Source organism: Garra rufa, chromosome 1 (genome assembly GCF_049309525.1).
Source record: "Garra rufa chromosome 1, GarRuf1.0, whole genome shotgun sequence".
Taxonomy (NCBI): Eukaryota; Metazoa; Chordata; class Actinopteri; order Cypriniformes; family Cyprinidae; genus Garra; species Garra rufa.
Genome location: NC_133361.1, coordinates 18272306 through 18344114, shown reverse-complemented (window position 1 = coordinate 18344114; position 71809 = coordinate 18272306). Strand labels below are relative to the sequence as shown.

Sequence of the window (71809 nt, the reverse complement as noted above, 5' to 3'; positions counted from 1 at the left end):
CATTCTGATGGCACCCATTGACTGCAAAGGATCCATTGGTGGGCAAGTGATAAAATGCTAAATTTCTCCAAATCTGTTGCCGTGACGAAAAAAAAAAAAAAATCATCTGCATTCTTTTTTTTTTTTTTTTATCACTTTTGGGAGAACTATTCCTTTAAATCAATGCTGGAATTCTAAAGGAAGGAAATTTGAGAAGCAGGAATTCCGTCGTTGCCGTGGCCACCAGCTTGATTCTGATTGGTGCTCTCATCTTTGATGTTGCAGGCGAGCCTGTACAGAGGAGGCTACAGCCGCTTCACGCCCTACTAGTGAGACTAAACAACTGATTACGCAAACTAACACACAAAACCACTAGACTCGTTCTGCTAGATGGAGTGCGGTTTCAAACTAAAATGCTTCCAGGTCACCCAATGACCTCACCTCGACAACATTCTCTCAAGTGGACGTTGTGGAAATCAATGGGAAAATCAGAAGAGCAGCTCATAAATGTTGATGTCAGATTTTTTGACTTTGATTTTAGACTTTTTTTGTTTTTGCATTTGTGTTTGGTATGCAAAAGCAAGGATGGTATTTTGAAATGCGTTTTCAAATGGGAAGAACATGAACTGTTATGTGGTCCATTAGATGTTTGTTTTTCATTATTAATCATTTTGTTATGTATATAAGCTGCTAGTGTGAATTCAGACATGAGACCAAAATATCTCAGGACTTTCTTCAAGTTTTCTCTGAATACAAAACCACCCCAGCAGACATTCAGATTGACTTTATCTCACCAGATATCATCAGCATACTTTAGTCTCTGTGGTCTGAAAACTGTGTGTTTGCTGTATGAATAAGCTGTTCTTGTTTAGTTGCTGGGTTTTTATTTGAAGGGTTTCTATGCATGTTTCAGAGATGAAAGGACTCGTCATGTGTTCGGTCCTCTCACGTTTGCACTAACAGATTTACCTCTGTACACAGTGGACAGGTTTAACTCATGCTAAATAATGCTGAATGGGTGTGTGAGGGCTTGTACATTAACATATAAAAGATCGAAACCAACATTTCATATATGGACATTATTTCATAAGTTAACTTTGGGAGCAGTATGTAGAGAGAAAGGAGATTTAAAAAAAACAACAATGAGAAATAATTTGATTTGTGAAAATATAAGCTAATAAAGATATGATGTGATTTAATGAGATATGCAAAGAAATAAAAAAATAGTTAGACTTACGAATAAATATAAGGAGATTTAAGGAAATATACAGAGAATCTGAAAAAATATAACTTAGACTTAAAAAAAAAAAAATTAAGGAGACATGAAAAGGTTTAAGGGAAAACCAATGTTTTTTGAGCACTGTTAAATTTTAAGATTTTGGGCTATTTTACTTCCAGACTAGTAGAAAGAAAACATCCAAAATACACTGAAATGTTCATTTTACTGCACATTTTTATTTCCATCTGTAGATTTTAATTACAATATATATTGTAATCGATATATTTGAGTTTTCTCAAAATGAGTTTTTTTTTTCTCTTCAGTTTTACCTACACACACAAAACTTAACAGATCTTTAAAGCCTGTTTACTAAATAAATAGTTTTTTCTCCATTTCAGGAGAACTTACAAACACCAAATTTTACAGTTTTATTCCCTTCTGTATTCTGAAGGTTTTTGCAGAAGGGATTGTTCATATATCACTTGCTTGATTTTATTATTGCATTTAACTATTTGCGTCTGTAGTTTTCAATTACATATCTTGAAAGGCTGTTTTCTACAAATGAGTTTGTTTCTCCACTTCAGGAGCATTTACAATCACCAAATTTTACAGTTTTATTCCCCTCTATATTCTAAAGGATTTTACAGAAGGGATTGTTCATATATCATTTGCTTGATTTTATTATTGCACTTAACTATTTGTGTCTGTAGTTTTCAATTACTTATGTTTAAAGGCCGTTTTCTACAAATGAGTATGTTTCTCCACGTCAGCAGCTCTCACATACACTAAATTTTACAGTTTTATTCCCCTCTATATTCTGAATGTTTTTACAGAAGGGTTTGTTCATATATAATTTTCTTAATTTTATTATTTCACCTAACTATTTACGTCTGTAGTTTTCAATTACATATCTTTAAAGGCCTTTTTCTATAAATTAGTTTGTTCTCCACTTCAGGAGCACTTACAAACACCACATTTTGCAGTTTTATTCCCCTAGTCTGAAAGTTTTTACAGAAGGGTTTGTTCATATATAATATTTTTGATTTTATTATTGTATTTTACCTTTTGCGTGCGTAGCTTTTAATTACAATACATATCTTTAAAGACTGTTTATTATACAAATGAGTTTGTTTCTCCACTTCAGGAGAACTTATAAACACCAGATTTTACAGTTTTATTTCCCCTCTGTATTCTGAAGGTTTTTACTGAAGAGTTTGTCCATATATCATTTGCTTTATTTTGTTGTTGCACTTAACTATTTTCATCTGTAGTTTCCAATTACATATCTTTAAAGGCCGAATTCTCAAAATGAGTTTGTTCCTCCACTTCAGGAACACTTACAAACACTAAATTTTAAAGTTCTATTCCTTTATATGTTCTGAAGGTTTTTACAGAACGGTTTGTTCATATATAATTAGCTTGGTTTTATTATTGCTGTTTATCTGTTTGCTTTTGTAGATTTCAATTACATATCTTTAAAGGCCGATTTCTAAAAATGAGTTTGTTTCTCCACTTCAGGAGCACTTACAAACACCAAATTTTACAGTTTTATTCCTATCTATATTCTGAAGGTTTCTATATTCTGGGGTTTGTTCATATATCATTCACACTGATATATTATATTTTATTCCTAAAAAACATGTTGAAAATGTCTTTTTTTTTTGGCTGTTGACTATTTTCTGATTTATGGTGTAATAAAAAAAGAGATATCAAAAATCCCTTCTTTAAAAACCTTTAACTCTAATGTCAACAAAATCAAACAAAAATGTAACCTGGTTTTAACCAGTGTTAAAATTTATTGAAAACTTGTAATACAAAACAATAGCCTTAATGTTTGTATGGTCATATATTAACGAAAAAATTGTGTTCTATTCACCTGTGGTGTCTTGCCTTAAAACATAGTGAGACACAATAAGGCATAAAGAATCATAGGAAAGTATAAAGAAATCTAGCTGAAAAGGAGACCTGAGGAGAGCAGCTGTCTGCTGAGTAACTTGTCTTCATCAGATGTCATTAAAAGGTCCTACAATTCTTTTTCCACTCCAGACATTCAGTCTGAATGAATTCATGATTAAATGTGAATCAGTTCAGAGTGAATGTCTCTACCTCACTGATCCAAATGCAAAACATGGATAGAGACCTTAAGTAGTGCAACATTTGTAAACTCTCAAGATCACATCCCTGAGCTTATGTTATGATGCTTTGAGCTGAATTCAGCTCCCATATGCTGTAAAATGTCATTTGATTCATATAATTAGGGCTATATCCTTAGGGTCGAAACTGAACTTTGAGTGATGTGACTCATGCAAAAGGGCCTTTATGCTTAAAATAAGTGTAGTCAAAATTAACAATGTTTACACACAAACATATCAGCAGAGTTGTTCAACAGAACATTTGATTATTATTATTATTATTATTATTATTATTATTAATTTTTTTTTTTTTTCAATATCTGCTGCAGATATTGCATCTATTTAAGTCACTGTCACATTCATTTCTAACTTATTTCTGTCAGCTGGTATAAACAGGTATAAACAGATATAAAGGTATAAACAGATGCTGTCTGTACAACCCTGTTTACATCTGGCTTTAATGTGTTATTTGTTTTTTGTTGTTGTATTTTTATGATCTTTAGGGACTTGGTTTGCTTTTTTGAGAGAGCTTTTGTCATTTTTCATTGTGCAAAATTGCAGTTCAGTTGCATCTTCTCTGAAAGGAAATTGCATCAATTTTACAATCCAGTATAAAACATGTTTTTTTCCACTGAACTACAGTAAAAGTAAGTGTCTAGCAGACAGCTGCTCTCTGTTTTCTTCTCTGTATCTCCTGCACTTTTATTCTGCTTTGATGTGTTAATGCTGCTGATGTTCAACCAGAAGGAGCCTCTGTATATGTGAAAGATGTGATTTGTTGTTTTATTTCCACTGTGTCAATTCACGTTAATGTACAAAGAACCAGCAGACGGTAAACTATACATATGACATGTATTTGCTTATTGTTTTAATATATTATGAAGTACAGGAGGAGATTTTAATGCGTCATACAATTATTCTGCAGCTCATAAAGTCAACATATCAGCACAAGGATTGATATGATTATTACTCACATCTATGAAGTCTTCAGGTCTCGACTCATTCAGACCAGCATGTTTACCTGCTCTTTAAGCAAAAAAATAAAAGATACTTAGAGTAAAAAAAAAGAAAAGGACAAAAAGCAAAAAAGTTTGTAAATATATGTGTATATACTTATATATCCATATTCTCTTCCTAAACGTTTCAATACACATATAAAATGGATTTTATGTTTGTCTGAAATGTTTTATTCTTTAAGCTTTATGTAATTTATTTTAATTTGTTATTGTCCGAGAGTTTTGTCAAAAGTACTTTGGTTTAATATATTCAACACTGTATATGATGTGGTCTTTTTGCATATGGAAATATTTGATGTTTATATATACAAGTTCACTATAATTCATGAATATAAAATAAAATAAAGAGCCTATATGAGCTGGGGTTTCTTTCTTTTACATTGTGTGCTTTTTTATTATTCTCTGTCCAGTCTTTTAATTAAAATGTTAAAATATTTTTTTTTTTAATTAATGAAATGTAAGTGAAAATAAGTGTTTTGTTAATAAACGTCACTAATTTTTTGTTGAAAAAAGACAAAAACTCCTTAAAAATGTTAGTGATTGTTTATTAATGTCTATTATAGCTTTGTGTGAGGAACCGACTGAAAATTATTTTCCATTGATAAGCTTCCCCACAAAAACATTGCAATGTTATTTACGTTCACACTCGTATTTAAAAATTAATGTGTTTTTGATGGCATCAGGTATTGGTTAAAGTCAATAACAGCTTTAATATGCGTCTCTTCTTCACATAAAGAATCATACAACTTATAATCCTTATAATAAATTGCATAATTGTTTTGCATTAATTCTTATCCATCTGCTTTTGTTTTTTTAGTAAATACAGCAAAAAGAAAAAACAATGAGAGAGAGCGAGATCTGTACTGAGCACTTCAGGAAAGCAAGGACCATCAGAAAAAGAAAAACTAAGGAAAACCGGGGGAGAATGAAGAAAAGCGCTATCGGAGAACATAAAGGACCAGAATACAAACAGACAAGAGGAAGAAGAAAACACATTCAGAAACATTTTATTTTTCTATATGTTCGCGTTCATGGATGGAGCAGAGACGTGTGCGTCTCAGAGACTGACAGTAAACTGATGCTGATATGACTATGTGCAGGGATCCTCATGCTACGGCCCCGCCCACAACATCCTCCACCAATCAGAGATGATAAATGACAGGGGTGGAGCCAAAACAAGTTAAAGGCTGCACGACTAATGTGTTTCCTGTGGGTGGAGTCATCATGTGCGCTGTTATTGGTCGCTTCGCAACACTTCCCAGAAAGGATATCACACTCGCCACAAGAGCACCACCACTTCCACGTCCTCATTGGTCATCCATTCACCCGCTTCCTGTGGAGAGATTATGGGATCGCTTACGGGATTCAATTTGTCCCGTGTGGGCGGAGCCACTCATTCACTTCCTGTGGCTGATGTCATGGCATGACCAACCTCCTGTGGTGTTCCTGGTTAGGACTCTGAAACTAAAGATGTCAACTACTGATCAATGTTGTCCGGCGGCGGAGTACGAGGTGAGGGTGTTGGTTCAGAGGGGGCGGAGCAAAATCTTTAAGATTTACAATTTATATCCACCTTATTCTTTAACGCGGAAGTAAGCCTATGGGTGAGACTTCCAGTTTGTTAGCTGCTTTAGGGGAAATTGCGAAAATAATGTGCAGTAAATGGTTCAACTGTTAATAATACATTAAAATAATATGGTAAGACACATCAAGCAGCAAAGCATCAAGCAGCTGTTTTGTACAGCTAAAAATAGCTGGACGCGAATAAGACCAGAAGCCAGACCCATATAATTTACAAATGGCTGTGTCCGCGCTTACAGAAAGAAAAAGGTGGATAAGAATGATTTTATGGACAGTTTACATTGATATTCATTCTGTTGCTCATGTTTCAATAAGACTATTTACTAAGGATGGGACGATAAATCGTTGCACCACGAATCGAAAAATGATTCAGCGTTGATTCTGAGATTTTCCGAACACTTCATGATTCTTTCTCAAATCGATTCTGAGCTTAGTTTATCCCGTTCACACTCATATTTAAAAATTGATGTGTTTTGCCATGTTTGATGGCATAAGGTATTGGTTAAATACCTTCGCATAAAGCATCATAATCCTTATGATAAATGCATTCATTCTTATCCATCTGCTTTTTTTTTTTTTTTTAGTAAATACAGCAAAACACAGCAGATGAACAGCAGATGGCACTGTTTGCTTTAGAAACAGCCGTGCTCTGCTTGTTTCCAAATCCTTACACGCACTTGAACCTAAAACAATCATTTATACAATTTGTAAAGGTTGAAGCGAATTACATGGTTGTTCAGTTTATCGTCCCATCCCTACTATTTATGTAAACTACCATTCAGAAGAATGGAATAATTAACATTTGTTAATGTTTATTAAACTAGTCTCGTTTGCTTACCAAGTCTTCATATATCTGATTAAAAATAGAGATGATATTGAAAACTGGAAACAATATTGTGAAAAGTTCTAGCAATTTAAAAAAACAGTTTTCTATTTTAATATATTTAAATATTTCTAATTATCTTCTTATTATCAGTGTTGAAAACTGTTTTTCTGCTTAATATTTGTTCAAATGTGGTGTTTAAGGCGAGACAATGCAGGTGAATAGGGTAAAAATAATACCTAATAATTATCACCTTACTTACCCAGTTAATTGATTACATTGATAACTGCAAGCATTATTTGTATTACAAGTTTTCTAAATTTTTAGGTTTCAATATGCAAATGACGCTTTATTTAATGAAATAGGCACTAATTTGCATACATTTCTAGTACAAAAATCTAAACACTGGATGAAGTCAGTTTCAAAATTCTTGTTTAATTTTTTTTTTTTTTTTACATATTAGAGTCAAATGTTTTTACAGAGGGGAATTTGGGTCTCATTTTGTTACTCCATAATTCAGAAAAAAAAAAAAAAAAAAACTTAGAACAGACAGAAAACAATGAATTGTTTACCATTTTGGGGGGAATAAAATGTTGCATAAAATCAAGAAAATGATATATGAACAAATCCCTCTGTAAAAAAAAACTTCAGAATATAGACAGGAATAAAAATGTAAAGTTTAGTGTGTGTAAGTGTAACTGAAGTGGAGATTTATGGCTCAGTGTAGGAGAAAAACTAATTTTGAGAAAGCGGCCTTTACAAATATGTATAGTCATTGAAATCTATTGAGACAAATAGATAAAGTGCTATAAAAGAAACACTTAACAGTGGCTTTTGGATGTTTTCTTTCCTCTAGTCTAAAAAAAAAACACTATGAAACAGCAAAAAGCCCAAAATCTTCAACTTGACAGGTGCATAAAAAAAAAGCATTTTTGCCTGCAGTGTCTCCCCGTAAGAAAGAAATTAATACCTTCATTTCCCATGGATGCATTAAATTGAAATTCAATTTTTAAATAAATGCTATTCTTTTCCACTTTCTGTCCATGAAAGAATCCTAAAAAATTAAATGCATCATGTGATAACTGTTTTCAACAGATAATTATATTTTCTCGAGCAGCAAATCAGCATATTAAAATGATTTCTAAAGGCTCGTGTGACACTTAAAATTCAATGTTGCATCACAGAAATGAATTACATTTTACAATATATTCAAATAGTAAACAGTTATTTTAAATGGCAATAATATTTCACGATTTTGCTGTTTTTACTGTATTTTTATCACATAAATGCAGCCTTGGTGAGCAGAAGAGACTTGTTTTTAAAAACACTGAACAGTCTTAAAAGGTTACAAACTTTTGAATGGTAGTGTTTTATGCATTTTTTGCTGTTTTGCCTTAATTTAGAAGTATTTTCTTTACATTTTAATGCACCTCAGCAAAGTAAGGGTTGTAGATTTCCGCACAAGTACAGAAGTCAAGCAGAATGAATGTCTACGTAAATCATTCATAATGTTTATGCAACGATTTATGCAAAAAAAAAAAGCTTTGTATTTAGACTTATGCGCTCCGCCCGAACAAACGTTCCCACCCTGTGCCGAGAGAGACGTTGATCAGTGATTTCCGGTCTATGAAACTCACTTGACTAAAGCGTGAGATTACGATGTTTACTCTTAAACCAGGGGACAAACTTCCAGCCAAAATGAACCGAACCACGGATGCATCTAGTATTTAACTTAAAGTAAAAAAAAAAAAGATACAGTAAAGTATTATTCATTGAATTATCATAGTGCTATATGACAAATATATCCACACGTTTATCTACGCATACATCAAATGCTTCCTTTAAACAATGTTTTACACAAACAGTGACTGTTAACCTGTTCTTTGGTAAATTTTGTCAGCTGTATGAAGTATTTCTGGGGTTTGATACGCCTGCGGGTGCGGGAGGGAGTTAACAAACAGAGAATTTTATTTGGGGAAACAGCTTGAATTTTTAAAGCACATTTTCCCTTTCCACATGTTTTCAAGAATGTATTGATATATTATGTTCAGAGTGTAACAGTAGTAGTATTTGTACATAACTAACATATTTATTATCGGGCTGACGGGGTTGAGAGCAGGGGCTGTGTGTGCGTTTCTGACTGTGTGTGATGTGATTTTTATTCTTTTGTAAACCAGTCATAATCAAACCACGCTTTATTATTCAGCTTCCACTCTAATACATTAGTACTCTTTCACTGCTATTGTTTTTATATTAAGCTGCTTGTATTTGAAGCTCTAAACATCCTACAGAAATCCTAGGAGCTTAGGATGTGATTTAGTCCTTTTTATTCAGTGGTTTTATTTGTCTAACCCAATTTTAAGAGAAGTTTCTTTATATGTGCATTAACAATTTTTCAAAAAGTAGACTTGAACTCATTGAATAAGCAAGCAAAACATATTAAAACAATTATATGCAAAGTGAAATCAGATTAATGGATTTATCTGGACTTTATTGGACTTTTATCTGGTAAAAGGTGTTCACGTTTACTGATTGTACCCTTTTTTGTTAATATTTGAATAATTTAACAACATATTCACATGTTCATGCTTCTCTGATGTTGGTTAATGGTCACATACATTAAGGTAAACAAGCTAAATATTTCCTTCTTTTTTAATAATTTTATTGTTTTTATTTTCAAAATATTATTTTTTAATTTTACTTTTTTAAATTAATTATTAGCTTTTCATTGCAGTTCTCTAATGAATCCCTAATGAAGTTTGGGAAATCTAGTTTCTAAAAATCGAGCTAGTTTTATAGTTTTGATCAGAATTTTGAATTAGTTTTTATTTTTATTTCTTTCAGTGAATTTCATGTGTAGTTTAATAACCATATTCTGGATAACTTGTCATTCATAAAGTCCTACAAATCTCCATCATACACTGAAAAAATTGTTCATTTGTGAATAACAACAAGTGGTTGCAGTCAATTAATTTTAGCTGTTAGCAATTAATTTAAGTAAAAAATGTTGAAGGTTGTTCAACTAATTTTGTTTATTTAAATATAGCTCAAATAAATAGATTGCAACCACTTAACTTAAAACATTTAGTACATTCAGTGAATCATTTTTAATTTTTAGTGTATTTATCTTTGTTTATTAAACTGTTTTACTTTGCACATTTTACTATATTTACATTCATCCCACAGACTCTCCCTCAAAATCAGCATGAAAAATAAAGATTCATCCAGGTCTGCTTAAACTGGTAAACTCACAAACATTTTCACATTTATCATAATTCTGAAGCATCTGAACTCATTACATTTACATGAGACATCACTGCAAATCATATGTTTACACTGTAAAAAACTATTTGTTGAGTCAACTTAAAATAATTTGTTACCGGCTGCCTTTAAATTTTAAGTTCAGTCAACTTAAAATAAGTTTAGTCAACTTGAAATGTTAAGTTGTGCAAAGTGACACCTTAAATTAAGTAGAATCAACTCAGAAATGTAAGGCAGCAGGGTAACACATTATTTTAAGTTGACTCAACAAACTGTGTTTTTTGGTTGTGTTATTTTAGTGTATTATTGAAAAGGTCTCACCCATGGTGAAGGAGGAAAGTGAATAACTGTGTGTAAGAAGTGAACAAGAGGGCATCTGTCTGGTTTTACTGTAGTACTCAGTTGTTTTTCTATCTCTGCTGTGCTGTGCTGTAAATATCAGCCCTGTGTCCTCTACCCCTCAGCCCTGCAAAATCTTGTATTTTGTTCTAAAACGATAAGGTTTATTTGTAAGGATTTTTAAAAAAAATCTATCTCTTTCTCATTTTTGTAAGCATTCAAATGATAAAATATCTTTAAAAAAAAGGTATAAAGGTGAAATATTGAAAGGTAAATGTGTCTCTCTGAAGCCCTCCAGATCTGTGACGCTATCAGTTTGTGTTTTCTTTCTCTTCTATTATCGCTACAAGCCTCAGATGAAAACTCTATTTGTTATTCTGACATTAAAGTTATTATCATCATTATTATGACTACATATTTATTACTACCATTGATATGAACACCATCGTTATTATTACATAAATAAACTTGTCTACTTCAACATTTGGTGGAGTTTTTCGTCTGTATATTGCCTATAAATATAAATAATAATTTCTCTGTAAATATTTTCCAGATAATGTTTTACTGATTTCTTTTCTAGTTGAATGTAGTAGAATAGTGAATTCTGTCTTTACAGTTCAGAGAGAGGTATAGGGATTGTTATATTTATGAGTTGTTTGCAGTGTAAAAAAAAAACTATTTTAAAAATGCTTAGTTATGAACAAATCCACTCTGGTACTGTCTTAGGACCAGTGCTGGGAAAAGTTTCTTTCAAAAGTAATGCATTACAATAGTCTGTTACTCCCTAAGAAAGTAATTAATTACATTATTTAGTTACTTACACTGGTTAACAAAACGGGATAAAATGCATAAAATATATTTAATAATTAACATATTTAATTATTGCAAGTTTGCATCTCATTGCGAGTTGCATTTTACTGTTTTTATTCATTTTGATGAATACGGAATCATTTTTTTTTTTTTTGTTATCTCTTTGGTTTGTCATAAATACACTTTGTAAAAAATAAAATAAATAAAAATCCATGACAAGACCTCTTTAATAACAATAAATAGAATATATTTAATTTTTTCTGTATGTGTATATCAATATTTCCTTATTTAAATCAATGTGATAAATGAGTTATGTGAAAAGTTATCTAAAAGTAATCAAAAAGTAGTCTGATTACTACCTAAAATGTGTAATTTAATGGGTTGCATTTCTAGTGGTGGGCGAAGTACAAATCAAGTACTTGAGTAAAAGTACAGATACGTATAATAAAGTTACTCAAGTAAAAGTACTAATTTTTCAATTTTACTCGAGTGAAAGTACAAAAGTACTTGATTTTTTTTTTTATTAAAAAGTGCTGATAGATTTATTTAGCAATTTTATATACTTAATTTAATCTTATATTAGCATCATATAGCTCAAAATACCTGGGATATTCCCCAAATAACCACTATATGGGTCTAAATAATTTTTTGTTGTTGCTATGGACTACATTGACAAGAGTGATGTGGTAATGTTTACTACGAAGCTTATACTGAGATGTACCTGAGAGAAAACAGATTTGACCATCTCATTTTCACCAGAAAGAAAAAAGTATTTTAGCTTGTTGTTTTGCAGAATGTCAGAGTTATATGTAATATGAGAATAAGGCCTGAAGTTAGGAAGAACATTTTAAGGAAAATATAGTGATATTTTCATAATCATTTTTTTCTTCTCAAACATTGTCTGTGGTGTAAAAACTCCAGAGGGCATCACTTCCCACTTTGATAATTACTGAAGTTATCATGTTCTGAACATTACATCTTTTCTTTTTCCCTCAGATTAATCTGGTTGAAAAAAAAAAAAGGACTTTATATCTAAAATTACCTCAACTTAGCACCAGCTAGCATCAGCTAACAATATTGACTTATTTCCGGTATGGTTATAAATAAACATTCTTATCTGTCTACTTGACTAGTTGATCCGAATACAAAAATGTATACTGTTGATAAACAATATAAAACAGATGTTACATAGGGCTAAATGCAAAGCATTTAAATGAGACTGCTAATGTAACAGTGGGGAAGATAAACCTGCATGGGTTATTTTTTGAATGTGTTATTTTAGTTTTTGACCTAAACACAGAAACACTGATGTGTCTGCATTCAAGCATTTCAATTGGCCTAAACAGATCACACTTTACAGCAGATTTAGTCCACAAACAATTGACAGTTTTGACCTAAATATTATTTTGAATTACTATAATTAATTCTAAACTTCGACATTAGTAACTTACTTTTCGCGCTCACACACAACCCAGCAAACCCAGAACGTTCCCCTAACGTTCCCATATGGTTATTTTTTTTGGGAACCAAATGAAAACGGTTCCTGTAGGTTCTCTTTTTACTAACCTATAAAGAACATTCCCTGCAGGTAATTTTTTGGTTTAATTTTTTACCTAAAAAGAACCTTCCCAGAACGTTCCCTGCAGGTTTTTTAGATGTATTTGTTTAACCTACTGAGAATGTTCCCTGCAGATTATTAAGGTTTAATTTTATAACCTAAAAAGAACCTTCACAGAATATTTATTATTTTGAAGTTTTACATTTATAACCTTGAGAGAACTTTCCCAGAACGTAATTTTTATTAGTCATAACCATGTAAACTAATTAATTTAGCAGATGATTCGGATTATTCTAATGCTAAAATGTATACATTTTTACCATAAACTATTTTTGCTGAATTTCATGTCCGAAATAAGTAAATCGCATTATAATGATAATATAATTTTAATTAAGCCAAGGTTAAGCATCTAAAAATCATGTCATAAACACTGGTTTTAATTTCTTCTCCAACATGCGCTTTCTTCTCTCTTCAACATAAAGCCGCCTGCTCGCGTAATTTAAAAAATAACGGTCATTTCGTTTTACTGACTGACTAACATTTGTTGATTGATCTCTTTAATGGATAATTACTTATAATTACAGAAGCGGTATCGAAGTGAGGAGGTTATGAGAACGTTCTGGGAACCTTCTAGGAACATAAATAGAACGTTCCCTATTGTTTAGCCAGGAAAGTTTTCTTAACGTAAATAGGACGTTCCCTTTAGATTAGGGAAGGTTTTGGGAACTTACTGGGTGCCCCTAACCTAAAGGAAACGTTCTATTTACGTTAAGAAAACTTTTCTGGGAATGTTCTTGAGAAGATCTTCCGGTTCGTTCTTGTAAATTCAGTTCACTAGAGACTCGCTCTAAACGGGTCATTTGAATCAGTGAGTTGTCGAATCGAGAACAGCTGCAATTGGATCATTCCAATTCGTGAATGAATCGTTTGATGCGATTTGAGAACCGATTTAACTGGTTCATTGAAAAGAATCAGTTTGTTCATGAATCAGACATCGCTTCTGCGTGTCGGAGCACGTAATATATTATGATGGTCGAGTTGGATGTCCGGTCGGTTGTGTTCCGGTGTTTCCAGGGTGATGCGAGAATGGAGGAGAGTATTTGTCTTCCTGCTTCCCCCTCAGGAATGTAAGATGGAAAGCACCTGTCCGTCTCCTAGGCAACCATTTACCTAAGAGAGGCGGAAACGGCATCGATCTCCATGAATCCGGCCCTTAGGAAACACACATGCCGTTACACTGAGACTTATAGACCATACTGGACAATAAACCGCAGCGTGAAGAAACTGTAATAAAACATCTACAAACAGATGCTGGAGGTGCTGGAGACCTGTCCCCTCACATCCACACTGGCCATGATTCCAATCGTTTGCCTTTATATAAAAGGACTAGCTCAAAAAAGTCAAAGAAAAAAAATGGGATATCGTTGACACTCTTGTGATATTCAGTTACATAGTCATGTTATGTAGGTACTGTTACTGTTCCGGTTAAAGAGGTTGGTTTATTTTTGAAAGGCACATTTTGACTACAAAAGAAAGAAGAAAAAAAGCTAAATAGACATTTCTACCTTTAATGTGCAGGATAAAAATAAATTTAGGGTTAAAATATGTAACTTCGTCAACTTTCGGCTGCATTTTGTTGATGTGTGGCTTTACTGACATCTGCTGGTGAAGTTGTAAAACTGACTCAAAACTTAAAGGTCCACTGAAGTGCCTTGAAACACGCAGCGTTATTCTGTGTGGTGACGTACCTTTAACTGAAACAAAAACATATTGCTAAGCCCCGCCCACTTTTTTTTTTTTTTTTTTCCCAATTTCTTTATTGAGTTTTTGCAGACAGTACAGAACAGTACATCAGTTTCACATTGTGTTAGAGCGTCTGCATTAGAGTGAAGTACCAAAAAAAGAACAAAACAAAAAGAGAGCCCCAAAATGAATCCCACTATCCCTTCCAACAACCCATGTCAGATGTAGTCACAGTAAACGACTCAATTATTACACAAATAAATTTAGTACAGATAAGACAAAAAAAAAAGAAAAAAAAAAAAAAAAAAAAGGGGGGGGTAAAGTATCAAATGTATCAAAGAAGAAACATCAAATATAAGTATATATACAAATATAAACAAATATCAAAGGAGAATAGAAGAGAATAAATAAATAGAAATAAAAAAATAAAAAGGGGGGGGGGGGGTACTCTCTCTTTCCAACAGTTAAGAAGCGTCCTCGGCATCATCAGGAGTAACATTAAGACTGTTACTAATATAATCCAGCAATGGGTCCCAAGTTTTATGGAATGCTGTCAGAGATCCCTTCTGTGAAAACCTCAACTTCTCTAACTTTAGACATTGTAAAATCTCACGTATCCAACTGTTATGAGTCGGTGGGGAAACATGCTTCCATTTAAGTAGAATGGCACGCCTGGCTATCAAGGTGGTAAAGGCCATGACACGCTGTGTAGGAACAGGGAGATTTTTAGGCCGAGGAAGACCAAAAAGAGCAGTCAGGGGGTTTGGTTCTAAATTTGTGTTGAGAGCCTGTTTGAGAGTTTGGAATATATTAGACCAAAAGTTGGTCAACCTCGGGCACGACCAGAACATGTGCACATGGTCGGCTGGGGACTGTTTACAGCGGTTACAGGCATCACTGTGACTTGGATATATCTTTGCCAATTTAGCGTTAGTGAAATGGGCTCTGTGAAGCACCTTCCACTGTAATAGACCGTGCCTGGCGCAAATCGACGAAGAATGGGTTAGTTTTAAAATGTCTCTCCACTGAACATCAGTAATGTCTACCCCCAAATCCTTTTCCCATACGTTTTTAGGCGATATAGTGGGGGCTGGTCTCAAAAGTGCAATCTTATTATAAATGACAGATATCAGTCGCTTTTGTTGCAGGTCGAGAGACAGCAGTTGGTCTATTTCAGCTTCAGGGGGGCGGTTTGGGAAATGTGGGAACTGCTTTTGGATAAAGTGTCTCATTTGAAGATACCGAAAAAAATGGCTATTAGGCAGGTTGTATCTATCTGACATAGATGCAAAGGACGTGAAAACACCCTCTTCATACAGGTCCTTAAGTGTTCTGAGGCCCTTATCCGACCATATGCGGAATGTAGGGTCAGAGCGGGAAGGGAGAAATGCATAATTATTCAAAACCGGGGAAAGAATCGAAGCCCTATGGAAACCGTGCTGCTTTCTGAACTGGATCCAAATTTTAATTGTATTGGTGACGACCGGATTAGGTGAGACATTATGGGCACTTATGGGGAGCTGTGAACATATCGTAGAATGTAGAGAGCAAGAAGAAGATGAGATCTCAGTGTGAGCCCAGGGTGGACAGGTGTCTGCACCTTCACCATGGAGCCAATATAGAAGTTTATTAATGTTGCAGGCCCAAAAATAGTGGCGAAAATTTGGCAAAGCTAGCCCACCTTCAGGTTTGGGAAGTTGAAGAATGTTTTTCTTAATACGGGCTGGTTTATTATGCCAAATAAAAGTATTAAATTGTTGGTCGAGATTAACAAAAAAGGATTTATTAAGACAAATTGGAATGTGTTGAAAAAGATACAAAAATTTCGGAAGAACTACCATCTTAATGAGATTAACTCGGCCTGCAAGAGACAGGGGGAGGGCAGCCCATCTGGACAAGTCCGACTTGCATTTATCTAATAAGGGCTGAAAATTCTTCTGAAAGAGTTCCCTGAAGGAGCTGGTAATAAACACCCCCAAATACTTGAATCCCTCTTCAGCTATTTTGAAAGGAAACACGGATTGTGGGAGAGATCTCGCCAAATTATTAACAAAAAATAGCTCGCTTTTCTGAATGTTTAATTTATACCCTGATAGGTGCCCAAACTGATCCAGAGTTGACAAAATTGGGGGGAGGGAGGATGTGGGGTTTGAAATAAATAAGAGAAGGTCATCAGCATATAAAGAGAGTTTGTGAACTAGACCGAAACGAGAAATGCCTTCAAACTCATTCTGGTTTCTAAGCCAGATGGCTAGTGGCTCGATGGCTATATTGAACAACAAAGGTGAAAGGCATACAGAAGTTTAACCCAAGAAATAAAATTAGAATCAAAGCCAAATTTCTCTAAAATAAAAAATAGAAATCCCCACTCCACCCGGTCAAAAGCTTTCTCTGCATCAAGCGCCACTACGATTTCAGGAGTGTTTGATGCGGGTGAGTATATAATGTTCAATAGCCTTCTGGTGTTAAAGAATGGGTGTCTCCCCAATGTGAAGCCTGTCTGGTCTAAGGAGATTATTGATGACATCACACTTTGGAGGCGGAGGGCGAGAACCTTAGCCAGAATCTTATAATCTATGTTTAAAAGTGAGACAGGTCTATAGCTACCACAGGAGGTAGGATCTCTATCTTTCTTCAGAAGCAGTGAAATAGATGCCTCATACAGGGTCGTTGGCAGTCTGCCTTCAGTAAAGGAATCGTTGAACATTCTCACCAGGATGGGGGCTAGTAACATCGAGTACGCCTTAAAGAACTCGACTGTAAAACCGTCGGGACCAGGAGATTTCCTGTTTTGCATAGAATTGATTGCTTCGTGCACCTCCAACAACGAGATGGGTCTGCCCAATTCTCTGGCGATATTTACTTCAATTTGAGGATATGTTAACCGGTCTAAAGGGTTGGGGGTCGCTGCAGTAATTGGGTTGCATTCAGAAGTGTACAGTGTGGTATAGAAATCAGAAAAACACTTATTGATAACTGCTGGATCAGAAGCAAGGCTACCATCAGGTTGCTTAATTTGAGAAATCAATCTAGAAGCGCTAGCTGCGCGGGCCTGCTGTGCCAACAATCTTCCAGCCTTATCTCCCTGCTCAAAAAAGTTTTGTTTCGATTGTCGCAGCTGTCTCTCCACTACGCGTGTCATTAACAGGTCATGTTCCGAATGTAGCAGTAACCGTTTCTTATAGAGGGTGGGGGATGGGGAGGTGGAGTAGGTTCCATCAAGCTTTAAAAGTTCCTCTGCAATTTCCACCAGCCTAGCCTGCTCAGCCCTTCTCATTTGGGAAATATAAGATATCACCTGTCCACGAATAGTAGCTTTAAGCGCTTCCCACAGAATGTTACTGCTGACATCAGGGGTGTCATTAAACTCTATGTAAGAACGAATTTGAGTCGCAACAAAATCTTTGAATGTATTATCTGACAACAAGTGCGAGCTGAACCTCCATCGTGAGCGTGGAGTTGTATCTCGTGGAAAACTAATGTCAACTGTGGTGGGAGCATGGTCGGAGACTTATTTTGAATAGCCAATAGCGTTCCATTAATATCCGCTCGGGCCAGAGCCGTTGAGCTCAGTAAAGCCGCATTTGTAATCTTATGAAAGCTACAGACTAATAAATTACCCCACAGATTCAATATGACACTCTTGCTAAAACAAAATAGTGATAACCATGCTGAGGCTGTGTAGTTTAATACATGCTTGATCGCACATGCGAGCGCATATGATCTGCTCGCGTCTCTGTAGGGGGCGGGACATTACGGACTCTAGAGAGCATTTGATTGGACAGAACGTTTGATGAGAAACTGAAGTGCACGGTGATATCATCCAAATCCTTGATTCATATTGGCGGAAGTGACGAGACTGTAAGTTTTGAATGCCCATATCTTGTAAACGCGAATTTTGTCTTTGTTTTGCAGCACACAAGCTTATAGATAACATTAAGGCTAATGTATTCATACTAAAAGCTAAAAAACTTTAATTTTAATTTCAGGGGGACTTTAAAAGGCTTATTACATGACAGGCAAGGTATAAAAAAAACCGTCCTGAAAAAGAAAGAGATATTTGCTCATCACTCGGATATATTTCTCATTTGGAGGATGTTTTTCTCCTCTAATCAGACCCAGACAAGATCCGGATCATCAGTCTTTTGTTGTGGTGTCCAGCAGATGGCAGTGTAAGATTGTCAGTCAGAAATAAAGCCTTGACTCACTTTGACGAGGTGTGTATTCCACATAAGGGTGATTTTATTTTATTTGGTTGACTAAAATAACTTATTTTAGAGGCGCTGAGGTTGCAAGATTTTCAGTATCATGCTTGCCAGTTTTACTGTAGTTTCATTTTTGAAGGGAATCTTGTTAACCAATGGCAACTTAGGAAATCTTGATTGTGCTGTCTGACTTGCTGCACAACATTTACAAAGATGATCCGAAAACCGGCTCACCCTTTGATAACACTTACTAGGAAGAGAGAGTCTCATTATTTCACTCATTCTTTTATCCGGATGCTTTTCTGAATTTCTGGTCATAATCAAAAAGAAATCAGCGATCAGCGATCAGTTCCTTTTTAAAAAAAAAAAAGGAAATACTTTCAAACAGGAATTTTTAAGAAGTTTGTTTCTGGACAGACAGTGGATCGTTGTTATTCTTGTGGTTATATTATCATTCACAGTGAATGTAAAGTTTAGATTGCTGGAGCTTAATCAGTGAAAATGGCTTCACTAAATGTATCTGCAGAAGAACTTTCTTGTCCCGTGTGTCATGAAATCTACAAGGATCCTGTTCTTTTGACATGTAGTCACAGTTTCTGTAAAGAGTGTCTTCAACAGTTCTGGAGAATCAAGGAAACTCAGGAGTGCCCTGTCTGCAGGAGAAGATCCTCAAATAATCATCCTCCAGTTAATCTTGCATTAAAAAACCTGTGTGAGTTGTTCGTGAAGAAGAAAAATGAGAAGCATTCATCTGGATCTGAGGAGATCTGCAGTTTACACAGTGAGAAACTCAAACTCTTCTGTCTGGAGGACAAACAGCCGGTGTGTTTAGTGTGCAGAGATTCAGAGAAACACTGCAATCATACATTCAAACCCATCAGTGAAGTTGTTCCATCATATAAGGTAAGACAAATGTCCCTTGTTTAATGTGTAAAGAACAATAAATAACTATTAACATTCATGAACTCAATGCATTTTCACTTTGTCCAACTAGGAGGAGCTAAAAACAGCACTGACATCCCTACAAGAGAAAATTACAAACACAGAGAAAATAAAAGGAGAGTTTGAGAAAACAATTGAATACATCAAGGTGAGGAAACAGAATCAAGTGTCAAATACTCACAGTTTATTATAGACTTACACTTTTGCTAGTATGTACACTCTAAAAATGCTTGGTTAAAAGCTACTGTTTTAGCCCTGCACTATTCAAATATAGGTCAGAGCGCACCCATATAACACATTAGGTTATTTATTTATTCCAGCATAATTGTATATTTATTTACATTATTCTTTTATTAGAAGTAAAATTTAATTCATAGACAAATGTTTCTGTGTCTCCATAACCTGCCCAAACAACAAATTGTATCGCAACATTTGAATGTTGCTATTGTTTAATGTAACATTGCACTTTGAGTTGTGTGTCAATCGTTGTCTCTTGTTAACTATACTTCTTCAAAGTTGCCATTTTTCAGATTTTAGATTTTAGACACAAGGTTTTTCTACAAAATATAGAGCATTTTAGCAGAAGGGCTTTAATCAAAAGGTTAACTCAAATAGGTTCAGTTGAGAGTGTCCACAGTCCACACATTTGATGTGTTGATTGAGATGACTGGAATGAATGTGGTTTGATTTCAGTCTCAAGCTGAGCACACAGAGCGTCAGATTAAACGGCAGTTTGAGAAGCTTCATCAGTTTCTCAGAGATGAAGAAAAAGCTACAATCACTGCACTGAGGGAGGAAGAGGAGCAGAAGAAGCAGATGATGAAGAAGAAGCTGGAGGAGATCAACAGACACATCTCAGCTCTTTCACACACAATCAAAGTCACCGAGGAGACGATGGAAGACAATGACGTCTGCTTTCTACAGGTATGATTTCAGGTCATGGATTGATTAATTGATTGATAAATTGATTGAGTTGTTGATGATAAATTGTGTGTTTGTTCTGCAGAGGTTTCCAGTCTCAATGGAAAGGTGAGTGTTTGCTTGTATCTCTGGTTTCTCTGTTTCTGAAGCCAAAGCCACTGCAGTTCTGACTCCTGAATGTTCTTCCAGAGTCCAGATCTCACAGCCGGATCCACAGACGCCTTCTGGAGCTTTGATTCATGTGCCACGTTACTTGGGCAACCTGCCGTTCAGAGTCTGGAAGAAGATGCAGGACATTGTCCAAAACAGTGAGTCTGCAGAAGCTCTATGTTTTTACACATACTTTGGAAAAGATGCATTATATGTAAATAACCAGATGAGCTTCTTAACCAAAATGAGCTGCAAACAAGAGAAGAGAATGATATTGATGTGTGATCAGATCAGTTTTATCAATAGGACCAATGTTCATAATTTGTTATAATCTGTGTTTGGTTCACACTTGATTATTTGAACATCAGAATAAAAGCAACTGTTGTTTGTGTCTCATCAGCTCCTGTGATTCTGGATCCAAACACAGCTCATGCACTTCTCCTCCTGTCTGATGATCTGACCAGTCTGAGCTGGAGTGACAACAAACAATCAGTTCCTGATAATCCAGAGAGATTTGATGATTATTTCTGTGTTTTGGGTTCAGAGGGTTTTAACTCAGGAACACACAGCTGGGATGTGGAGGTTAAAGAGAGTCTTTGCTGGAGTCTTGGAGTGACTACAGCATCAAACAAAAGAAAGGGGTGTGATTTCTATAACACTGATGTCTGGAATGTCCAGTATGATCGGTATGGACTCTATGAACGGCCTGGTTTTCTTGTTAAACAATATCTTGAGCGTGTGAGAGTGTATCTGGACTATGACAGAGGAACGGTGTCATTTTCTGATCCTGTAACTAACACACATCTACACACATTCACAACCACCTTCACTGATGCTGTCTTTCCGTCCTTTGATAGCTTTTCCCCTCTCAGGATCTTACCGTTGAGTAGTCAGTAAAGGTTACACCTGTAGTTTTGGATCTTATTTTATATTGATCAAATATGTTGCACTTTTCTGTAGAAATTCGGGGTTATTTACTATTTATCCCATCAAGCCTGTGTGGTTTTATTAACTTCCTGTTGTCTTAAAATTCCTATATATTTTGTCTTTGTTGGAACAAATTCACTAAAATTTGACTCAGTTTCAAAATGTGATGATCTGTTAAACTTATTTTAACAGATGTGTGATTGGTTACTGGAGGTGCTGGAGATTCACACAACCCTTAATTTTCATGCGTTTGCCTTTATATAAAACTTGCATAAAATGAATAACTCATGAAAGTAACTTCAAAGAAAGCATAGCATAGGTTATATCTTTGACTCTCAAGTGATATTTTACATAGTCTCATATTTTAAATAAAAATCATAACTGAGAACTAATTTTGGCTTCAACTTCCGGTTAAAGAGGGTTGGTTTATATATGACCGTTTTGACAAAAAAAAAAAAAGCTAAGATATGCTGCCTTATTTTATTTCTTTACTTCAAACTGTAAAATACGTATTGGTCTTTTGCATGCATGAGAAAAGTAACAGAAAATTAAAAACGTGCTTAATTTGAAAGCTGCTAAAGGTGACTGACAGAAAATACATGTAGTCTGCTTTCGGTTACAGTGTGGTGAGAAGGGGAAACTTCGGTGTGGATTTACTCGCATCTGGTGGTGAAACTCAATCAAAACAGCTTCCATGATGACGGTTAAACAAACAAACAAACAAACAAACAAAAAAACATACAATCCCATCATGAAAAAGGAGAGATTTGCTTATCCTGATATATTTCTCATGTGAAGGATGTTTTCACCCCGCCTTCCTGATCATCCGTGTTTTGTTGTGGTGTTCTGGATGTGTCCAGCAGATGACAGTGTTTGAACGTATATAGTGTAAAATTGTGAAATGAAGCCTAGTTACCTAGACTTTGACGAGGTGTACATTTCATATGAGGGTGATATTTGGGATGGGCTGACTAATTACTTTCTCAGATGAGCTAGTGCACTGTCTAGGCTGCAAGGTTTTAAATTCAAGATTCTCTTTAAAATGAAAGTACAGGGAACGCGCAAAAACATGAACGTGAGGAAATCTTGATGCTGCTGTCTGACCTGCTACACAACATTCCAACAGATGATCAGAAAAAACTGATCTACCCTCTTAAAACACTTACCAGGAAGACAGAGTCTCATTATTATCACTTCTTTTTTCATACGGACGATTTTATGAATCTCTGGACACAATCAAATCAGCAAGCGCAGTAAAAAAGCAAATTGAATCTTTCAAACTGGATTTTTGAGAAGTTTGTTTCTGAAAAGTCAGGGCGATTCTTGTGGGGATCCTTTTTGCAACCATCGTTCACAAAATGGAAGTTTAGTTTATATTACTGGAGGTCAAACTGTAAAAAATGGCTTCACTAAATGTACCTGTGTAAGAACTTTCTTGTCCCGTGTGTCATGAAATCTTTAAGGCTCCTGTCGTTTTATCATGTAGTCACAGTGTCTGTAAAGCGTGTCTTCAACAATATTGGAGAATCAAGGAAATGAAGGAGTGTCCTGTCTGCAGACAAAAGTTTCTGTGACTCCATAACCTGTCCAAACAACAAATTGTATTACAACATTTGAATGTTGCTGTAACATTGCACTTTGAGTTGTGTGTCATCATTGTCTCTTGTTAACTACAGGTGCAGCTCCAAAAATTAGAATATCATGAAAAAGTTATTTTTTTTGTTTGTAACTTATTTCAAAAACTGAAACTTTCATATTCTAGATTCAATACATGTAAAGTAAAATATTTCTAAAGCGTTTTTGTTTTAATTTTAATGATTAGAGCTTACAGCTCATGAAAGTCAAAAATCCAGTATCTCAAAATATTAGAATATTTCCTAAGATCAATTAAAAAAAAAACGGATTTGCAAAACAGAAAAGTTCAAGTTGTTTAAAGTATGTTTATTTATGCACTCAATACTTGGTCGGCAGCACATATTACAGCAAATTACTTGCTCCTACACTCTAAAAAGTGCTGGGTTATTTTTGTAAACACATTGCTGGGTTAATTGTGCTGGGTCAAAATGTTGGGTTGTTTGAGGCACTGTAAACACACAGTTGGGTTGATCATGCTGGGTCTAATGGACTATAAGGGGTTCTTTCACTATGAACACCTGGGTTGGGTTATTTTGACCCAACCGGTTTGTTTATTTTTTTCACTTCATCGAACATTCTGGATTCTTCACTCGTCTCCTCGCCAGGCGGTCACGCACCTCGCAGCAAGCAGGATTATAAGGTAAATTAATATGATTATATCATTATTTACCTTTATTTTTAATAAGTTGTGTTTTAGAGCACACTGATTTCACTGTTTAATGCAATATTTGATATGTCGCTGTGCGGGGTTGGCATTTTATTCCGTGAATGACGAACGTTGTAACTTAAGCAGCCTAGCCCTAGCGATGTACTTTTTTGCCTCAACAATCGCTTTATTGTTATATAAAGTGTGTGTGTGTGTGTGTGTGTGTGTGTGTGTGTGTGTGTGTGTGTGTGTGTGTGTGTGTGTAGTGTTATTTGTATAACTTACAGTATACACATGGCCTTTATTTTAACGCCTTATGGAAAGAGTAGGTCAGAAATACGGGGGTAACGTTAAGTTCCTTTACTGTCTGCATACTGTATGGCTTTGTAATGTTTTGTCAAAATTAGATAATTCCATACAAAAATTTATCTTTTAAGGGCATATTTTTTCAAGTAAATGTCTGCGACGTGCCGAATCCAACGATAGATCCATATGTTTTATGTTGAGCATTTTCGCGCTTTTTTCCTTGAGGTAACTTATCTGCATTAGCTAAAACGCTATGTCCCTTACTTTAATAATGTTAAACCACAATATGACTGGTATGTACTATTGTTTATTACTTAAATGTAATGTTGTCTTAGCTACAGTATGTAAAGTTAGACTTAATCTCTCGTGGTGTATGCGGACGTTCACATGTCGTGTTTTTTGCGCACTGAAGTTTGTTATTTCAGATGTAGATGCCTATATACGCTCATAATGGAAGCTCGTTTTTCCAGGCACGGGACATGGTTGCTTAGCAACGGCAGACGCCATGTGAGAGCAAGCTGCGTTTTGGCAGAGCCATATAAAAAGAGAGTTGCGACACGCTTTGATCTCGCCGCCGCACGGTCACGTGGTTCATGGAGCTCTCAATAGTTCCAAACAGCTCCGCGCTGTCAATGTGTTTGAATGGAGTTAAATAGGATAGACAGCAGTTTTACTATATTTGCAGCAATTTCGAGTAATTATTAACACATAATGTGCATTGATTGTGTATTGATAACTTCTCTGAATACGCTTTACAATCGCATTTTATTCTGGGGAGTGATAAAGAGACATAATTAATATGTTCTCATACTCTTTGGCAGTCAAATGTGACCAAACACCTTAAGTGTAACTTTTATTCAATTAAATAACTGTAATATATATAGTTAAGTTCTGTTTAGTAAATATTTTGAGGAGGTTTTTTGTACTTAATATGTGCAATAATGATCCTGGCCATTTAAAAGATAACATTTTCTAATATAGTATTTAGATTACAGTTAGTGTAATATTTAAGGTTAAATACATCTGCATGTGTATTTGGACATGATCAAACACTCTTTTTTTATACAGTATGTTTCGATTTAATGTTAAATAAAAAAAAAGTAATTTACTCTTGTTTTATGATATTCAAATATACAACATAAGTGAATATTATAAAAGGCCAGCAAAAATGGCTTTTAACATAATAGAAAATATGAAAATAATGTTTAAAAAAACACAAGGCAACGAATTGCATTCAGCATACATTTTTATCGTGTTTCTTGAATGCAGTCTTTACTGAAACTCATTCAACCTCCTACAGGGAGAGAAAGATTGCAGAAAGACTAAAAACATAAAAATATGACAACTAGTATCTGGTTGTGGTCGCTATTACGGTGTTTCTCACGTTATCCAGCTGCATTTACAGTTTAACTGTTTATTTTTTAACGATAAACATTAACTATAACACGCTTCATAAAACACCACTATTGGCCAGTTTTTCGAGAGGTCAACTGATGCGTTAAAATGTAAAGAAATGCAGTAATTTCTTCAATATACTTGCGACTGTGCTTGAGAAGCGCTGAAATGAATGGGCTTCAATGGAGGAGCTATTGGTTGTTTGGAACTATTGACCGCTCCATGACACGCTTTACTTCCGCATTCCTCAGTTCCTATGGAAGCCTATGGGAGTGTCGCAACTCTCTTTTTATATGGCTCTGCGTTTTGGAAAGAATGAGAAAGCGACGCGTCTTGCGTTTTCACGCGTTTTTAGGCGCGGCATGTGAACGACATTTTAGTGAATGCCTGTGTTGCGTTACAAACTAGGAGACCAGTATAAACCTTAAACTTATTGAACCACATTTGTTTTTCAGATTTTATCAGATTTCACAAGACTTTAGGAAGCTATATCCAGAGGCAGACTTTTTGAAGTGGCTACAGTTGCAGACCTAATTCTTGCGAGTGCTCAGCAAGGGATAAGGTGACATGACTTAAGGTAAGCTTTTTCTTATAATATGTCAATCTATAAAAAACATATGCAACTGTATTTGACACACATCAACTGGTAAATACAATGGTACAGTAACACTTAACTAGTTGCTTATTAGCTTGTATATTGGCTGTCAATTAGTACTTATGAAGCACAAACTGATGCCTTATTCTGCATGAGCATATTCTACATCCCTGAATCTGACCCCATACCTAAACTTAACCTGGAGTAGTTGAATGAGGGTGGGAATTAATTTGCATTATTTAAAGGAATGAAGAAATCTTCATATGAAAGTGTTTCAGTTTGTTGTTTTGATTATAAAATATGTCTCACAGTTTGCATATTATTCCTATGGTTTAGATGCTAAAGGGGAAAGTGCTTTCAAAGTCCTGCCCACTCTGGATAAAAGGTCTTCAGACCCACAACCACGGAATCCCGGAGGCCATTCATTGACGTACAACCTGTAAGTTTTGTTTTACGTTTTCTGCTCTAATAAGGGTGTATATATATATATAAACACAGTGGTGGCCAAAATTATTATAACATTAGTATTTTCACCAGCTAAAAAAATATTTTAAGTCAGTGTTTGTTATCTTTTGCTGTAGTGTGTCAGTAAGAAATATCAGTTTACATTTCCAAACATTCATTTTGCCTTTAATTGTGATAATCCAGTGAGGTTTTTGTTTGCACAACAGCCAATCCTCCACACAGAGATCTGATCTCATCATCATCCAGTCTGTCTGGAATGACATGAAGAAACAGAACAAACTGAGACAGACTAAATCCAGAAGAACTGTGACAACGTCTCCAAGATGCTTCAAGAGACCTACCTGCAAAGCTACCTGAAAAACTATGTGCAAGTGCACCTACTGTAGGGCAAAAGCTGCTTTAAACGCAAAAGGATGGTCAAACCAAATGTTGATTTAATTTAGTTAATCAAGGTTAACCGATAAAGAACATTTATTTATGACATTATTTTTGACAGCATCATTTTATGACATTTTTAGACAAGTGCTTAACTCTTAACAGTACTGTAGCTTTGCAGGCAGGTCTCTTGGAGCATCTTGGAGACGCTGTCACAGTTCTTCTGGATGATGATGAGATCAGATCCTGTGTGGACCACTGGCTGTTGTGCAAACAAAAATGTCACTGGATTATCACAATTAATGGCAAAATGAATGGAAATGTAAACCGATATTTCCTACTGACACACTACAGCAAAAGAGAAATCACTGACTTAAAGCCTTATTTAGCTGGTGAAAATACTAGTGTTCTAATAATTTTGACCACAACTGTATGAAAAGTTGAGAAGCAAAATGAGCATTTATTTCATGCCTCTATGTTTATGTTCATAAAATACACTTAACTTAAAATGTTAGTTATGTTGCAAGACTAAATGCCGTATAATTAACAGGTGGGGACCAACATGGTGGATTTGAGCCTTGGGATGAGACAACGACATTTCTAGACCATCGCCATTGTTCCAGGCCATGCCATTGAAGCGGACTTGTTGCCTGGGAATTTCTCCAGCTTGCAGTATATCATATTGATGGACATAAGTCTTCATGTGTGAAGTTTTTGAGGGCAAAAGGTTTTTTTCTTGGCCACTTGTAACATGTTTTAAATTGTAAGAATTGTCTGGTGGACTCTTTGTTTGGCTAAGTTTTAATGGCATAATGTTTGGAATGATTCTAATTTGGTAATAATTCATTTTTGAGTGTTCTGCTGCTGCAATGTTGACATAAAGAATATGAATATAGTGTGCCTTGTTTACAGTTTTGTGTTTAAAAGAAACTGATCTACTAAAACCGTTATTTGTGTCTGTAAGGGTTGGACAAAATGTGTGACAGCTGCACCTATTTGAAAACTGTATTAAAAAGAAATATGAAAACTCATTAAATTGACATTTACAGATGCATTTTTTTGTGTTGTGTAACTGTATTACAGAAAAACAATAATAATTTTACATTCTTTTGTGATTTATATATTATTATTGGTAAATATAAAGGTAGCAAGGCAATTAGACAACAAATAACCCAATATTTAGGTAGTTTTTAACCCAGCAACACAGTTAATCTGACCCACTGGTTGGGTCAAATAAACAACCCAGCATTTTGGGTCAAATGATTTAACCCAGCACTTGGGTCAAAACAACCCAACGCGTGTTCTGTCCCATAGTTACCCAGCAGCTGGGTTATGGTTGGGTTATTTTTTAACCCAGCACTTTTTAGAGTGTAGCACAAATTATAACATTAGTGAAATGTGGTATGGAAGTGATCAGCCTGTGGCACTGCTGAGGCACTATTGAACCTTCAGATTGTCTGTATATTGTTGGATCGACTGTGATCGATGCTGAAGAAAATATCCCATAGATTCTCAATGGGGTTCAGGTCAAGCATGTTGGCTGGCCAATAAAGCACAGTAATATCATGGCCAGCAAACCACTTGGAAATGTTAATATTCTTGAATTTTGAGATACTTGAATTTTGACTTTCATGAGCTGTACGCTCTAATCATCAAAATGTAAAAAAGAAAAGAAAAGAAAAAAACTTTTGAAATGTTTTACATTACATGTAATGAATTTAGAACAAATGAAAGTTCAACTTTTTAAAATAAGTTACAATGAAAAAAAATATTTTTCATGATATTCAATTTTTTGGAGCTGCACCTGTATAGTATCTTCTTCAAAGTTGCCATTTTTCAGATTTTTCTATACATTAATAAATTTCTTAATTTGTACAGATAGACACAAGTTTATCAAAATATAGAGCATTTTAGCAGAAGGGCTTTAATTAAAAGGTTACAACAAAATGAGTTCAGTTGAGAGTGTCCACAGTCCACACATTAGAGTGGAGCTGTAGATGATTTGATGTGTGTTGATTAAGATGACTAAAGTGAATGTGATTTGATTTCAGTCTCAAGCTGAGCACTCAGAGCGTCAGATTAAACAGCAGTTTAAGAAGATTCATCAGTTTCTCAGAGATGAAGAAGAAGCTACACTGAGGAAAGAGGAAGAGGAGCAGAAGAAGCAGATGATGGAGAAGCTGGAGGAGGTCAACAAACACATCTCAGCTCTTTCACAACAGAGGAGATGATGTAAGACAATGACATCTGCTTTCTACAGGTATGATTTCAGGTCATGGATTGATTTATTGATTGCTAAATTGAGTTGTTGATGATAAATTGTGTGTTTGTTCTGCAGGCGTTTCCAGTCACAATGGGAAGGTGAGTGATCTGCTGGTGTCTCTGGTCTCTCTGCTTCTGATCCAAAGCCACTGCAGTTCTGACTCCTGAATGTTCTTCCAGAGTCCAGATCTCACAGCCGGATCCACAGACGCCTTCTGGAGCTTTGATTCATGTGCCACGTTACTTGGGCAACCTGCCGTTCAGAGTCTGGAAGAAGATGCAGGACATTGTCCAAAACAGTGTCTGGAGAAGATCTGCGTTCTTACACATATTTTGGAAAATATGCATTATATGTAAATAACCAGATGAGCTACTGCACCAAAATGAGCTGTAAATAAGAGAAGAGAATGAAATTTATTTAGATGATACAGTGAAATGATACAGTAGATCTCTACAGTTCGGTTTGTGTGATCAGATAGTTTCATCAATAGGACCAATGTTCATAATTTGTTATAATCTGGGTTTGGTTCACTCTTGATCATTATTTGAACATCAGAATAAAAGCAGCTGTTGGTTGTGTCTCATCAGCTCCTATGATTCTGGATCCAAACACAGCTCATGCACGTCTCCTCCTGTCTGATGATCTGACCAGTGTGAGCTGGATTGAGAACAAACAATCAGTTCCTGATAATCCAGAGAGATTTGATGATTATTACTGTGTTTTGGGTTCAGAGGGTTTTAACTCAGGAACACACAGCTGGGATGTGGAGGTTAAAGAGAGTCTTTGCTGGAGTCTTGGAGTAACTACAGCATCAAACAAAAGAAAGGGGTGTGATTTCTATAACACTGATGTCTGGAATGTGCAGTATGATCGGTATGGACTCTATGAACGGCCTGGTTTTCTTGTTAAACAATATCTTGAGCGTGTAAGAGTGTATCTGGACTATGACAGAGGAACAGTGTCATTTTCTGATCCTGTAACTAACACACATCTACACACATTCACAACCACCTTCACTGATGCTGTCTTTCCGTCCTTTGATAGCTTTTCCCCTCTCAGGATCTTACCGTTGAGTAGTCAGTAAAGGTTACACCTGTGGTTTTGGATCGTATTTTATATTGATCAAATATGTTGCACTTTTCTGTAGCAATTCAGGGTTATTTTCTATTTATCCCATCAAGCCTGTGTGGTTTTATCAACTTCCTGTTATCTTAAAATTCCTATATATTTTGTCTTTGTTGGAACAAATTCACTAAAATTTTACTCAGTTTCAGAACAAAATGTGATGTGATCTGTTAAACTTTTTTTAACAGATGTGTGATTGTAATATCAGTGCTATTTTCTGAATAAAATTTTAGATTTTGGGGTACTAATAAGGTTGTAAGTCATGAAATACCATTTTAACTCAGAATTTGGTTTATTTTTGTTTCATCAGCAAAAAAAAAAGAAAAAAAAGATTTATGGAATACTTGGTAGTACTCAGTAGCGAGCAGTGGAAACTTTAGTGTGATTTTACTGGTGAAATTGTGCAACTGACTGAAAAAAGTTAGTGGCTACAATTAAAAGAAACCATTTAAAAGGGTCACAGAGAAAACCAAAGAGTTTAAACCTATTTTTGCATGGATTTAAACCCCTTTGAAGAGATGAAGAACAGTGAGGTATGAGTTATACAGACTTACACTCTTAAAAATAAAGGTGCTTCACGATGCCATAGAAAAACCTTTTTGTCTCCATAAAGAACGTTTAGCATCTGAAGAACCTTTCCGTTTCACAAAAGGCAAATAAGGTTCATTGGATTATAAAAAGGTAAGCAAGAAATGGTTCTTTAAAGAACTGAATACCTGAATGGTTCTTTGTGGAAACAAAAATGGTTCTTCTATGGCACCGCTTGATGAACCTTAATTTTTATGAGTGTAGGTTATGTTGAAAAGTAGGTTACTCTGTTGGCCAGGGGTGCCCAAACTTGGTCCTAGAGGGCTGGTGTCCTGCAGAGTTTAGCTCCAACCCCAATTAGACACACCTGTACCATGTAATTAAGCTCTACTAGGCATAGAAACTTCCCAGCAGGTGTGTTGAGGCTAAAGTTGGAGCTAATCTCTCAGGACCATGTTTGGGCACCCCTGATCCACAGATACACACACAGCAACTTACAGTAGCATGTTTCATTGCTGTTTGTATGAATGTGCAATGGGGGTCAAGGCCATTAATTACCAGTAGCCATATCGACTGTGTCCAAAGTAATAAGATGCTGACGCCCATAAAACTGAGGTCTTATCACATCTGACACAAATAGTGGCTAATCGAAAGCCAGCAAAACAGATAAGCACAAAAATATGAAAGAAAATATTCTTTGATTCTGACATAAATTTTTTAAATGTACAAAACAAACATCTAGAGCTCAGAGTCAAAAAGGGTCAAAGTACACAGTCATAAAAGGTAATAAAAATGCAGAAACTTTAACCTTTTAAAACACGCACCAGGAAATGATTCTCATTATTCCACTGCTTTCTGTCTCATCTGAATTTCTGGACAAAATCAACAAGGAAATATAATCAAGAAGGATTTTTAGAAGTTAGACAGGTGGACCTTGTGGTTACCGACGGATTATTTGTAAAGCGTAAAAATGGATTCACTATCTGAAGAAGAGCTTTCTTGTCCCGTGTGTTATGAAATCTTCAAGGATCCTGTTGTTTTATCATGTAGTCACAGTGTCTGTAAAGAGTGTCTTCAACAGTTCTGGAGAATCAAGGAAACTCAGGAGTGTCCTGTCTGCAGAAAAAGGTGCTCGAAATATGCACCTCCGTGTAATCTGGTGTTAAAAAACGTGTGTGAGTCATATCTGAAAGAGAGAAATGAGAGGCGTTCATCAGAATCTGAGGAGATCTGCAGTTTACACAGAGAGAAACTCAAAGTCTTCTGTCTGGAGGACAAACAGCCGGTGTGTGTAGTGTGCAGAGATTCACAGACACACGCCGATCACACATTTAGGCCCATCCGTGAAGTTGTTCCATCTTATAAGGTAACACAAATGTTCGATTCAATTCAAATGTTTTTATTTATTACATCAAGATTTGGTCAATTACCTTGATGCGTGGTCAAACTGGCGATACTTGGATGTAAACAACAGCATGGATTGCACGGTTAATGTATTACTGAATATGTTGTTCTGCTAATTTACGCTGTTTAAACCACGGAAAAAAAAAACATGTGGAAGCTGCTAAATCATATAAAGAAGCACTAGCAAGCAGGAAAGGACACAATATTTTGCCAAACTAAAGTTAATAGGTGTTAAGATACATATGAGCAGTATTCATTAAGATATTAGCCTAATGTTCCACCTGCCTAACCGGAAATGATACAAACACGAACAAACAAGATTCTTGCCCGGGAAATCCTGGTTCAAACACCTTTTGTTCCTCATACAATTTTTGCACTCTTTTCCTTGATTTGTTATCACTTTAGGCAGTCTACAGTATAGTACTCCAAATGTTTTTCGCGGTCCAACCGATTAGTATACAGCTCAAAACATGTCAATAATTGACCACTTTCTGCAGCAATAATCAGCAAAATATGCAAGTTTCGTTTCGTTCTTGGCCAGTATGACCATTCATGTTTTTCACGACACATTTGATGATGTGTCATGAAAACACTCTATAGTGCTTTCAAATGTCTCTTGTTTCATATGTAAAGAACATGTACAAAACCCAATGCCAGGACTAAAGCAGGTTTTTTCTAAATTTTCAACTGGTTTGTAACTGGTCTGTCATTGGTCTGCTACGTTTGGGCTGTTATCGTTGCATTTACAACATTGTGACCAACAGGTGTCGCCAACGTGTTGGTATTTCTACTTATTTTGCAGTTTTAAAAAGCTCAATATTTCCCATCCCATCACACGTCATATTCAGTTGCTGTTTTATAACCTTTAATTTTGTTCAATTCTAGGAGGAGCTCAATACAGCACTTAAGTCCTTACAAGAGAAACTTCAACACAAAGAAAACATGAAAGGAGAGTTTGAGAAAACAGTTCAACACATTAAGGTGAGGTAATAAGAATCAAGAGTCAAACACTTAACAATCCACCTTAGTATTAGGAGTTGCTATTCAGTGTCCAACGTTTTACTGCACCATAGATGATGTGAGGTGTTGAATCGGATGATTGAAGTGAGTGTGGTTTGATTTCAGTCTCAAACTGAGCAGACAGAGTGTCAGATTAAGAAGGAGTTTAAGAAGCTTCGTCAGATTCTCAGAGATGAAGAAGAAGCTACAATCACTGCACTGAGGGAGGAAGAGGAGCAGAAGAAGCAGATGATGAAGGAGAAGCTGGAGGAGATCAACAGACACATCTCAGCTCTTTCACACACAATCAAAGACACAGAGGAAATGATGAAAGCCAATGACCTCTTATTTCTAGAGGTAACTGCCGTTTTTATATGGGCTGTGAACACTAATCCATAAAATATTCAATGTCAAATTTCTTTGTTAATCTTTATTAATCTAACAAGTCTGCTGTGCAATGAAAACATCCAGCAGTCACATTACTTACATTGTTGTCAAACGAGTCACACAATTATTTCCATTTACATTGATTGAGTTGTTGATGAGAAATTGTGTGTTTGTTCTGCAGGAGTTTCCAGTCTCAATGGAAAGGTGAGTGATCTGCTGATGTTTTTGCTCTCTCTGCTTCTGATCCAAAGCCACTGCAGTTCTGATTCCTGAATGTTCTTCCAGAGTCCAGATCTCACAGCCGGATCCACAGACGCCTTCTGGAGCTTTGATTCATGTGCCGCGTTTTTTGGGCAACCTGCCGTTCAGAGTCTTGAAGAAGATAGAGGACGTTGTCCAAAACAGTGAGTCTGCAGAAGATCTGTGCTCTTGCATTTTGTTACAAACACTTCTCTGAGACTTGGCTGAAGATCCAATCACAATCTTTATTAAAGGTAATCCAAAGAGTAGTCAAAGCAGGTGAAGGTCCAAACTTACAGAAATAAAGGTAATCCAATTCTATTAGGCAGAGGAACAGAACACAGGTCCAGTCTCATAATGCACAATAAACGGTGTTTGGTTCACTCTTGATCATTACATGAACATCAGAATGAAAGCATCTGTTGGTTGTGTCTCATCAGCTCCTGTGATTCTGGATCCAAACACAGCTCATCCATCTCTCATCCTGTCTGATGATCTGACCAGTGTGAGATGGAGCAATAGCAGGCAATTGCTTCCTGATAATCCAGAGAGATTCGACATCTATCCCTGTGTTCTGGGTTCAGAGGGTTTTAACTCAGGAACGCACTGCTGGGATGTGGAGGTTAAAGAGAGCTCATCCTGGAGTGTTGGAATAACTACAGCATCAAACCAGAGGAAGGGAGGTGCTTTCTATAACACTAATGTCTGGAGTGTGCGGTACAAAATGTTTGAAGACATTGGATTTCCTGTTAAACAGGTTCTTGAGAGGGTTAGAGTTAATCTGGACTATGATAGAGGAAGAGTGGTGTTCTCTGATCCTGTAACTAACACACATCTACACACATTTAAAACAACATTCACTGACACTGTCTTTTCGTTCTTTCATAGCATTTATCCTCTGAAAATCTTACAGTCTAGGTCTAATGCAGTCTCCAGCCAAAGTAAATTATAAAATGAACAGTTATCAGCAATTAGTCAGTCCACAGCCAACATTTTCGTGATTCAAATTAAGAACAACAAATCTCCGTATGGAGAATAATGCAGGTTGTTAGTTCAACTTTAACTTATAAATGAAAAGACATTTGTCATTTTAATAAGATCACAACAACAATTTAGTTATTTATCTCACTTGCCAGAGCAATGTCGTCTTTGCAGCCGCTGATTAAGAGTCTCAAATTCTCATCCAAAATTTTTGCACTCACGTTGTCAATCATGTTTACAGTTTATTTCATTAATATGTTTATGTTATTAATACACTGTGTACCAAATTTGACCTGTTTATATCACTGTCTTTGTCCATTAAGCAACCTTAAGTGTTTTCTTTACAATGGTTTTCTATGGAGGAAAATGATAACGTGCAATTGAGCGCCCACTCGTATTCTGGAATCTGCTTGCCTGATTTTTTTAAAAATCAATTTGTAAATGCTTAACATCCAGTGTGTTCGGTTCATATTATAGGGTTATCTGCTTTACTTTACAGGCAGCTCATCTGTTTTTTCTGTATGTAGCCGATATATATTATTATAAACTGTATATCGATTTTGACATTTTTATATCACAAGATTTGAGAATTATAAAAAATAAATGCACTATAAATAAAAGCAGCTTACAAATCTAATTCTGAATTATTTAAGTATAATGTAAAGCAGTTTTTAACCCACATTTTGTTTTTTTGTTTTTACTTTTTGCTAAAAGGTTCTTTTAGCTGAGAAAGAGTTAGACAATTGAATGTTTGTAACAACAGAAAACCCCCATTGGTTTTATGACACTTTTGTTAAAGACTCTGCATTTTGACTGAATATTCTCAGTTTAACTTTGTCCATTTTATGGTTTACAATAAACATGCTTGAAACGTGTGTAAACTAATAAATCCCTATGTGCAAACAATATCTGTGAAACTTGAGTGCAATAAAACAGCTTGTAAACAATGCCACGTAAAATTACATTTACCTCAAGAAAGCCATTTAATTATGATAACCATGTTAGTCAGCTACTGTCTGTTGTCTACATGATCAGGAAAAGTGAAAGTGTGTTGAAGCTCTTCATAGAGACATCTAACAAGATGGAGGGTTGATCACTTTATTTTGATTTTTATTTATCATAATGAAGCCATACATGAATCATGTATAATTGTGAAGAGGATGTGGAATCAAGGTGCGAAGGTTTTTAAGATGAGATGTTTGATGACAGATGATCATTAATATTTTAAATCATCAAGTCAAATAAGGCCGACAAAGAGTCAAGCAACTCATGGTGCAAACAGGCGTGATAAAAAGATGTGAAAACCACACACTCTTACAGCACTTAGCAGGAGGAGACTGACTTAGTATTTCTCGTTTCCCGTGTGACTGTTTCCTCAGTGTCTCAACAAAAGCATAGGATAATCCGTAATCCGTGGAGAGCAAATTTAATCATTTTTTTAAAGTCTTTTAGCGGATCATTGTGATTCTTCTGGTTATTTATTTTTAAAAATGTCAACCAGAAAGTGAAAGTAAAGTTTAGATTGCTGGAGCTCAAACAGTCAAAATGGATTTAATATCTTTGGAAGAACTTTCTTGTCCCGTGTGCTGTGAAATCTTCAAGGATCCTGTTGTTTTATTATGTAGTCACAGTTTCTGTAAAGAGTGTCTTCAACAGGTCTGGAGAACCAAGGAAACTCAGGAGTGTCCTGTCTGCAGGAGAAGATCCTCAAAAGATGACCCTCCATGTAATCGTGTGTTAAAAAAAACTTTGTGAATCGTTCCTGAAGGTGAGAAATGAGAGGCGTTCATCAGGATCTGAGGAGATCTGCAGTTTACACAGTGAGAAACTCAAACTCTTCTGTCTGGAGGAAAAACAGAAACACATCAATCATACATTTAGACCCATCAGTGAAGCTGTTCCCTTGTATAAGGCAGGAATAATTTTATTGAGAGATATAACTAAAATTAATAACGCTTCTCAGTGTCATTTAGATCATTCTACAGTATGTATTACAGAAATAACTTGTTCCTTTTGTATTATGCTTATTCTAGGAGGAGCTCAATACAGCACTAAAGCCCCTACAAGATAAAATTAAACACAGTAAAGACCTTAAAGAAGAATGTGAAAAAACAGTTCAACACATCAAGGTGAGTGGTTGTTGTTGTAGTTTTTTTTTTCCTGGCAAAACAGTTGAAAAATATTGATTCTTGCACATACAATTGTGTTCAAATAAATAAAATAAATAATAGCAGTGTGTCTAAAAAAGTGAGTAAAGCTCAAAATCACTATAATAACTTTGATTTCAATACACACAAATGCATTGGGAACACTGCAAATTCTATTCATTCAAAACATGAAAAGAAAATGATCAAATGTGTTATTACTTTAGGTACTGACGGTAAAGAAAAATAAATATTAAGCTGTTCAAAAAATAGCAGTGTCTACATTTTTCTTTAAAAAGTCACACATTTACTGTATAAACTGAACAAATCTTGTAGATTTAGCTTTCTTGTGAATCACTGAACTTCTATTTAGTTGTATAACCAGAACTGCTTCACATCTGTGTTGCATGGAGTTGATCAACTTCTGGCACCTGTGAACAGTTATTCCAGCTCAACGATTGTACTACACACCACAATTGCCCTGCATTTCTTGGTTTGTTTCATTTTTGATGTCACCCCACACGTTTTCTATGCTATTAAGGTCCGGGGATTGGGCTAGCCACTCCATAACATTAATCTTGTTGGTCTGGAACCAAGACACTGCTCATTACTGGTGTGTTTGGGGTTGTTGTCTTGTTAATATGTCCATTTTTAAACATTTACAGTTGTGTTCAGGAAGAGGAGCAGAAGAAGCAGATGATGGAGAAGAAGCTGGAGGAGATCAACAGACACATCTCAGCTCTTTCACACACAATCAAAGACATGGAGGAGATGATGGAAGCTAGTGACGTCTGCTTTCTAAAGGTCTGATTTTAAATCATGGGTTGATTGATTGATGATTGATTGTGTTGTTGATGATAAATTGTGTGTTTGTTTTGCAGGAGTTTCCAGTCTCAATGGAAAGGTGAGTGATCTGCTGGTGTCTCTGGTCTCTCTGTTTCTAAAGCTAAAGCCACTGCAGTTCTGACTCCTGAATGTTCTTCCAGAGTCCAGATCTCACAGCCGGATCCACAGACGCCTTCTGGAGCTTTGATTGATGTGCCATGTTACTTGGGAAACTTACCGTTCAGAGTCTGGAAGAAGATGCAGGACATTGTCCAAAACAGTGAGTCTGGAGAACATCTGCTCTAACACACAAACTGGAAATGAAGCATTGGCAATGAGCCATTAACATAAAAAGACACATATTTGCTGTAAGAACACTGACAATGTTCATAGGATAATCTCTGATGTGTCAATAGAGATGACTTTCATAATAATCTGTTTTGGTCATTATATGAAGATCAGAATAAGAGCAGCTGTTGATTGTGTCTCACTAGCTCCTGTGACTTTGGATCCAAACACGGCTCATCCTTCTCTCATCCTCTCTGAAGATCTGACCAGTCTGACATGGAGCAGGAATGAACAACTGCTTCTTAAAAATCCAGAGAGATTCAACATCTATCCCTGTGTTCTGGGTTCAGAGGGTTTTAACTCAGGAACACACTGCTGGGATGTGGAGGTTAAACAGAGTTCACACTGGAGTCTTGGAGTAACTACAGCATCAAACCGAAGGAAGGGACGTGGTTTCTTTAGCACTGATGTCTGGAGTGTGCGGCATGGACTATGTGAACCATGTGGTTTTCCTCTCAAACAGAAGCTTGAGCGTGTGAGAGTGAATCTGCACTATGACAGAGGAACGGTGTCATTCTCTGATCCTGTAACTGTAGGTCTGGATCAAACTTCTTTTATTATGTTTCTGATATTTAATCTATATCAGTAAGAGTGCCATTGTTCTGAATATCAGTACAGCTGTGAATGAAATTAACATATTTGCTCTAACAATAAAATATTTGATTAATTTTTAATTAAACACTTGCTTGCTATTAATATTAATTAATAAAAATAAAGTGCCCTGACTCCAAACTTTTGAACGGCAATAGGAATTGTTTCAGCGTGGTATGGTAGTGAAAAGTATTTAGATTTATTACTGATGATAATAGTTATATTTTAATAAATACCTTATGATTTTAGAATAGGTTTCGTGATCAAACATTGCTAATAATAATAATAATAATAATAATAATTTAAAAACCTGAAATTTCTTCTTAGATGTACAGATGTAAAAGTTAAAAGAAAATAATAATAATAACAGTTGATTTTTAAGTGTTTTTGTTCACCTTTTTTCCACCATTTAGCACTAAACATTATTTCAGTGTTGTTTGTTACTTAAACTTGTTTAGTGTGTTTTTAAACATGTACTAATCAAAAGTAGGCGATTCATCTGTTAAAAGTCTAACTGCAGGTTCACATATTTAAACTAGATAAAAAAGTTTGTGAAGACAAACTTTAACCCTGGTGAAAAAACCAGCTAAAACCAGCCTAGGCTGGTTGGCTGGTTTTAGCTGGTCAACCAGCCTGGTTTTAGCTGGTTAGCTGGTCAGGCTGGAAAACCACCAGCTCAAACCAGCTACTTCCAGCTTAAACCAGCTAATACCAGCCAACCTAGGCTGGTTTTAGCTGGTTTTTTCAGCAGGGAAGTTGGCTTGAGAAAGCCAGATGAGAATTTTTTTAAAAAGTTTTAAGTTTACAGTCTGTCAGAGATGATTAGCATGTTTCTAGCAAGTTGCTAACATTTTTCTAACATGCTTAGCAAGTTGTTGACATGTGACTAGCATGTTGCTAGCATTATTAACAAGTTGTTAGCATGTTTTAGAAGTTATTAGCATGTTTCTAGCATGCTTAGCAAGTTGTTAACGTGGCTAACATGATGGACATGTTGTTAGCGTGTTTCTAGCATGATTAGCAAGTTACTAGTATGATTCTAGTGGCTAGGGATAGATAGATAGATAGATAGATAGATAGATAGATAGATAGATAGATAGATAGATAGATAGATAGATAGATAGATAGATAGATAGATAGATAGATAGATGAGTTTGAATGGATAAGAAAAATAGTACATAGAAGGGAAGTTTGATTGAGTCTCAAGGGATTCCGGGAGTTTTGTCAGTTGGAGTTTGAATAGTCTTGGCTCATTTGAATATTCCGTCAATGTAAGTCTATGGGATTTCTCCCAGTTTTAATCGTCATTTTTAGGAAAACCATGAGTCCAATCAGTTTTGAAAAGATATAGCATCCCGAGTCAGATCAGTCTGAAGAGCTGGGCTGAGTTTGGAGTTTGTAGAGTTAAATCTCTAGGAGGAATAGCAGTCAGAACTTAACACAACTTAATTAGTATTCTTACTTGGCTTCCCAGATAGTATCAGAGTCTGGTCCAAGTCTAGGTTACATTAGGCAATTCTGGCTTCATTCTGGTGTTGTTTTTATTGCAAATGTTTGTGTTTTTATTATTATTATTATTATTATTATTTGTTATTTATTGTGTATTAACAACATTGATTACTACTTTCTTTGTTCGGCAACGTCAGTCATTTAAAATGTCATTTGTGTTGTACTTTTCATATTTTTAGTATACAGCAAAACTACAGCACTTCCAGTGGGCTATTTTACGGAACTGTCAACACTGGAAACTCTGACGGCATGCACTCAGTTGACGGACAACCTATTCATATATAAAACTAGACTATATGTTATTAAATTTTATATATAAAATTATTTTATTTACAAGTGTCGTGTTTTATTCATTGCATCTTTGCATCTGAAAATTAGCTACTTTACATATCTACACTATACATAATTTAGATCAATCAATATTCAGAAATGAGTGCTGTTATTTTTTTCAAAGTGAAAACCTCTCTCCCCCCCAGTAGTCTGCGTCTGTGCTCTCCGCAGCTGTCCGTGTACGTGTCCAAACTGGAGTATGAACTAGGGTTAGAGTCTCGACAAAGCAAGAATTAGTGATCAACGGTGAAGAAAGATAAACACAATGAAGAACTGCAGAGATGTTTGTTTCTGAACAGACAGCAATTCTTTGTGATTTTTGTGGTTATTAATTTTTGCACCATCATGCAGAAAGTGAAAGTAAAAATCTAGATTGCTGGAGTTTAAACTGTGAAAATGGATATGCTATCTGAAGCTGATTTTTCTTGTCCTGTGTGTAAGGATATCTTCAAGGATCCTGATGTTTTATCATGTGGACACAGTTTCTGTAAAGAGTGTCTTCAGCAGTTCTGGAGAATCAAGGAAACTCGGGAGTGTCCTCTCTGCAGGAATAGATCCTCAAATAAACCTCCTCCTAATCTGGTGTTAAAAAACTTGTGTGATCTGTTCCTGAAAGAGAGAAATGAGAGGCGTTCATCTGGATCTGAGGAGATCTGCAGTTTACACAGAGAGAAACTCAAACTCTTCTGTCAGGAGGACAAACAGCTGGTGTGTTTAGTGTGCAGAGATTCGCATACACACAACAATCACACATTCAGACCGATCGGGGAAATTGTTCCATCATACAAGGTAAGACAGGTTTAAATATGAAGATAAAAACTTATACATGATATGTATCATAAATGTATCATTTTGCTCATATGCATTTGTTTGTTTTTCTAGGAGGAGCTCAATACAGCACTGAAGTCCTTACAAGAGAAGCCTAAACACAATGCAAAAATTAAAGGAGAGTTTGAGAAAATGGTTCAACACATAGAGGTGAGAACAAACTTTTTAACATTTTTGCTAATTTAATTAGAGGAGATGAAATTATCCCTTATTGAACACACATAGGGATTAAAATGATGACCAAGCAGGAGCCTCTACTGCTTCATCAGTGGCGGAACTAAGACGTCAGCGGCAATCCCACTGACGCTTACCTATCATCTTTTGCATTTTGATGTCAACAAATAACCCAGCCAAATTAAGTAATCCAAGTATCAAAACAACAACAAAAATAATTTTAAAGACACATATGTGTACTACATATCGATGTAATCACCCTATGGGATTAACTATGTTTGCATTTGTATATTTAATCAAACAAATATGATCCCACGTGTAGCCCATTTTGAGCCCATGCACACATTTCCCATTAATTACTCAACTGGGAACCACATGAGGAGCCCACCTGAGTTCACCTATGTGCGTCCTAGCTGGGTCACCCAAGTGGGCCCCAGATATGATGCCCATGCAGATCACATGTCTAGCCCATTTTGAGCACATTCGCAAATTTCCATATTAACGTGTTTGCTGGAAAGTCTGAGAATACAGGCAATGTCATTAATATTCATAAGCTCAATAGCATGTCAGTCATTAGGTTAGAAATGGGCCATACAGTGTTTGCATTGCAAAGGGATGGCGCAAAAGAAGGGTGCTATTTTGCCAAAATCATCCTCTAAAAATCTTAAAATATGAAAATAAGCATATTTTGCATGCTTATTTGCTCATGCTTTCCTGTGGACATTGCTGTTAAAATGAATAGAGGAAAAAGAGGATGCAGAACAGAAAAACACAAAGGGAAAATGAAATATTTCATTTAGATTTTCTTTTTTGTTGTAAGTCATTGAGTCAACACTTTCAATGACTAATGTTAATATTAGTTCATTTCCGAGTATCTCTATTGCTCAAAAAACAGAATGCGTGCCTTTTGAGAGAAACTGGGGAGATTGTGAACAGGTATAGCTAGTCATCTTTGGCCAAAAAATGTCATTTTTGTATTCAAAATAGGTCATTTGTGAAAGTCATGGAGATCCGATGACTTTTAAAATTATTTTTACATACAATAGTGTCTAAATATAAATCCGAAAGTAAAACGTTCACAGTGAGCTTTACATTAATCTTGTGTCATAAAAACATTCTGAGAATCAGCCAAACGCTCAAGTGCTCTTCTTCATGAGCATTTGAGTATGTGGTTAAAAACTAGATTAGTGCGGCATCTGCGGTTAAAAACTAAGCTCAGAATCGATTTCGGAGAGAATCACGATGCATTTGGAAAATTATTAATGAGTCGCGATGCATTGATTTATCATTGCAGAACTATTGCTTTCATTTGTTTGCCTTAATTTAATGGTTTGCATGCATTTGTAAAAGTAGAAACCATTTTATTTAAATTTATACTTTCATTGGAGCACATAAACTGCATATTGCAAGTTGTCTCCAAAGGTTTCTTATTTAAAGCAACAGAGGACCCACATCGAAAACATTAAGCTAAAGAGGTACACTGTGCATCAAAAAGTGAGGCCAAGTGAGTCCTACCCAAGCGTCAATATGTTGGGAGTGAAAATGTGTTGCTGCAGCCATCTAGTGTTTATACTAGTAATATCATCTCATTTTCCTTTCTTCAGCAATCTTCCATTTAAAGGGATAGGTCATCCAAAAATTAACATTTGCTGTTAATTTACACGCCCTCAGGCCATCCAAGATAGTGGGTTTGGATTGCAGGTAATAATATTGTACATAATATTCAGTTTCTTACACAGAGTGATCGTTTCACCTCATTAGACCTCAATATATTGTCAGGAGCCACTGGTATTAATTTTGTGACTCACCAAGGACCACAGTTTCACCTAAAAATCCTCTTGGACAGGCTGAGTAAATTAACATGACATTTTCATGGGGTAGCTATTGCGATAACAGATTTGGTTGGATTTGGTCCGTGGGCTGTCGATTTGAATAGGTCAGTTCTAGGCTGCATGCATCTTTGAGATGACTAAAGTGAATGTGATTGATTTTTAGTCTCAAGTGGAGAACACAGAGCGTCAGATTAAACAGCAGTTTGAGAAGCTTCATCAGTTTCTCAGAGATGAAGAAGAAGCTACAATCACTGCTTTCTAAAGGTCTGATTTCAGATCATGGATTGATTGATTGATTGATTGATGATTTTTTTGAGATGTTGATGATAAATTGTGTATTTGTTCTGCAGAAGTTTCCAGTCGCAATAAACAGGTGAGTGATCTGCTGGTGTCTCTGGTCTCTCTACTTTTGAAGTCAAAGCCACTGCAGTTCTGACTCCTGAATGTTCTTCCAGAGTCCAGATCTCACAGCCGGATCCACAGACGCCTTCTGGAGCTTTGATTCATGTGCCACGTTACATGGGAAACTTGGCATTCAGAGTTTGGAGGAAGATGCAGGACATTGTCCAAAACAGTGAGTCTAGAGAAGACCTGTGCTCTTATACATGAAACAGGATATATTTACCGATTTGATGATGTCTGATGCATTTGATCAATAAGACAAATGTTCATAATTTATGGCAATATGTGTTTGGTTCACTCTTGATCATTATATGAACATCAGAATAAAAGCAGCTATTGTTTATGTCTCCTCAGCTCCTGTGATTCTGGATCCAAACACGGCTCATCCAGGGCTCGTCCTGTCTGATGATCTGACCAGTCTGAGATCCAGTGAGAACAAACAACCACTTCCTGATAATCCAGAGAGATTTGATGATTTTTACTGTGTTTTGGGTTCAGAGGGTTTTAACTCAGGAACACACAGCTGGGATGTGGAGGTTAAAGAGAGTTCATCCTGGAGCGTTGGAGTAACTACAGCATCAAACCAAAGGAAGGGATTTGATTTATTCAAAACTAATGTTTGGAGTGTCTGGTATGGACAGACTAAATGGTCTGGCTTTTATATTAAACAGAGACTTGACTGTGTCAGAGTTGATCTAGACTGTGACAAAGGAAGAGTGGCATTCTCTGATCCTGTAACTAGCACACATCTACACACATTTACAGACACCTTCACTGACACTGTCTTTCCGTTCTTTCGTAGTTTTGACCCTCTGAGCATCTTACCATTCAACAGTGGGTAAGCGTTGTAGGTCATGCATGAGTGGATTAGTAGTCTTCGGTGCCCCTGAGCAGTAATACGTAGACTGTCCCAGACCATGCTGCTGAGTTAACAAAAAAAATGTTTTATTTTTCCAACTAGTATTATGTTGCTTATTAGCATGCCTATTACTAACATAATGGCTGTTTATAAGTACTTATAAAGCATATATCAGTGCCTAATTCTGCATGACCATATTTTAGATGCCTTAATCCACCTCATTCCTAAACATAACTACTACCGTACTAACAGTGGCAGATGGTCAATAGGGGGCTCCGCCCCATCAAGTTAGCCAAAGAAGACAAATACTTCAACATGTTAAAAATCTAATATATATTGCAAAATAATCACACAATTGCATTATTTAGTCAGACTATTTGACTGGCAGTCATGTTAGCACCTATGAAAAATCTAATGGGTGTCTATTAGGTCAGTACATTTTTGGAATGCATGTGACATGAGGTTGAGCCCTAATTGGCTTGTTTCAGATTTTCCTTTAGATCTTATCCCACTTTAGATCTTATACAATCAATATTGTTTTTATATTTCATGTGATAGGCATAACTTACATCGCATCTAGTGAACAAACTCAATCAAAGCTCCATGATCCGTGTTTTTTTTTTTTTTTTTTGTCATTTGAACAGCTTTTTTTTAAGATAAAATTGAATTTACTTTAATCATGGAAAAGATATTGCGCTTATTTGACAGTTGAGATCAATCCTTTTATCGTTTTCACTGTTTATTTCAAAGTCCTGTCACCGAAGGGTTGTGGGCAACTACACAGAAAGTAACTGAAACAATGCAGTTTAACTTGAGGCGATCGTCTGGGTTCAAGCACAATGGTTTGTGTAGAGGATTCAGTTACACAATGGTCCCTTTTCAAGTAAATTTTGAGTCTTTATAAGTATTAAACTTTTATAAGTATTTATAAGTAGTATTATTGTATGCACAATATTCAAATTGGCAAATATATTGTCAAAACCATTATAATCAGGCTTTTGAATGAATGATTGTCTAAGTATTTAGCATTTACAGTTTTTGCATAACAGTTACTTATTATATTAGGCTTTATTAACCTTTATAAAAAATATATATATATGCAATTTCTTACTACTTACTATTTCTTAGTACTTTTCTTACTTCTTACTAAGTCAATTTATTTTCACAGTTTTTAAATCTATCCTATGGCTTCCTCGTGTAGACAGCATTAATGTTATGGCCTTCATCTCTGAACCTCATTATGGCTAATATTATTCTGTAGCTTGTTCTTGTAAATGTTAGATCAAGTAGGAACTTTGTACTCTGACGAACTATGTAACTTGTGATTACAGATATAATCTGTTCTAAGATCTGATCATGCATGCAGTAAAATATAACATTAAGATCATGTGAACTGCAACTGTAAATGCAAAATTATTACTTAGGATTACTTAATTATTTAAGTTAAGGCAACATTTGGTTTTACAGTGTCATTTATCCTCAACTCATTTATTTCTAATGTTTGTTTCTCTCCCTTCAAAGAAACCTAAAACAATTCAAAGAAGCCTAAAGCAATATGACAGGATGGTCTTGTTTCCAATAAACATCTATTATTCTGTAGCTACGGTGCAGTGTTTCAGTAGAGCTGCTTATAGATTTCAGCTAGTAATGTAGGCATGTGCTCCCTGCAGACTATTTCACATTTTTGTTGACATGTAGGATAATGCAGAACAGATGCAGATACCAGTATCTTCAAAGACTGATAATCAGCGCTATAAGCAGATGTGTGTTTATCACTGACTTCAGCATGTGAAGAAATAATTTAGACAAATATTGGTAACACTTTCTATGAAGCCTGTATTTATAATGCATTACGAGGACATTCTTAATGCATTATAATGCATGCATAATGCCTTATAAACAGCATTATAATATGTTATATAATTTTATAAACAATCATAGCAACAGTTACGATGCACTATAATACTTACCTTGTGTGCTTATAACTTTGATGAGTACAATGCATTATATCACCAGATGAAGTATGCATTTACAATGCATTATAAGGGCGTTCTTATATGTATGTTCTTATTATGCATTTTAATACATTAAGAATGCCCTTATAATGCATTGTAAATGCAGGCTTCATCTGGTGTTATAATGGTAAGTATTATAATGTGTTGTAACTGTTTTTATGATTATTAATTAGATGATACAGCAAATCATAATTGTGTTTATAAGGCATTACGTGTGCACTATAGTACATTAATAATACCCGTATGAAGGATTATAAATGGAGACTTTATCTGGTGTTATAATGCATTGTACTCATCAAAGTTATAAGCACAAAAAGGTAAGTATTATAGTGCATTGTAACTGTTGTTATGATTATTTATAAAAAATATATAACATATTATAATGATGTTTATAAGGCATTATGCATGCATTATAATGCATTAAGAATGTCCTTATAATGCATTATAAATAGAGGCTTCATAGAAAGTGTTACCCAAATATTTGCTCATGACAGACCCTGGAGAAACTTGCACATACTCACCAACCAATAAATCCTAACCCTAAGTCACACAAAATAGTATCTCAATGTGTTCTCTCGTATTTATTTTGAAAGCATTTTGTTTACATTAACTTGAAGTAACTGTGATGTTCCTGTCTGACCTGCTCCACAACATACCTAAGGATCATCATAAACTGATCCACCCTTTTAAAACACTTACCGAGAAAAAAACTGTTGCATTATTTTACTCCTTCGGTCACACGGTTTTTGCGTGTTATTTCTGGATATAATCAGGTAGGAATCAGCAGTCAGAGGAGAACAAAAGCAAAAACACTTTCTTGGAGATTTTCGAGAAGTTTGTTTCTGAACAGTCAGCAGATCTTCGGGTTTCTTTTGGTTATTCGTTTCACTTTTGTCAGAAAGTGAAAGTAAAGTTTCAAAGTCAAAACAGTCAAACGGTGAAAATGGATTCACTATCTGAGGAAGATTTTTCTTGTCCTGTATGTCATGATATCTTCCAGACTCCTGTTGTTTTATCATGTGGCCACAGTGTCTGTAAAGAGTGTCTTCAAGAGTTCTGGAGAACCAAGGAAACTCAGGAGTGTCCTGTCTGCAGGAGAAGATCCTCAAGAGATGATCCTCCAATTAGTCTTGCGTTTAAAAACTTGTCGTTTCTGAAGCATAAAAATGAGAGGCGTTCATCAGGATCTGAGGAGATCTGCAGTTTACACAGTGAGAAACTCAAACTCTTCTGTCTGGAGGACAAACAGCCTGTGTGTCTAATGTGCAGAGATTTACAACAACATTTCAATCATACATTCAAACCCATCAGTGAAGTTGTTTCATCAAATAAGGTAAGACAAATGTCTCTTGTTTCATACAGCATGTAAAGGACAATAAGGAGCATGTTTGTGTTGTTCTTGGCTTGCTATTGTGTCGAGTTGTTTACGCGATACTGAGATAAAGGCTCTCATTAAGTCCCAGAGCTTTTAAAAAAGTTTGTAACACGTTCAGTCACCTTTTTCCTCGTTATTAACTGTATTCTCTTAGCATCTGGAATTGTATGTATTTTATTTTGTTGAATTCTAGGAGGAGCTTCAAGCAGCACTGAAGTCCTTAAAAGAGAAACTTCAACATGATGAAAACATTAAAGAAGAGTTTGAGAAAACTATTCAACACATCAAGGTGGGGACACAGAAAAATGGTTCATATGCTTTCATTTGCCGTTTGGAATGCAGTAGGCCTACTATTAGATGCACCAAACTCACGCACTGACAGACTTTCACATGCACTTTGTGTTTGTTCGTCCTGAAGCTTGATTGCTGCTGTGGTTAAATGCACTTGCATTTGCGAATACTTTTATATGAAATTGATGTACACACAGTCATTTATGTTTTCAGAGCAGGACAAAACCTCTGATATATATTGAAATAGATCTGTGCATTAATTTGAATGCAGCCTGTTAAAGCTGCCACAGTCTATTCTCATTAGTGAGCTAATAATCAAATGGCAGTAATGCTGAGGAAAAGAGAAAAAATAGGCTCATTCACTGAGTTTCATTGAGTTTTGCCGGTTTCTCGTTCTGGCGATATCACTTTTAGCACAGCTTAGCATCATTGAATCCTACAAGACCAATATAGCATTGCGTTCAAAAATGACCAGCATGTTTTGATATTTGTACTATTTAAAACTTGACTCTTCTGTAGTTAGTGCATTATATTATTGTGCCTGCTGCGTCTGTATTATGGCAGTAAACTTTCTTGACTATTATGCCAGAATGGAAGTGTAGTTCCTAATCTTATCCGCCCAGAAAATCACAGCTTTAAGATTCCCATCCCTAATTATGGGGTATGTTGATTGATTGAGATGATTAAAGTGATTGTAATTTGATTTCAGTCTCAAGCTGAGCACACAGAGCATCAGATTAAACAGCAGTTTGAGAAACTTCACCAGTTTCTCAGAGATGAAGAAGAAGCTACAATCACTGCACTGAGAGAGGAAGAGGAGCAGAAGAAGCAGATGATGAAGGAGAAGCTGGAGGAGATCAACAGACACATCTCAGCTCTTTCACACACAATCAAAGACACAGAGGAGATGATGAAAGACAATGACATCTGCTTTCTACAGGTCTGAATTCAGATCATTGATTGATTGATTGATTGATTGATTGATTGATTGATTGATTGATTGAGTTGTTGATGATAAATTGTGTGTTTGTTCTGCAGGAGTTTCCAGTCACAATGGAAAGGTGAGTGATCTGCTGGTGTCTCTGGTCTCTCTGCTTCTGAAGCCAAATCCACAGCAGTTCTGACTCCTGAATGTTCTTCCAGAGTCCAGATCTCACAGCCGGATCCACAGACGCCTTCTGGAGCTTTGATTCATGTGCCACGTTACTTGGGCAATCTGCCGTTCAGAGTCTGGCAGAAGATGCAGAACATCATCCAATACAGTGAGTCTGGAGAAGATATATGCTCTTACACATACACTAAAAATTATGTATGGGTGAAGATTCACACATTTTAGCATTCTGTGTGAATAACCAGATGAGCTAAAATGATTTTTAAACAATAGAGGGACAGGATACTCACATTTACAGTTTGAGGGAAAGTCCATTTATTTCAATAATTTGTTTTAAATAGCAAAATGTCTATGTTATATTAGTTCACTACACACAATGTGAAATATTTCAAGCCTTTATTTGTTCAGTTTTGATGATTATGGATTAAAGACAACAACAAAAAATTCAGTTTTTGACAAAATTAGAATATTTCATGTGACCAAAAAAAAAAAGGATCTTCAACACATGTTGGCCTTCTGAAAAGTGTGTTAATGTACTGTATTATGTCCTCAGTACTTTGTTGGGCCTCCTTTTGCACTAATTCCAGCATCAAGGCGGCATGGCATGGAGGCGATCAGCTTTTGATACAGTTGAGGTGTTATGGTAGCCCAAGTTGCTTTGATATTGGCCTTCAGCTCCCCTGCATTTCAGGGTCTCTGTTCCGTCATCCTCCTTTTGACAATACCCCATAGATTTTCAATGGGGTTTAAGTCAGGTAAGTTCGCCGGCCAATCAAGTACAGTTATTCCATGGCTATTAAACCAGGTACTGGTAGTTTTGGCTTTGTGGGCAGGTGCCAAATCCTGCTGGAAAATAAAATCATCATCTCCAAAAAGCTTGTTGGCAGCAGGAAGCATGAAGTTCTCTAAAAATTTACTGGTAGACAGCTACATTGACTGTGGACTTGATAATATACTGATACTGCGCTCTGTGAGCATCCAGTTTCTTTTACAATTGCCTTTTGAGACTTTTCCTCCTTATGGACGGGTCAATGATGGTCTTCTGCACAACCGTCAAGTCAGTAGTCTTCCCCATGACCCTGAAGCCTACTAAGCCATACTGAGACAATTTAGGCTACAATGTTGAACTTTGTTATGATATTCTAATTCTGTGAAATACTGGAATACTGGAATATGTTTTTTTTTATCTTTAATCCATAATCATTCAAATTTTAACAAATAAATGCTTGAAATATTTCACTTTGCATGTTGTGAACAAATATAACATACAAGTTTCACTTTTTGAAACAAATTATTGAAATAAATGGACATTGATTCACCAGATCATTCACATTTTTAATGATTTTGAAAAGTTTGTACAGTTTCTGTTGACATGTAGTCAAATCTAAAATTCTTCCATCACATATTTACTATTACAATACTGACAGTGATCAGATGAAAATGTGTGATGAGTATTCATAATTCAAAATCATCGTTCAGCTCACTTTTGATCATGACATGAACATCAGAATAAAAAAAAAAAAATGGTTACTTGTGTCTCATCAGCTCCTGTGATTCTGGATCCAAACACTGCAAATCAGTGGCTTGTCATGTCTGATGATCTGACCAGTGTGAGAAACAGCAGGAACAAACAAGCGCTTCCTGATAATCCAGAGAGATTTGACTATTATCCATGTGTTCTGGGTTCAGAGGGTTTTAACTCAGGAACACACTGCTGGGATGTTGAAGTTAAAGACAGTTTAAAGTGGAGTCTTGGAGTAACTACAGCATCAAACCAAAGGAAGGGAGGTGATTTCTATACCACCGAAGTCTGGGGTGTGCAGTATGGACTGACTACACTATATGGTTTTCCTGTTGAACAGGATCTTGAGCGTGTGAGAGTGTATCTGGACTATGACAGAGGAACGGTGTCTTTCTTTGATCCTGTTGCTAAGACACATCTACACACATTTACAACCACCTTCACTGACAATGTGTTCCCATTCTTCTGGATTTCAGCATTTTCCACCTTGAGAATTGTACAGTACTGTCAGTAAATATTGCATCTGTAGGTCTGGATCAGTCTGCCTTCGCTGATTCTTAAAAATAATCTCTAACAGTTAAAAATGAAATAACAATCCTGTTATTTATCCTGTGCTGATAATCTGATCATCTGACTCATTCTATTCTGGTTAAAAGGGCATCTTATAAGTTTTTTTGTACATCGCTTATTTTACAACCAAAAAGTCAGCTAAAGCAAACACTAAAATCACTAAAATGGTGACACTCAAAGTTTATCATGTTTTTGCTAAACAAGGCATTTTTCAAGATAACTATTGTAGCCAAGCCACTAGGAGGAAATGTGTCACCTCCGGTGATAGGCAGGATCCTATTTAAATGCACACTTCCGATCAGTAGATGAGCTTGTCCGTCGCTGGAAGAACAATTTCTGGTATTTTTCTTATTTCATTTTTATTTTTTTGGCATGTTATTCCTTTCGAAGAGAGTGTTAATGTGTAATTTCGTCTCAGTTGATTTTAAGATGTGTCCCTTAGACGCCCTGCTGAAAAAAACCCCAGATAAAACCAGCATAAGCTGGTTGGCTCGTCTTAGCTGGTTTAAGATAGAAGTAGCTGGTTTTAGCTGGTGGTTTCTCAGCCTGACTAGCTAAAACCAGCGTGACCAGCCTGAGAAAGTGGCCCCTCTAAACCCCTCTAAAACCAGCTTGGTAACCAGCTATGACCAGCCTATGCTGGTTTTAGCGTTTTTTTTTTTTCCTTCAGCAGGGCGTTTTCATACTAATAATGAACTAAATAACTTGTGAATACTGAATGAACAACACTATATAGTGCATGTTAACAATTGACCGACTGTTAAAGTAAATTTTTTTTGTTGTGAAATGAGACACAAGATTGGGTTCACGAGAACGAGACAAGATTTTGTAACTTTTTTAAAGAGATCCTCAGTGATGAACTATATAAAGGAAAATTGTAATTTGTTCAAAAAAAATGTAGTCGCATTTTGATATAAGCTTGTACTTTATGAAATTAAACGTATAGTTTTAATGAATTATATACAATAATAAACATGTAAACTAATGCTGCATGATTTTGTGTAAACTGAAAAACGATTTTTTTTATAAACTGGAGATCACAATTCTAAAGAAAAAAAGGGATGAGAAATCTAAACAAAATTATGTAATTTACTAGTGGTCTAAGTCTAAATTTTAATAAAAATAAAAAATAAAAAAAGAGCCAGTGTCTCAATTAATAAAGACTTGTTTCACTATTGGAATTTCTTGAATGTATTATTTAATGACAAATACTTTTTTTAAAGTGCAGTTGTCGCCACCTCCTGGCAAAGAGGATTAACGTTACTCTAAATGTTATGAGATACTTTCGTTTTGATCGCTACTGTAGATAATAAGTGTTTATTACGGTGGCCGAGAGAGGCCAACACGCTGCAAACAAGAAAACACATGCAAACAGAAAAAACGACAACAAATTAAGAAAACATCTTCATCAGTTTGATAACACAGGCGCTGCAAATACGAACCCATCTGGAACCTGATTATTTTGTTCAGTGGCTGTTGGTCAGAGCAGAGGTGTTATCGGTGAACTACCGCCTTTTAGTGATAGTATAGTATCACTTAAAGGTGATAGTGATATAAATAATCAGGTAATATGGTGATATCAATAATCAGGTCCCAGATGAGTTCGTCACTTTTTGAGGTCCCCCTGAAACATTTCCGTTGTGGACCGTGCTATATGCAGCGCCTTCGTGTGTTCGCAGCGCGTTTCTGAGTTTGGTTGTGTTGTGAGAATTTGCAGCGCGTTTCCGTATTTGTGTTTGCGTTGCGAGTATTTGCAGCGCCTGTGTTGTCAAACTGATGAAGACGTTTTCTTAATTTGTTGTCGTTTTTTTCTGTTTGCATGTGTTTTCTTGTTTGCAGCGCGTTGGCCTCTCTCGGCCACCGTAGTTTATACCTAAACTATAAGCTTTTGTCCCAGTACTTATGTTATTTAAATATCTGTAACAAAGAAATAATGATGATTTTGTGGTTAAAAAGACTGTGTTGCTTTCTGAAACAGCAGCAGTAAGAATGCAGATTTGAATGTCTTCAATAACTTTCACATTGTATGCTTCAGTGGAGCGCGTGAAACAGTTGTAATAGACATTGCTGAATTGTTGTCATTCATGAATAAGATTGTGTGGGTGTTTCAATAGAAATCATGATATTTTAACTATTAGTCATGCAGCTCTAATGTAAACACTGCAAAATGTTTGCCATGATATCGTCTCGTTCAGATCTCGCGGGACACATCGGAATATTGCGAAATCTTGTGCTACGAGATCTTGTCACACCCCTAATATATATATTTATATTAATTACTCAACTGGGACCACATGAGGAGCCCACCTCAGGTGAGTAACCTGCTGATGTCTCTTTTGAAGCCAAAGCCAATGCAGTTCTGACTCCTGAATGTTCTTCCAGAGTCCAGGTTTTAAAGCCGGATCAACGGACGCCTTCTGGGACTATGATTAATGTGCCACGTTACTTGGGAAACTTGGCATTCAGAGTTTGGAGAAAGATGCAGGAGTCACATTGTCCAAAACAGTGAGTCTAGAGAAGACCTGTGCTCTTATACATGAAACAGGATATATTTACCGATTTGATGAAGTCTGATGCATTTGATCAATAAGACAAATGTTCATAATTCATAGTAATATGTGTTTGGTTCACTCTTGATCATTATATGAACATCAGAATAAAAGCAGCTGTTGATTGTGTCTCAAAATCTTCAGTGCCACCCTTCCCCTACCATTGGAAACCTGGAATGATAATGCTGTGTCTTCTATGGACGCAGTTGTAAATAAAAAAAAAAACTAATTTAGATGTTTGGCAGTGTTTGAGTCTTTTTAATGATACACATAGTTACACGGCCCACATAGGTAAAGGGGTGCCGAGCCAGTGGTGGTTTTGAGGGCAAACATTAAAGGTCCCATATTGTCAAAATTGAAATTTCCTGGCTTTTTTCATGATAACTGAGGTCTAGGGGCTATGTAACTACCATATAAGTTTCAAAGCAGTCAATCCGCAGTAAAATACACACATCCTGCATAGCTGTTCCTTTTCACGAACTGCTGACTTCCATAAAAATGTGACGTCCGATGTACTCAGTCACCGTCTTCAGTGACCACCCTAACCACCAACCACCGTCCCACCCTCCTTTTATGAAACCTCCGACAACATCGTTTCCATTCCATTGCTAAGCAACAACAACACAGAAACAAATCGAGAAAATGCTGTTCAGTCTATGGATGTCAGTAAACTACATCATTGCATAGGCTTCCGAACAATGTTAATATAAGAGACCACTTGCACGTCAATTTTAGCCTCTTTCACACAGCCATTCTGGAAAATACATGGATAATGTGTCCCATGATTGGTTCCGGAATTGTTTAATTTGGTTCATTCACACAGTTGTTTTCTGGAATCTGTGCGTGCTTTACACACAACTCATAAAGACATGTGATGTTTGGATTTGAGGTGTAATGCAACGCATACATTTCACTAAACTTAAACTAACCTGATGAACAATCTGTGCTTCAGCGCTGATAGTGAGGAGCTGCCTGATCGCTGCTTCATTCCACTTTGCACATATTTTTCCTTCGTGAAGAGTCACGGTAACGTGCATTATTACAACACTGCCTCCATGGCATTTAGTTCTGACTTTTGTTCACACAGCGCTCGTTCCCATAATTTTCTGGAATCAGCGCACATTGTGAAAGGGGTTTACTTAAGCAACAGTTACGTAACTTACTGCATTCGGACATCAACAACAACAACAAAAAAACCCTCCAGAAATGTGTACAATATGGGACCTTTAATGCCTTGAATGTTATGCAAGCAGCTATTGGTAGCCAGTGCAAATTGATGAAGACACAACTGAAGACACTAAAGACGTTTATTTTCTCATGATCTCTGTGGAGGAGGATTAAACAACAAAAACATTACAAGCTCCACTTATTACAATAAAATAAACATAGTTCAACATACAATTCAACATAGTTAAAGCTGTGAATATTTCAATTCAAATCACTTCACACTTTTTCATCATCAGACATTGAATAATCCATAATCATCTTCTAGACTTCACTAGACTTCAGAAATAGTCTGTTTAAAACTAAAGCCTATAATATGCTATTAAACAGCCTATAATATACTGTAGCAGCAGAAATGAAACAAATATGTAATGATTATATAAGCCAATATGTATGTAGAAAAAGCTGAAAAAACTAAACTAAAAACTGCCTTTTTAATTCAACTTTCAATTCAATTTCTTTATTCTTTTCCAATGTAGCCAGTCTACATGTAAGCAGTTTTTACTGCAAAGGAGATTATAATGGCATTCTCTCTGACACCAATATACAGAACCAATGTTACATCTAAAGAATACATATTTTGATCTTTGTTTCTTACTCTCCTTCGCTTTATATCATGGCTTGTGCTATGCTGTGCTGTAATATTATTGCCCACATATGTCATACTCCAGGATTCTCCAACTACATTTAATGGGGAAAACACTTAATCTGGCTTAATGGGCTAATACAGTGATAAAGACCAAACTCACTATTGATTATAAATGATCCAAACAATATAGAAGTAAGCAAATGAGGCCAAATACATTTGTCATTGTTTTACTTCAATAGCTGGGAGCCATGAACCATAATGCCATCAAACTTTTTTGCTTTAAGATGATTGGATCCCTTCAGAAAATATGTTTTGACTGGTACCCAAAACCAATCATCAGAGTTTTGTTCAACCAATTTTATTTATTAAAATTCTAATTATTAAATAATAGCAATTATAATTAAACTACAAATAAATGAATTAAAAAAAAATGATTCTAAGTTCAAATTAGTTTAGCTAACTACTGTATCTGTTTAAAAGAAAGAATGATTGCTCTCTTGAAAGGTTGCTATCCCTAAATCTAGTCTAATCCTTCAATTTGCCCAACGTGGAAAGCATATTTATACTGTCTCAATTGTTCACTATCCTTTCTACAGTGCATTATGTTCCATTCACTATAAGGAAACTAGTAAAAGAGTGAACAAGTTTTTTTTTTTTTTTTTTCCAGATACAGTTTTTGAGTCTTATGAGGGGGAATTGTATGTTTATATTTTAGATTGTTCTTTAAATCAGTGGTATAAACGTGTTTTTTTATGTCTTATCTGTTCTATCAGTTCTAACAGTCAATTTTTCTAAACTTTGAATAGCATCATGTTTTTCGTGTGTTCGCCATTCAGGTGGAATCTCACCACGACCCTTGAATGTTTTATTATAATGTTTTTCCAGATCTTTCTGGAATCTGCACACAAACCACTTCCAGTAGGGTAGTTCAGAGCAGTCAGAAGTGATGCTCCACTCTGCATAAACCCCTCCTGCTTTTCTGTATTCATTGTATGGAAACAATTCATTTGAAGCATGAAATTTTAATCCACTTGTCACTAAAGATGTGCAAAAAACAGCACTGAGATCATCTGTTTGATGATAATACCATCCATTGACTCCATCCACTCTGTGGAAAGGAACACTGTGATCTCCAGGATGATTTTCTATGGTGTTGGTGCAGATGGCTGCACAGAATGGACACTGAACCCAACAGCACTGACAGAAATGATCAATCAGAAGCCCTTCTGGCCTAAACTCAAAGTCCAGTTTTTCATCAAATGTATCTGTGTTGAACTTGCTGCTGATCTCAGACATTTTTTTAGGAAATTTATCGCTTATCACTTCTTCTAGGAGTTTGAAATCATTAACATCATCATGTTTCACTCCACTGAGGTCTTTTTCAGAGAAGATCAACAAATCTTTGAGCTGCTGTGTGAAACTCTCCAACCACAAACCAACATCTCCACAGTACACTTGAACATGTTCAGTAGATTTATATGCTGATTCCACGATCGTCGTCTTCAGAAGTTCAATGTTCTTCTTCATCTTGAGTAAAACACTGACACTGAATTTATCAGAGATGTACCGACTTACTTCATCTCTGATGAAACTCTTGAAGTGATCTTTGGGAGTTTCAATGTAGTCCATGTATTTGTCAAAATCCTCCTCTTCTGCTAATCTCTTTAAGATGTGTTTCTCCAAATTTGACCTGTTTCCATTCAGTGATTCACAGTTTGATATCATTTCATCTGCTAAATCTTTAGCTGTCTGCTTGTAGACACTCTGTTCAATGGGCTCTTTGAGTTTCTGACAGATTATTTCAGCAAAAATTGCCGTCGATGTTGCTCCACGACAGTATTCCTGGAAAATACTATAGTACTCTTCTCTCTTCTTCTCAACATATATTTTAGGATCATTGGCATCCCTGAACAGTCTGTGTTGGTCAGTGATTATATTGTTTGCTCTCTCACAGATCCACAGAACCAAATCCATGAAGAAATCATTCTTAAACACATATTTGACTGGTCCTCCTTCATGTTTTACAATTCTTGCCTTGATGTAGTCAATGAGTTGTTGAATGCAGCTGATATTGTAGCCCATCTTTGAAATGTTAAATGACTGAATCATTTTGTCTGTTTGCTCAGAGACATCTGTGACTAATGATTTTATTTGAACGTCATCTTCTTTAGATAGAGGACCATAACCAAACCACCCCCTGAATTTGTCTTCAACTTGTTCTTTCATTCCACTGGATGTTTTTAATTGTACATAAGCTGAATAACTCTGTACAGTGGCAACTTTGTTGTACTCACTGCTGTCCCTACAGAGGTCTACATGAACACTTTCGTAGCTGTTACTGAGAATCCCTCTCACATCTCTCATTATGTCAATGTCTTTGATTGAAGGAGTGTCTCTGATGATCTTCTTTACACTCTGTTCCCAAAACAAATTAAACTCTTTCTTCAGTGTTTCTTCATCATTATTTTTGTCTTTGAGTTTTAAGGCAAGGGCTTTACTCTTTTCATAAAGAGTGTTTTCATGTTGTGTCCTTTGAGCATCAATCTTTTTCTTCAGGTCTCGCTGCTGAAGAATCTCATTTAATTTCCTATTTGTTTCTCTCACAATATTTTCTTCAACATCTTTGATTTTAATTTCAAATGATATTGTCCACTGAATAAGTATATCTTTATTTTTGTCTTTCTCAAAGAATTCTGACATTGATTTTTTTACTTCTTCACTTGTCCTCTTCAGTTCTCCTAGAAGACCAGTTTCCTCAACCTCATGAATTGCTTCATTTTCTATTTTGTTGTATAGCTTGTTCTCAGTTTCCCTCATGGCACTGCGGAGACTCCAAGACCATTTGCTGTATTCAGTCTCCAGTCGTCTGTAAGCTGAAATCTCTAGTGAATTTCTGAAGCTGAAGACGAATCGTTCATTCAGTAAAGCCTCCCAGAGATCTTTAATACGATCTATTAAGTCTTTGAGCATAATTCCATGTGATTTTGAGACATTTGACAGAATAGTTTCCTTTAGTTCTTGAATGTTCTCACAGTAGTTTGGGTTTGGTGGTGCCATTGGTGGGCTGCCCTCCCAGAGCTGAGCAAAATACTTCACATCATTCTGAACATCAAATGCAATAACATCACTGAAACATTCAGCATCATAGACTTCATCTTTAGCAGCAAGTTTTGTCATCTCATCCAGTTTCTCCTGCAGTCGTCTTTTTCCCTCCATGTTTTTCTCTCCAGCTGTGATGTCTGAAACGTTCTGATGCACAAACACACAGCTGGGACTCAGTCTGACCTCCTTCATCCTCATGAAGGCCTGAACAACAATCTGAAGAGTCTCTTGCATCTCAGATGGGTTTTCTCCAAAGATGTTGATCAGGGTCAGATTTCCAAGACCCACAACAAATGTGGCCAATTCATTGTCATGATCTCTTGTTGATCTTCCAGCCAGTTCTAGAGCACGAAGACCCTCAGTATCAACAACCAGAATATAGTCAAAGTTCATCTGTGTTTTCATCTCATCTGACAATCTGACCAGCTGCATGAAAGCTCCTTTGGTGCACCTGCCAGCACTGACAGCAAACTGGAGTCCAAACATGGCATTCAGCATGGTGGATTTCCCAGAGCTCTGAATTCCCAAAACTGACAGCACAAAGACTCTCTGGTCTCCCAGTTTCTGGATGAGTTGATCTAGAACAGCAGAGATCCAGATCACAGGAACATGAGCAGCATCTCCATCCATCAGCTCCAGTGGAAATCCAGAGATCATCATCTCTGCTGCAAGACGCGGGAGAGAAGAGAAGTCAATCTGCAGGCCTTTCTTGCTCTCTTTCACAGAAAAACATGATTCATAGATCTGACCGATCTCTCTCATGATGTGCTCCAAACCAAAGGATGCAGCTTGAAGATCCTCGGATATTTTGTCAAGTTCTTCTCTGAGCTGCTCAGATTTATTGTGATTTTCTTTTAGTTTTACAACAGTTGACCACTTTTTATTATACTTGTGATGAAGAGTAGTAAGGTCAGCTGAAGTATATTCATCCAGGAGGATTCTGAGCCAGTTAAGAAAAAAAGTCTTCTCATGTTCATTATTTGAGTGCATTTCTTTAATAAAGTAATTCATAAATTCGCTGATGTTGGAATTATGTTGCTGTTTTCGTATATTATTCATTTCTGTTTTTTTCATACCTTTTTCCTGTTCTATTTGATCTGTTTGAGGTCGATATAGTTCTTTGTTCTTCTGACACCACTGATGCCACAGTTTCCCCTGATGAGGCAGAAATGATTCTTTGATCTCTGTCAGATTTTTCTTCTCCAGTGAAGTAATCATCTGCTGTGCTGCTTCCCTTCCTCTCCTGCAGTCATCATCATCTTCCTCATCTACTCTGATGTCTGAATTTTTAAACTTTAAGTTTGTGAAAACATTTTCATGTCTGTAAGATGTGTATGAGAGGCATTCATTTATAGCTCTTCTGAGTTCTTCTGAAACATCTGACTGATTTCTATTCTTAAGACCAATTATGAATTTCTCTTTCTTCATTTTCTTTACAGTAGATTCATCCTCTGTTAAAAGACAAATGAGTGGTATTTTTTTTTTGAACAGGTTCTGGATTTGTGCTGCACATCTGTCATTCTTATCTAGTTGTGGTAGAAGAACAACATTGACTGAGGCCATTTCAGTGAGGATCTGCAGCTGTTTCTCATGGTCTCCTGCATCACCGTGTAGATTACAGAACGCAAGACAGTCATTGAAGTTATCTGTGTCTTTCTCAGAGGGGCAGAACCAGGCGATCTCCACCACTCCATCCATCAGGACTCTGGTTCTGCTGCTGCCTGGGCAGTTCCTGTGGAAGAACGTGTTGTGTTTCTCGTTGATAAGACTGTTCATCAGCTGAGACTTGGACAAAGACACAGAGCCAAACCTGAAGAAAAACACCACTGGAGTTTCTGCCTTGTAGATTGGCTGGGTCTTACTGATGATTTTATTGTTGCTGTTTCTCATCTTCCAGCTTTTGTTGATTTGTCTGAATGTCCAGAGAGGAAACTCAATCTGTCGTGTGAATGGATCAGGAACAAGCAGAGGCAGAGCGTACTGACACTGGGACAGTTTAGTCACCATCAGCTGCTTCAGGAAACCATCAGAACAATGAAACACGGCCATCTGAACATCCATCGGGTGGATTCGCTCAGATTGGCTTGTTTTTGACAAAGGGACATATTCAAAAATATTTCCCTCATCCTCAGATGAGTCATTGTCACTTTGTTGTGTTTGATCCTGTTCAATGGCCTTTTTAACATTAATGTATCTTGCTCTGTAGTTCATTGTCAGTAGTTTTTGTAAGAAAGTCTGAATCAGTTCCCTTTCAGCACAAGACTCATAGGATTGTGATGGATGTTCATTTATCCGAAGAACATCTGCAGCTCTCAATTTGATGTTGCTTTTAAGATTAAGTCTGTCAAATAGAGGCTCTATTTTTTCACTTTCAGTCTTTTCCTGCTGTGTGTGTTGATCTGGATGGAATCCTCCTGCTCCAGGCCCTTTATTGTCCCTCTGTTAAATAGACAAAAAATACATGCATATACATTTTATTTTATTCAGTTTCATTTGCATTGAATCACATTCAGTATTGATAATACCAACTATCCCAACCCTAAACCTAGCTCTAAAATACCAAAACAATATTATTGCTGTACAGTGTGACAAAAAATTACTATAGATTAATGTGCGCATGCCCAGTATCTACAGCTGTATACCACCAGGCTGAGCCAGAGGTTGTTTAGTCAGTGTTGGACCATGACTGATGCAATACATAAGAAGTAACATTCATCATTTATTAATTATTTCATCAATTAATCTTTGATCATCTTGATTCAGAGAAAATTTTACTCATGTCTTGATCAGTCATAAACTTGCTTATTTGATTATGTGACCACCCAAGTGTGAACAGAGTTTTCCTGTCACTGTCATTGTAATGTTGTGGAAATTTTCAAGTTGGCATTAAACGGAAGTTGCATTTGTATTTTCTTTCCAATTGTGATGTATATCTGATTGAAATGCTCCCAGTACAGACACATTGGATGGGTTATTATAAGCAAGATGCTGATATTCTCTCTAGACAGAGTTTTTGCCTGCTCAATGACTGTTCACTTCTACCTGTTGAGACAATATGCTTTATTTTTGTAATTCCACTAGTCTCCATTAGTGTTTTAGAAAACCAAAATAGGGTTTTCTTTGGTAACACTTTAGTATAGGGAAGAATTCTCACTATTAACCAATTATAGTCAAACTTATTAGCATGCCTGTTATTAACATATTGGCTGTTTATTACTTATAAAGCACCTATTCTGCATGGCCATATTCTACATCCCTAATACCTAAACTTAACAACTACCTTACTAACTATTATTAAGCAGCAAATTAGGAGCTGTTGAGGCAAAAGCCATAGATAATGGTTTGTTAATACCGATAACTGGACCTTACAATAAAGTGTGACCATTTTTTATGAAGCTATTCTTTCTGAACTTATGCATTTCACAGAACTTATTCCGTATCTGTGATCTCTATGTGCAGTGGCACAGATCGGAAGAAAATGTCATTAACATAAAACAAGCCTTACATTTGTGTAAAAATTTTCTGTGAATGTTTACCTCATCGTTTGATTCAAAACCTTTAGTTAACTGCTTACAGTGGCTGTTTTCTGTTTCACACTTCTCTGTGTTTTCAGGTGAATCTGAAAGAGAAATAAAACAATAGTTAAATTTAACCATTTTAGGGTTCAACTGAAAACGAAAATTGTCATAATTTCCTCAGAATTGTTTCAATCCTATAATATTTACTTTCATTTGCAGAACACCAAAGGCAGTACAGTATGCTATGCACCTGATTACACACCTTTGATAACACAATGTGTGTATGGAGTGCCAGCAAAAGCATTATCTCATTTTTAAGGTCAACTTTGTCTATATTAGGGATGCAGCCGTTGTTTACCGACGAGAAATCAATGTTCATTATCAGTGTGAATGTGAGCAGCTCGTCAGTGAACAACGGCTGTGTGTAGTATATACGGCTCAATGTGAAATCACGCACCTGATGGCATTTACCACTGATTACAGAACTGGCTTTACTGACAAAATGCGCAAGTGATCGGCCGATTCATATCGGTGCATCCCTAGTCTATATGGTTATTAGATTCACTGTTTTGGATACCAGCCTTGAACTTTTGAACGTGAACACAGAATTGATACATCTGGGGCCTCATTTATAAAGACTTGCATAAAAACCATCCTTGATTTTATCTAAGAACTTTTCTGATTTGATCATAAGAGCGATTCAGAGAAAACGAACGTACCACGAAATCCATGCGTACGCCAGTCATTCGGTTATAAATCACAAATGATCGTGGAATTGTGTGCAGCTGAATGTTCCGCCGTCGAAACGCCCCTGCTTAATTAATTAACATATAAAATGAGCTCATTCCTAAAGCAAAAACTCTGTGACAATGGCAAGAAAAAAGGAGCGCAAGAAATCAAATTATAGTGAGGCTGAACTATCTGCAATACCAGGCATTACCACAAGGAAACGGTCGTACGCCAAGCTGGAATCTGACGTGGAGATAAGTACTTTTCCACGTCAAAGACGGTTTTTATAAATCTGTACTTCGACGTGGATTTGATCGTACAAACACTCTAAGATCAAATCAGTGCGTAAGAAAGTTTTAGAAATGAGGCCCCAGGTGTGCTAAACCATTGCAATTCTCGTCTTTCCGTCCCCAACTGTAAGACCTCTTAAAATTATAATTTCTCTTATGGCCTTAAATTTGCTACAACTAAATTAAGGAGTTTTTAAGGACCTGCAGGAGCCCTCTACTTTATGATATAACGTCGGGCAGTCCGGTGAAACATTTTGGTAGCCCGACTGGAAAAACACAACCACGGGACGTCGAGCTAGCGAATTTGCAAGCTTTGGATTTTTTAAATATCTACACAAAGAGGTCAGTATTGAAATTACAAACATGGATATTGTGTACTTTCACAATTTAACTGCTACTATTCTAGAACATTCATGATTATCTAATAAAATAAGTTAGTCACAGAAGTCTAGAAGAACTTGCCGCTATATCTGGCATCACACACCGGACGCGTCGCGTTTAATTCAAGAGGTGGTTTAAGAGTTTATTTGATCACCAAATGGGCAAAAGAACACTGACAAAAGAACACAGTTAACAAATGAATCACTTAGCAATGATATGTAAACATGCACTACAGTATACTGTGTAGATACCGCTTCATTATTGATGTTTTAAATCAGCCTTTGTCCTGCACCGTGCAGTGGGCAGTGTCACATGTCAAAAACTGCATGTGCTGTCAGTGATTTCCTCCATGAGAGGCCGCTTTCGTGCTGTATAAAGACTGTAGGGACATTGCTGTATAATGAGGACCTTCTCCTCTCTAGCAACGGACCCAGCCCGGACAAATTAAAGGCATGGGTTTTTTTGTCGAAAACCAATAGTTCCACCCACTATCGGTGTTGATTAATCGGCAAACCGATAGATCAGTTGATCTCTATTCATGATGGTGATTTAGTTACATTTATTCCACCAGTAGATGATGATGGCAACAAGAGGTGGCAGTATCTTTGAAATTGAAACAACAACAGCTTTTAAGCCATAGCCAGCCTTGTAAAGGACCATACAATGAAGAAAACAGTTTCCTCTGGTTCCTCGGTGGACTTCAAACAATTTTTTGTGAATATGTATCCCTGGATCACAGTCTTAAGTAGCACAGATAAATCATTAAGTAATGATAATGTTCTATGAAGATATTTTGTACATTTCCTACAGTAAATATAGCAAAACTTGCATTTTTAAGAAATCGGCACCCACGCTTTGCGCAAGTCATCAGTAGAATAACAAAGAATGAGTACTCAGTGCGTGATGAATTTCGTGGTCAACACAACAGATGTGTTCCTTGCTCAACATGTCTCTTTTCTATCTTTTCTAACAGGTAAGCTGATAATTATTACTCTAATAACACCCAACAGTATACTGTGTTTACATAGAGTCGAATTTCTGAACTGAGACAGTGAAAATGTTGAATTTGATCAAGATTAAGAGCATCAAACCCAAAATGGCGAATGAGTGTTAAAATAGTAACTTTCAACATGAGAAATGAATGTCTAAATATACAGACAGTTACAAGCAAAATGAGGTATGACCATATTTAGATCTTTACAAACATGGATTAGATATAGTGACAGATAGCGAGAGCTAAGCACAATTCTCTGTTAAAGTGTCAGATGCATAATGAAGAAATATTATTCAATACTTGATGAGCTTCGTGTTAGATGCAACAGATGCACTCCTTGCTTAACCTAACAGAAAATAAATGTGTTGCTCTAAGAACGGACGTCGTATCTTTCTTGGATGTGTAACATAACCATACATCAATGAAAAGCTTATTTATTCAGCTTTCAGACAATGTACAATCTCAATTAAAAAAATACTCTTATGACTGGTTTTGTGGTCCATGATATGAGATTAAAGTGAAGAATGAATGCTGTATCAGATGCAGGTATCACACTTGCTCAGTCCATCTATTTCTCATAATATTCCACTCTACATAATACAGTGACCTTTCAATATAGTAATACAATAAGATTTCAATGAAGCTGTTCTAAGTTCTAAAGTGACATTTTCAAATTAGTAAAGAAGGCTTGGACTCGGCAGTTAAACTGTCAAACTGAGATTTGAATCTGTGGTGGAAAGAAGTAGTTCCACACAAAAGAGAAACTCTCAATGGCCGAATCACAGCCGCACCGATATACAGCTTTATCACACTGCTACAATTGTGATATTGCTAATATATATAATAATCCTTCAACATAAGTCTTTTTTTTTTCAAGATACCTGAGTAAAGAAAACAGTGGTGTGACATGGGTCCTTTTGAGCTTGTTGAAGACCAGCCATGCTGCTATATTCTGTATGAATATGACCTTTTCCACTTCTTATCACTTACTTCTAACTATTCTAGCCTGTAGTCATTTATACAATGTTGAGAACTTTGTTTTTGTTTGTTTTTTTAGCACTTTTTATGTTATTGTCTTTTAGGATTAATAAGTTTCCTCATTTGTAAGTTGTAAGTGGATAAATACATTTGCCAATTGAATATACATGTATTTTATATGTATAAAAGTATAAAGAGAAGATGATGGATTACTGCCACTGGTTCGTTATATATTTTAGGACATCCTCAGACCTCTGCCATACAATGAAACGGACTCAGGTGGATTGTGACATCATGCGGTTCAGAACAAGCACAGTGGTGTGGAACATCATTTATTCTGGACTGTCACAAATATTGAACAATTTCTGGGAAAATATTGGTTAATTTATTAATAATAATATTCAGCAAGATTTATCCATTTCTTTCACAGGCATTATTTTAGGACATATGATTCTGACTCTACTAAAGCAATGCAATGTTTTGTTATAAACAAATTTTTTCTCTTTGTAAATTTTATATTCACAAATGATAATTTACCAACAACAAACCACTTTCACTATAGTAAAACCATGGTTAATTTTCATAAGGTTAACTGTCCGTCCTGAGCCTGTTTTGCCTGATGCCTTTTTTTTCTGATGCCTTTAAATCTGAGTCTGTTTCAGCCAATGTACGAGACCTGGGGCCTCATTTATAAAGACTTGCGTAGAAACCATTCTTGATTTTATCTAAGAACTTTTCTGATTTGATCGTAAGAGCGATTCAGCGAAAACAAACGTACGCCCTAAATCCATATGTACGCCAGTCATTCGGTTATAAATCACAAATGATCGTGGAATTGTGTGCAGCTGAATGTTCCGCCATCGAAACGCCCCTGCTTAATTAATAAACATAAAAAATGAGCTCATTCCTAAAGCAAAAACTCTGTGACAATGGCAAGTAAAAAGGAGCGCAAGAAATCAAATTATAGTGAGGCTGAACTATCTGCAATACCAGGCATTACCACAAGGAAACGGTCGTACGCCAAGCTGGAATCTGACGTGGAGATAAGTACTTTTCCACGTCGAAGACGGTTTTTATAAATCTGTACTTTGACGTGGATTTGATCGTACGAACACTCCAAGATCAAATCAGTGCGTAAGAAAGTTTTATAAATGAGGCCCCTAACACTTGACGTCATTTTTATAGCTCCAACCCCGATTCGACACTTTTGAACCAGCTAATCAAGCTAGATAGGTAGATAGGATTAAGGGAAGGAGACCTGAGGCCATTTTATGAATTCCTGAGGTGCCTTACACAAACCCAAAATACCCGTTATGCCTTATCTGTGGTAATTAATACAGACCCTTTTATCTTACCGGCAGATGTGTTGAGGCATGTTGGAGCTAAACTCTGCAGGACAAAGGCCCCTCCAAGACTGAGGATAGGCACCCCTGGTATACATGAACAAACCAAGCGATGTCCCACCCCACAGTCCATTTGTGGTTCAATTTCCTCATTATTTGTGTAAGCAATTAGGTTCCAGTCCACTCTGTTCATTTGCTTTTTTTTTTCTTGCTATGGACCAACATAGTAATGCTTGAATTTGAACTAATCAGATCATTTTTATGTTATTTAAGTATATGTATATGTATAGTATATAAGTGATTATTATTGAATTATTTACAGGTGTAATTTTCAGACATTTCAGTCTGTTTTTACATTTTTTAAATAAATTAATAAACAAACAAATTTTTAAGTCTATCAATACAAAATTCTGTTGTCATTTATGTAATCTACAGCTAGCTGTGCATTACATAATTTTATTTCACAGCATGATGGCAAAGGACCACCCAAGACAGTGGAGATCTAACATTCTGCTAATGTTAAACCAGACAGAGATGACGTAAGTTCACATTAATTTGAATTCATGAATTATAGCATCGATTTGATTTAATTATCCAATGAGAGAGGTGAAAGTTGCACATGTCAATTACCTGCGATTGTGCATCTCTATACTGTGTTATGTGTTTAATGATTTTGACCTCTTGTTGGTAAGAAATATAATGTAGCAGTTTGGTATATAGCAGTTTGGAGTTAATAAATAAAAGTCACAGGGCAGGCGTTGACAGCAAGTTTCTGTCCTCCTGAATTTTTGCTGCGCGAGCTTCAATCTCTGTATGTGCTTGTGCTTTTGCTATTTCACTGTGTATAACAAACATTTTACAACTGTCTTATCTAAAAAGGATGTTGAATTAACTTTATACGTAATGTCCCCTTTTCATTTTAAATATATCTGAAATTCTTTAAAAGCTCTGTCTTGGCCAGGGACATGATCAGAGATTGCCAGCTGAGCAACACAGCTTTTCACAGCAGCACAAAAAAAGCTGGGGTCTGAGTTCTTATATCTTGAGATATTACAGATATGTAATGTTAAGGTGAAGTATGGGCTAAGGGAAAAAAATATATATAAATCTACTTTACCTGGTATAAGAGGATGTTTATCTATTTTTGGAGAATCCCCTGTTTGTGGAGGTTCACTTGATTTTGGAGATTCTTCTGTTTGTGGTGGTTCATCTGTGTTCATCATCTGTGGAGGTTTGTCTTTCTTTGGAAGTTTCTCTGTCTGCAGAAATGTGGATGCTGGTGTAAGTTCTAAACTATTTATGAAAACAATAATTAAATTACAATTTCTTATTTAACAAAATTGAAAGCTCAGTTTGGTCTTTGAAAAAGGAATTTTACTGAAACTAAGCTATAAAAATTCTGTGCAAAAATGGCAACCCTGCATCCAGCACAAGCATCAGGAATCAGATTGATCATGGGTCAAGATAAGTGTAAGAAGAGATGACTGATAAGTCATGCTGAAGGATTTGCTAATTTGATTTTATAATATGTGGTCCTTTTATACTCATTGCATGTGATTGCAAAATTGAAAGTGACTAGCAGTTAGTTTAAAAGAGATTTAAATACTCTGCATATTATAGCGTCTCACTGATGCACAAAAAATATATTTAGAATATTATATTTGGCCCAAAGAGAAAATTAAATTCAGCAGGAGTGTGATCAAGAAAGCAGCCCAAGCGGCAAAATTTGTCTGGCCCACTTCTGGTCCAAACCCTTGCTTCAGTTCCGGCCCACTATACAGCTGGGTCCTTGGCCCAGTTCAGATACAGTAGATCCTTGGTTCAGTCCAGATCCGGCCCACTGGTAAAATTAATTATTGTTTTATGTGGCCAAGGTATGGCCCAGGCACTATGTGACAGATCTGAGACTCGGCAGAAAACTGTGATGCCATCATCCAGGCCAGTTCAGTTCATATCTTATGGTGTCAGTGCAGTCACGTCTGTAATATTGCTGAATATTATGTTTCCCCAACCAAGCAAGCCAAAGGCAACAGTGGCAATGAACCCAAATTTGACCAAACTATAAGGACATAGGCTATTACATTTTTGGGCCAGGTTTGTCAAAAGTTTGGCCACACTTCCCAATCAAATAGAATAGAGAAGTGTGTCCAAACTTTTGACTGGTAGAGTATTTAAATTTCATTTAAATTGCACAGTTGCTACACAAGTCTGCAATCTATAGATCATGATGATTGTGATGATTGTACCTGTGATTGTCCTTTTTGTTGTGATCCATTATTCCTTGATCCTCTGAATAATTTTCTGAAAAATTTTGCTGCTGCTGTTCCTGCTGCTGCTACTGTTCCTGCTGCTGTTCCTATTGCTGCTGCTACTGTTCCTGCTGCTGCTACTGCTTCTACTGTTCCTGCTGCTGCTGTTCCTGCTGCTGCTACTGCTTCTACTGTTCCTGCTGCTGCTGTTCCTGTTGTTGCTGCTACTGCTTCTACTGTTCCTCCTGCTGCTGCTGCTTCTACTGTTCCTGCTGCTGCTACTGCTTCTACTGTTCCTGTTGCTGCTGCTTCTGCTTCTACTGTTCCTGCTGCTGCTACTGCTTCTACTGTTCCTGTTGCTGCTGCTGCTTCTGCTTCTACTGTTCCTGCTGCTGCTGTTCCTGTTGCTGCTGCTACTGCTTCTACTGTTCCTGCTGCTGTTCCTGTTGCTGCTGCTACTGCTTCTACTGTTCCTGCTGCTGCTACTGCTTCTACTGTTCCTGTTGCTGCTGCTACTGCTTCTACTGTTCCTGCTGCTGTTCCTGTTGCTGCTGCTACTGCTTCTACTGTTCCTGCTGCTGCTGTTCCTGCTGCTGTTCCTGTTGCTGCTGCTACTGCTTCTACTGTTCCTGCTGCTGTTCCTGTTGCTGATCCTGCTGCTGTTCCTGTAGCTGCTGCTTTTCCTGTTGTTGCTGCTGCTACTGCTTCTTCTGTTCCTGTTGTTGCTGCTGCTACTGCTTCTACTGTTCCTGCGGCTGTTCCTTTTGCTGTTCCTGTTACTGCTGCAGAAATAAAAACATCTTAAATTATGCTTACTAATATATAGAGAGTATTGATATATCCAATAATAATTACATTTCTTACCCATGTTGCTTGATTTAAAAATGACAAGATATGATGTCTCAGATCTTCAGATAATTGCTCTTGTCTGGTTTACTGCTCCTTTCTCCCTTCTTATTCCCAAGCCTTTTACACTCCTTAAAGAGACAAATGTTAGAAATGTAATTGTTTATGCTGCATATTTGTCACTGCATATTTCTTTAATGTGAATTTTATTGTATTCTTCTTTACGATAATCACATTTTGAGATTAAAGAAAACACTTTTACTTCAGTAAAGGTGATCTTGCACTTCTCTCTGACAAACATCATACTCTAAAGAAATGGAGACGTCCAAACATCTCTTTAGGCGGCTGCATATATGAAGGGGAAAAAAACACCTAACCCTAAAAAAATTCTAACAAAAGGTTTCTCAGCTTTTTTTTTTTTTTTTGTAGTATTAGGTGTCCTTAATAACTTACTAAAAGTTTACCAAAGTTTGACCACTAGAAAGGTGTCATTTTCAAGATGGTGTCCAAGATGGGAAGAAACCCTTAAAATATCCTAACTCCTTCATTATTTGACCTAACCAAGTAAACTTGATGTCTAACCCCATGTTCCCTTCCGGAGGGAACTCTACGCTGCGTCCTGGTTCAGGACACTTTGGGAACTGCCTTCAGCATGACCGGTTCTGAAACAAGCTATAGAACAACGACAGTGAACTTGACACTGTCCGGCGCCAGCCTGTGACATCATCAACAGGCGCCTGCTAGTATAAAAGCAGGTGCCTGAGAGCACAACACCATCTTTTTGTCTTCAGAGTCCTCTGTTCTAAACGAGTGAGTACAGCGATGCCTAGAGAAAGAAAACTGTTTAGGAAGTGTGTGGATCCGTGTCAGAGAAATCTGACACTTGATGACGCACACGACCTTTTGTTTGGTGTGTTTAGGTGTAAGAGCACGCGCGCTCGGCTCTAGAAGAGCGGAGCGCGTTCATTGTGAGAGTTTCACTTTGAAGAAACTCCATTCTCGTCTGGCCCTTTTCTCGAGGGAATCGGGCCATCCATCTGCCCCACGCTGCTCCGGTCCCGCCACAGCTGAGGCTGCTCGGCGGCCGAGATTGCGGGGCTCACGGGTGGAGCTGGCTGACGAGTTTGAGAGAGCGTTCAATCGCTCGCGCACGTCAGCCGGAGACGAGAATGCGCTGCTAGCGGATGATGTGTTGTCTCTCACATCCTCCGGTTCTGCAGCGAGTGCTCTTTTGGCTTCAAGCCAGGGCGAGCAGGAGGTTGAAATGGAACAAATATGAGCTCGTTTGAGCCCATGCAGCCTCTCTGCCCCGCATATGAAGAGTTGATGTCTGTTATGGAC

General features: G+C 36.4%; 5 protein-coding genes, 1 long non-coding RNA gene and 1 pseudogene across 6 annotated transcripts; 6 read left to right on the top strand and 1 right to left on the bottom strand.

Moving 5' to 3' along the window:
- LOC141294015 (RNA binding protein fox-1 homolog 3-like) overlaps positions 1-309 on the top strand; it is a 67215-nt pseudogene extending 66906 nt beyond the window's left edge.
- An 18858-nt stretch (positions 310-19167) lies between these two features.
- On the top strand, positions 19168-21596 carry LOC141343604 (nuclear factor 7, ovary-like). The gene is made up of 6 exons (XM_073848183.1): positions 19168-19569; positions 19661-19756; positions 20302-20532; positions 20615-20637; positions 20719-20837; positions 21080-21596. The coding sequence occupies exons 1-6, from the start codon at positions 19168-19170 to the stop codon at positions 21574-21576; spliced, it is 1368 nt and encodes a 455-aa protein (XP_073704284.1). The 3' UTR covers positions 21577-21596.
- A 4317-nt stretch (positions 21597-25913) lies between these two features.
- Positions 25914-28063, top strand: LOC141331920 (uncharacterized). Its single transcript, XR_012355281.1, has 3 exons — positions 25914-26165; positions 26520-26622; positions 27574-28063. It is a non-coding gene; the product is annotated as an uncharacterized lncRNA (long non-coding RNA).
- A 3711-nt stretch (positions 28064-31774) lies between these two features.
- On the top strand, positions 31775-36009 carry LOC141343597 (nuclear factor 7, ovary-like). The gene is made up of 6 exons (XM_073848169.1): positions 31775-32305; positions 33229-33324; positions 33469-33699; positions 33911-33933; positions 34015-34133; positions 34410-36009. The coding sequence occupies exons 1-6, from the start codon at positions 31910-31912 to the stop codon at positions 34919-34921; spliced, it is 1377 nt and encodes a 458-aa protein (XP_073704270.1). The 5' UTR covers positions 31775-31909; the 3' UTR covers positions 34922-36009.
- Positions 36010-41093: 5084 nt separating this feature from the next.
- On the top strand, positions 41094-45152 carry LOC141342158 (zinc-binding protein A33-like). Its single transcript, XM_073846550.1, has 5 exons — positions 41094-41486; positions 41580-41675; positions 43882-43904; positions 43987-44105; positions 44288-45152. Exons 1-5 carry the CDS (start codon positions 41094-41096, stop codon positions 44773-44775), a joined length of 1119 nt encoding a protein of 372 aa, XP_073702651.1. The 3' UTR covers positions 44776-45152.
- A 2516-nt stretch (positions 45153-47668) lies between these two features.
- On the top strand, positions 47669-51875 carry LOC141331909 (E3 ubiquitin-protein ligase TRIM35-like). Its single transcript, XM_073836957.1, has 6 exons — positions 47669-48140; positions 48376-48471; positions 49183-49413; positions 49512-49534; positions 49617-49735; positions 51130-51875. Exons 1-6 carry the CDS (start codon positions 47751-47753, stop codon positions 51618-51620), a joined length of 1350 nt encoding a protein of 449 aa, XP_073693058.1. The 5' UTR covers positions 47669-47750; the 3' UTR covers positions 51621-51875.
- Positions 51876-55432: 3557 nt separating this feature from the next.
- Positions 55433-61474, bottom strand: LOC141331898 (interferon-induced very large GTPase 1-like). Its single transcript, XM_073836944.1, has one exon. The coding sequence runs from the start codon at positions 61349-61351 to the stop codon at positions 56789-56791; it is 4563 nt and encodes a 1520-aa protein (XP_073693045.1). The 5' UTR covers positions 61352-61474; the 3' UTR covers positions 55433-56788.
- Positions 61475-71809: the final 10335 nt, after the last annotated feature.

Excerpts from the sequence above, each read along its gene's own strand:
- LOC141343604 (XM_073848183.1), top strand. The coding sequence starts at position 19,168 with ATGGCTTCACTAAATGTATCTGCAGAAGAACTTTCTTGTCCCGTGTGT. Across the intron at positions 19,757-20,301 it reads AAACAATTGAATACATCAAG|TCTCAAGCTGAGCACACAGA; the intron begins GTGAGGAAACAG and ends GTTTGATTTCAG. Across the intron at positions 20,533-20,614 it reads ATGACGTCTGCTTTCTACAG|AGGTTTCCAGTCTCAATGGA; the intron begins GTATGATTTCAG and ends TTTGTTCTGCAG.
- LOC141343597 (XM_073848169.1), top strand. The coding sequence starts at position 31,910 with ATGGATTCACTATCTGAAGAAGAGCTTTCTTGTCCCGTGTGTTATGAA. Across the intron at positions 32,306-33,228 it reads AAGTTGTTCCATCTTATAAG|GAGGAGCTCAATACAGCACT; the intron begins GTAACACAAATG and ends GTTCAATTCTAG. Across the intron at positions 33,934-34,014 it reads TTTCCAGTCTCAATGGAAAG|AGTCCAGATCTCACAGCCGG; the intron begins GTGAGTGATCTG and ends ATGTTCTTCCAG.
- LOC141342158 (XM_073846550.1), top strand. The coding sequence starts at position 41,094 with ATGGATATGCTATCTGAAGCTGATTTTTCTTGTCCTGTGTGTAAGGAT. Across the intron at positions 41,676-43,881 it reads AAATGGTTCAACACATAGAG|AAGTTTCCAGTCGCAATAAA; the intron begins GTGAGAACAAAC and ends TTTGTTCTGCAG. Across the intron at positions 44,106-44,287 it reads GCAGGACATTGTCCAAAACA|CTCCTGTGATTCTGGATCCA; the intron begins GTGAGTCTAGAG and ends ATGTCTCCTCAG.
- LOC141331909 (XM_073836957.1), top strand. The coding sequence starts at position 47,751 with ATGGATTCACTATCTGAGGAAGATTTTTCTTGTCCTGTATGTCATGAT. Across the intron at positions 48,472-49,182 it reads AAACTATTCAACACATCAAG|TCTCAAGCTGAGCACACAGA; the intron begins GTGGGGACACAG and ends ATTTGATTTCAG. Across the intron at positions 49,736-51,129 it reads GCAGAACATCATCCAATACA|CTCCTGTGATTCTGGATCCA; the intron begins GTGAGTCTGGAG and ends GTGTCTCATCAG.
- LOC141331898 (XM_073836944.1), bottom strand. The coding sequence starts at position 61,351 with ATGAACTACAGAGCAAGATACATTAATGTTAAAAAGGCCATTGAACAG.